This window comes from Juglans microcarpa x Juglans regia, chromosome 4S (assembly GCF_004785595.1).
Source record: "Juglans microcarpa x Juglans regia isolate MS1-56 chromosome 4S, Jm3101_v1.0, whole genome shotgun sequence".
Lineage (NCBI taxonomy): Eukaryota > Viridiplantae > Streptophyta > Magnoliopsida > Fagales > Juglandaceae > Juglans > Juglans microcarpa x Juglans regia.
In genome coordinates this window covers 12,969,768-13,041,856 of record NC_054601.1, presented here as the reverse complement: position 1 = coordinate 13,041,856, position 72,089 = coordinate 12,969,768, and the positions used below count along the sequence as shown (strand labels likewise).

The 72,089-nt window shown below is 35.2% G+C and overlaps 4 protein-coding genes across 5 annotated transcripts in view; 3 read left to right on the top strand and 1 right to left on the bottom strand.

The window, feature by feature from the left end:
• Positions 1–29,980: 29,980 nt before the first annotated feature.
• LOC121263436 (adenylate isopentenyltransferase 3, chloroplastic-like) lies at positions 29,981–31,606 on the bottom strand. Its single transcript, XM_041166322.1, has 2 exons — positions 31,355–31,606; positions 29,981–31,187 (listed from the first exon to the last, which is right to left on the bottom strand). Exons 1-2 carry the CDS (start codon positions 31,376–31,378, stop codon positions 30,243–30,245), a joined length of 969 nt encoding a protein of 322 aa, XP_041022256.1. The 5' UTR covers positions 31,379–31,606; the 3' UTR covers positions 29,981–30,242.
• Positions 31,607–40,183: 8,577 nt separating this feature from the next.
• Positions 40,184–43,904, top strand: LOC121263544 (pentatricopeptide repeat-containing protein At4g02820, mitochondrial). Its single transcript, XM_041166494.1, has 2 exons — positions 40,184–40,597; positions 42,535–43,904. Exons 1-2 carry the CDS (start codon positions 40,307–40,309, stop codon positions 43,789–43,791), a joined length of 1,548 nt encoding a protein of 515 aa, XP_041022428.1. The 5' UTR covers positions 40,184–40,306; the 3' UTR covers positions 43,792–43,904.
• Positions 43,905–46,732: 2,828 nt separating this feature from the next.
• Positions 46,733–48,973, top strand: LOC121263545. 2 transcript variants are annotated; one of them, XM_041166496.1, is made up of 5 exons: positions 46,733–46,971; positions 47,167–47,265; positions 47,902–48,070; positions 48,328–48,420; positions 48,636–48,973. In XM_041166496.1, the coding sequence occupies exons 1-5, from the start codon at positions 46,876–46,878 to the stop codon at positions 48,779–48,781; spliced, it is 603 nt and encodes a 200-aa protein (XP_041022430.1). In that variant the 5' UTR covers positions 46,733–46,875; the 3' UTR covers positions 48,782–48,973. The 2 variants fall into 2 exon arrangements, with proteins under 2 accessions (XP_041022430.1, XP_041022429.1); XM_041166495.1 differs by having other exon boundaries at positions 46,734–46,971; positions 47,875–48,070.
• Positions 48,974–70,835: 21,862 nt separating this feature from the next.
• LOC121263433 (preprotein translocase subunit SCY2, chloroplastic) overlaps positions 70,836–72,089 on the top strand; it is a 7,915-nt gene continuing 6,661 nt past the window's right edge. The window contains exons 1-2 of the mRNA XM_041166320.1: positions 70,836–71,041; positions 71,798–72,089. The exon at positions 71,798–72,089 is cut by the window's right edge and continues 230 nt beyond it. Of these exons, the coding sequence (XP_041022254.1) occupies positions 70,969–71,041; positions 71,798–72,089 (365 nt within the window). The 5' untranslated portion in view covers positions 70,836–70,968. The remainder of the gene's footprint in view (positions 71,042–71,797) is intronic.

Sequence of the window (72,089 nt, the reverse complement as noted above, 5' to 3'; positions counted from 1 at the left end):
ACGAAGTCATTCATGTGCTTGGCCTATAATGGGGAGTCGTAGTGATATGCATTAATAAACCAAATTGGGTGTGAGCGGTGAAGTGATTCCACAAGTTAACTCAAATTGATAGATTCCTCGTATTTATTGGGTGGAGCAATCCCCCATATTGTTTTAGTTGAGAGACTCCACGTGTTGACTCGAGCCTAGAGATTGCCCATGTTAATGTGATGGTGAGATTTCACATGTTGGTTTGGACCTGGAGTCCAGGAAATTATGTATTACGAGATGTTTACTATGTATTTGGGCACTAGGTGCTAGCCTGCTAGGTAAGGTTTATGATGGTGCATGGCTATGTTGTTTTACTTGGAGGATTGGTTCCTCGATTTACTTATCATATATGTGGTTTCAACCTTTATTTACATAAATTTTAAGCATTCATATTAATCGTCATTGTTTTACATTAATAGTGTTAGTATGGGTTTTAACTTACTAAGGTTCCATCGGAATATCACTATAGTAGTCACACTACAACTTCACCCTCATAACCTGAGATTTTGATGCAAGTTCAACTCAGGAGGGTTATTTCGAGGAGGGAGGTTCTGTGCAGCTCGAGGAATAGCCATGGGGTTCTATCCCCATTAAGTTGATAATATTTTGTAAATTTAGGAATGAATAAATATTATCTTAATTGGGCAATGAATAAATATTGGTTTGTAATTATCTTAAGAAGGAATTGATAGTGACTTGTGGATGTTTTTATTAAAGGGCGAGTAATGTGCAAATCTCTAGTACTATTAACTTTAGTCTCCGACTAATACCTTATTGTTTTCCATTGCAAAATTGATACACACACGTGCTTGGCATACGAGAACACAAGTTTTGATTCCATTTGAGGGATATAACCGTTTGGCATGCATCCCGGGCACTACGGTGTATCACCAAACAATAACCAGAAGTAAGGGTGCCACACTATTGGTTGCAAGTGGGTTCTCAAAAAGAAACATTTAATGTTAATGAAAGTTTGGAAAGTTATAAATCAAGGTTAGTGGCCAAGTGGTTCACTCAATAACTAGGTGTAGACTTTGTAGACATATATACGCCTGTAGCAAAATTCACATCCGTATGGATAATCATGTCTATAGTTGCAAAAATGAATTTGAAATTATATCAATTACATGTTAAAACAACTTTTCTTAACAATAAATTGAAAGAAGATGATTTTATGATTCAACTTGGAGGATTTAAAATTTAAGGACATGAGGACAAAGTCTACACATTAAAGAGATCACTGTATGATTTAAACTATCTTCAAGACAATAGCACTTGAAATTCTACCAAACAATATTAAAAATTGGATATGAAATGAGTCCGCTAGATCACCATGTATACACATGAAAATGTGACAATAAAATAAGAGTATTATCATTGTACGTTGATGATATATTGTTGGCAAGTAATTGTCTTGATATAGAATATTGGCAAGCAATAAAATGAGTATTAAAGTATTTACATGGTACCAAAGATATGAAATTATGCTTTAGAATTGATGATCTAGAATTACTTAGCTGTAGTGATTTTGATTTCGGGGATGATGCAGATGATAAAAAATCTATAAGTGGATACATATGTCTATTCAGTGGTACAATAGTTTCTTTTAGTAAGAAACCATGTAGTTTTGCAAAATCCACAATGGAAGCTGAATATATTGCATGTAGCACTGTAGTTAGTAATGCAGTCTAAATGAAATGCTTTATTAAAATCTTAAGTTTGGATATATCCACTAGACCAGTCAATGTATTTTATGATAATGTCTGCTATCTCATTAGTAGAAAGTGGAGCACAGAGTTCTAAAGGAAAACATATTGATGTGCATTATCATTATATTTTAGATATGGCAGAAATAGGAGAGGTTAAGGTCTACTTTATTTCCTTAACTGAGATGGTTGTTGATCCCATGACCAAGGGATTATCTCTGGAAAAAATCAAAGTGCATGTTGCGAGTATGGGACTAAAAACACTAGGTAGAGTAGCCACATGATTGACAAAGTTGAATGGGGTTATGTGATATTACCCAAGAAAACGTTTTGTCATTTGTAAAGTCACTAGTAAGGTAGTTAAGGAAAATCTAGAGAAATGGTCTTGGAGAAAGTACTTAATAAAAGTTTAGTACGGTTGGTACATGTTTCATGTATGTGACTGAAGTCATCAATTATGGTAGGAGTATATACTCAATCTAGAGTAATTGATGTCATTCATTAGAATATAGTAGAATAAAGTCACCCTTAATATGTAATCAGTAGGAGAGCATATGGTAAAGGGTGCAGTTAGATAAGGTAATGACAAAAACGTTTGCACGTAAGACCTAGTCATATTCTGACTCTGATTTGCAGGTTTTGCAAATGAGAGTTGACTTGTGCCAACTTTAATATTGGTACCACGGTAAACATGCTCAAGTACATTAGTCGTTATTTTTGTGTTTTTAAGTGGGAGATGTAGATGCATGGGGTGACCACATAATAATAATGTGCACCCCATTGCATGTACATCCTCTCCATGGTGATAGTTTTTCCATGGGGGTGATGTTTAGAAGATTGTGAAGAGACACAACAGTTCGGTTCTATCCAACAGTTGTGCCTCTTGTTAACCATTGCCAATGAATCTATAAATAGAAGTCTTTTGTGTAATTGTTAGACCACTTTGATCCCTCTTTTTTTCACCAACCCGTGAGACCAATACCCTAATGGGAGTTCTCACCATATTTTGATCTTTATTTTTACATCACCATTGTGGCATTTGGTCATGTGCATTAAGGAACATGTTGCGACTGGTCTAACGGTGACTTGGACTCGCAGTGGTGCGCCATTTCGGTTGTATTGAATAAGGGCTGAGGATGAGGGGCCGTCATGGCTTACAATTGGCACAGGGCGACAATCATGGGTGGTCCTAGTCTTCGGCAATTCAGCAGCAGTGAACGTGTAAAGGAGTTGCTGGGTTTCACAAGGGAGCAAATAGCTTTCCTTTGTTGATCTTTAAGGTGCCAAAAAAATCTACAATCGATTTGGCTTGGCGCATGAGCATGGGACAACATGAGAGATGATAGTGGCTAGGCTACATGACAGCATCGAGGGGCCGAGTAGGAGCTTGTTCTATAAAATATTGAATGGGCATTAAGCAAATTATTGAGTCCACTAAAAACCTTTAGCCAAGTGTAATAAATTTTTGGCACGTCGGTATATTCTAAGTTATCCAAAAAACTTCAATGAGTTAGTCTACATACGGTCTCCAAATAGAGATTGTTCATGCAAGTCCATACAGTTTAAAATAATTAAAATTATAATAATATCCTTTTTAAAATGATATTTTTTTTCAATTTTATCTTCATTCATCAATGTTACTACACATATAATCTTTTACACAGGACTATAAATAGAATTTTTCAACTTCAATTGGGCTTCCCTAAAGTATTGACCCGTTAATATCATCAAAAATCACTAACTAGCATCAATGGACTAACAAATAAGCTCTTGAACCTATGGGTCCAATAAGAATTATTAGCCAACCTCGATAAATTTAGAGCCCCCAACTTATCCAATATGGTTCGATAAACCAAATTGCCTTTAGTTAAATTTGATCACACATCCATTGTGCTATACACGACTTCAGATTAGCTCTCTGTATTTTCTTTTTTAGAAATAATACCTTGTGATTTCCATTATTTAGAAATAAGTCACTCCGTTAACTTTTCCGTCCATCGACATTAACGCATTAACGGAAAACACATGGTCCAATCACAAACAACCACATGTCCATAATCTTTTAAAAAACATAAATCATTTTTTTTTTTAATTTCATTTTTATTATAAAAGAATACTAAAAAAAATTTGAAGGATAGCCACCGTGGGTGGCCCCACTCAGGCCACCCTGTGGCTGCCAAGATGAGATGCCACATCCTATAGAGGTGTCTGGATTTCTCACTTAGGTACCTGAAACTCAACTTGGATTTGTTTGGGTTAATTGCTTGGTTGTTTTTCTTTGTTTGTTCTCGGTTTAAATGTGCAGATGGTATGTGTGTGGTTTTGTTAGTTGCTTTTGGGTTTACATGTAGAGATGGTGTGTGCGCTTTTGTTTTTGGTTGGTTGTCGGTTGGAAGTGCCATGACATAGAAATATTCTAAACATAAGTCTCACACTCCTGCACACTACTTAAAAACATATGATTTTATCTTTTTTATGACAAAACAGGCAAACATATTGATGTTTTCTACAAATCACCATATAGGTATAATAAGTTAAGGCATGGATGTGGAACTAGAAGCATTGAATACCTTTTTATGGCATGGGTGTGGTATTATGTATTTTCTTCTTGTTATTTCTTCTCCATGTTTTGGTATTGTTGTTGTTTTCCCAAATAATTTATATGGATCCCAATTTTTGCCATGTTGTGTCATATTGGTGTTGCTACTTGATATTTGGTACCTGAATATACTAGCATGTTGGTGTTGTTATGCCATGGGTTTGGGGTTGCAGGAATATGGCTGGTTTTTTCTTTGGTTGGCTAAACATGTGACTGGGTTTTCCTTTGGTTGGTTATTTGTTTTGTTCTTCTTGGTTATTTCTTCTTTCTTTTTTTCTTTTACTTTTTTTTTTTCCTGTGTAGTTTTACTTGGTAAACTGGCTGTGTTTTTTTCTGTTTTGGAGGAATTTCACAAAAACATCATATTCACAAAAACAGTAGGTTAGGTATTGTTGAGAGAAAAAAAAAAAAAAAAGCACTTAAATTTTGAGCATATACTAGTATGGAAAAAACACCAGCATACTTGAAGCCAGCGGCCTCTTAAAAAAAGGAAAAGAAAAAAAAAAGGAAAAGAAAACACATGATAGCCAACCATAGAGACCATGCAAAGCATGTGCAAATAATAATGCCAACCGACATGTAGCGACTTAAAAACCAACGGGAAAACACTAATGCGGTGATTTTAGGTATTTTTTGCGACGAAACAAGATGCTAAAAAATGTCATTTTTCTTGTAGTGTATATAAGCATGTAAAGCAAGAACTTGGGCCATGATATTGGTCGATGCATGGAGAAAACATGTAAATTCATATTTGGTTAGTGAGTTGAGATGAGATGAGATAAAATAAAAGTTAAAATATTAGAATATTATTTTTTCATATTATTTTTGTTTTGGAATTTAAAAAAGTTGAATTATTTACTATGTTTTGTATAACCTGGAGTTTAAAAAAATTATAATGATTAGATAAGATAAGATGAGTAGAGAGGCTTCTTGTATCCAAACAACCCCTAATCAACCTTGGGCAGAAATCATGGACCATGATATTACTATTTTGGATGATAGACACATACATCTTAATCAAAGACATGAGCCATTGGCAGGATTTACACCCCTATCATGGCACTTAAGTCCTAGAACTTTTAGCATGTCACTAAAACACCAAGAGTTACATCCCCATCATTTTTATCATACCATTGACAAAAACTACAAATTATAGGCATAGCACAAGAACATTAATTTTATACAAAAGTTCCAACATTTGTATAAGCTGCTAGACATGGCGTGTGCAGAATCCAACTGGCCTACTTTGTTGGCAGCTTTGCTTGGGCCTTGGGTGGCTCTGTGAAAGGCTGGCCCATGGAGAGAGCCTTGAGATCGAACTGTTTTTTAAAGGGCTTTTCTTATTGGGCTTGGTTTTTATAGTTGTATTAAGCCTTTGGTGACTTGGTGAGGGGTTGGCCCACGAAGGAGACTTTGTGTTGGAACTGTTTTGAAAAGAGACATGGTCCTAGCACTTTATGGCAAGTATACTTGGTACATGTTTGGAATTACGATAAGAAATATAACTTATAGTTTTAAAATTTATAGATTATAACTTAAGTAATAAATTCTATTATTAAAAAGATATTTACTATTTAGTAATCATGTAACACTCTGTATTTTAATATATTTTTATTGAATGATTATTTTTATTAATTCAAAAATTTATTCTCTTGTTTTAAATATATCGGTTATTTTTAGATGTTTTATTTTATGATCTTTAAATTGTGAAAAAATTAATTTGAGATGTTTCCTTAATATTCATTATTGTTATGCATTTATATTGTTCTTCTTTTAAATTAATTGATTGTTGGATTTAATTATTTTATTTGTATTGTATCATTACGTTTAAATTATTTTAATTGACTTGCAGTTTTAAAATCATTTCTGTTGGATCATTTTTCTGACCCAAGATGTGAGGATTGGACCTCATTTCTTTTCCTCCATTTTTCTCTTTCCTCTTTCTTCTTTTCTTTTCCTTTCTTTCTTTTTTTTTCTTTCTTTCCCTGCTGCCCCCCGTGCGCGCGCGACACCCTCTCCCCTCCTTCTCTCCCGTGCGCTTCTCTCTTTCCACCCAACCCACCGCCGTCGCGCCGCCGTGCGCGACACCGCCCCTGCCGTTCGCTTCCCCACCGGCCGGCGACCACCTCCCTCCATTCTCAGCTCCTATCGCACCGCCGTTTGCCCCCACGAGCCCTTCCAAGCCGCGGCGTATCTTGAGCTCCAGCGCCGCCGTCGCGCCACCACCAGCCACCATCTCTTCACCACTTCATCCTCGACCTCCTAGCAACCCAATGAACCCAACCCCAGCTCTGATCCGTCACCGGTGAAGCCTATCTATCTCCATTTCTGATTTGGACATCTTTGGCCTAAAACCACCATTTGCGCCGCCACCCACGGCAAACCACCACCACCATTGACTTCACCGACCTCTCTAGGCTCTACCCTATCAATTTTGGGTCTTGGTTTGTCTCCTTTGAAAAGTGAGTTTTTGAGACCCACGGCCACAGTGTATTTTACACTGTTACGTTGCTGAGCCGCCACTTCTTGCAGCTTCGTGATCCTTCAGAAATTATAATATAGCGCTGTAAGTATTTTCCCAAAAAACTTTCGTGATTTAAATGTATTTTTGCACTAACTCATTTATCTGTGAACTGGTTGGTTATGCAGGACTGAATCCGGGAGTTTGGGGGTCAGATGGATTATGGACGGAGTTATTGTGTGATTAGTTTGCATTGTTGGTTGTTGTGGTGTTGTTTCATGTATATGGCATATTTGCACGCATGTTTATGTTTGTAAATGAAAACTGAGTTTTCACATGATTGCATACATGTTCATGTGTTTATCTGGAAATTGGATTTTCATGTGAAATGATTTGAGTGTGTTTGAAACGACTAGATTGACTGGTTTGATAAAAAGGAAAAGAGACTGTAGGGATGGTGGTAGAGTCCCGCTTGAGATTCCACCTACGGTGCACGCGATAAGGATGGTGGTAAGCAGGGATGATGATTGTGTCCCGCGTGTGATTCCCGCCTACGGTGCACGCGGTAGGGATGGTGGTAAGCAAGGATGGTGGTATAGTCCCGCCTGTGATTCCCGCCTACAGTGCTCTGATAAGTATTCCTTATGTGTGATAAATATTCATTGTGTGGAAAGGAACTGTAGGAATGGTGGTAAGTAGGGATGGTGGTAGAGTCCCGCCTGTGATTCCCGCCTACGGTGCACACGGTAGGGATGGTGGTAAGCAGGGATGGTGGTTGTGTCTCGCCTGTGATTTCCGCCTACGATGCACGCGGTAGGGATGGTGGTAAGCAGGGACGGTGGTAGAGTCCCGCCTACGATTCCCGCCTACAGTGTCCGATAAATGGTTTGTTTTGTGTGAATCATTTTCTAGGAAAATGACGGACTATATTTTTGGGCCAAAATGAGATTTTGGCGTGTGTTGGAAATAATCATTTTTCTGGAAAAAATGATATTTTATGGCTAAGTGTATTTTGTCATATGAATGCATGTTGGTTGAATTAATATGTTTTTATCCTGAGAGTTGTTTGGTTTATACTTATCTGTGGTACTATTTTATGGTATCGCAGATTTTGATGCAGATGTGGATGACGAGCCTTAAGCTTGGCTCCATTGGCGGAGTGATTTGGGATTACTCCTGTTTATCAAGATTCGCTTTATCAATTATTTATGTATTTGTTTTGTAATATATTTTGGGATGACTGTATAACTTTTAAAGATTATTTGTTTTGAATATTTATATTTAAAATTCTAGTACTTAGTAGACTTATTTATATTATCCGCTGTGATTTTTATTGTGCACTCTTGCATGTTGCACACACTTGAGCACATTTCGTTGGGATGCGTAACCCGTGTTGTCATCATCCTGACGTCACGATTCCTTTGTTTTTGTACGTGGGAGTCGAGGCGTCACAAATCATATGTTTAAAGCACTTTTAAACACGTTACGTTTATTTGGAAACAAATTAAAAAATTGTTTTCTAAGGTAGAAATGACGATTATTTAAATTTTGAAATATTAAGATCATATTCTTGAAAGTCTGAAAGTTGTAATTATCTAAAAGTTGTATGAGTATTTTCGTCCATTGACAGTTTTTTTTAAAATTCAAATTACATTCCACATTATATAGAAAAGAACATTTGAGAAAAAAATCAAAACTTCTTATTTGATATTAAACATTCTTTTTAGCTTATTTGAGATTAAAAGTTCTTTAAAATGTAATATCCAAATACTATAATTTTTTTATTAAAGAATTTTTAAGTCTATTTAAGTACTTTTTAAAACTCCTACCCAACCCCGAACATGCCCTTAGCCTTCTGTATGTTTTGTAAGGGCCAGGCCCATGGATGGAAGCTTGCGTTGGTAATGTTTTTTTCCTAAAAATGAGATGAAGTGTTAAAGAGTGTTTATTATATAAAATTTACAATCAGTACATCTTTTTTTTTTTTTTTGATAAAACGGATATAACCCTTCATTAAGAGAGGACTTACAAAGTTGACTTGAAAAACAAGTCAATTACAATCGATAGTAGCTTCCCAGTACACTTTCATGACTGACATGGTCTAGTCCAGACGGTAAATCTCTAAAGACCTAGATCTTGAAGAAAATGCCACCTCTATCCACGACAGAGGTTACAAAGCCCCATACCCCGACTAAACAGGGTAGGGTACACCAAACCCCGTCAACGCGAAGGGGGGACTACTACTCCATTTGGACCAAAGTCCGAAGGTACTACTTTTTTTGGATTTTTATTTACCTAGAAACAACATTACACAAAAGAAACTACAAAAGAAAAACACTGCACAAAAACGGAAAAGCAGTGCATAGAGGCTGCTGTGGCGCGTGCAGTACACGTGCCACTCTGGGAAGAGATCCGATAGTCAACCTTGGAGATCCCGGACTCACAGACTACATAAACGCCGCGCGTGGCGTTGGCAGAGGGCTCCCCGGTGGTGCGTGAAAGCCACGCGCTGAACGATGCCGAAACTTCGACCAGCGCGTGCAGGCTACTCGCCGCTCCGTTTGGTGCCACATTCGGTGGTCTTAAAGATCGGCGGCTAGGCAACACCATGGCGGGGCACGTGCTGCCTGTGGGCGGCGGGAAGACCCAGATCTGCGATTCTCCCTTATTACGCCTGAAAATACACAAAAACAAAACACAACACAGAAGAGAAGGGAGGGAGGAGGAGGAGGAGGATGGGGGGAGGGAGGGGAAGGGAGCCGAAGCCCCCACCCCTCTAGCCAAATCTGTGAAGAAAGTTTTAGAGAGAAGGGAGAGAGTTTTAGAGAGAAGGGAGGAAAAGAAACTAGTCTGGCCCTACAATCAGTACATCTAATGTATATAGCATTATTATCTTCCTCTTTCCAAATATTTCAATAAAATTGAAATAAATGAAATTGCAATAGCAAGAGTCACTACATGAATTAAAATTGTCTCACTAGTTATTGGGAGCCGAATGACATCAACATAATCACAAAAGCTAGGGGTGCTACCCGCACCTCAGGACTGAGTTGCCCCTATCCCTCCCCGCATGGACGTGGGGATAGTTTGGGCCCTCAAACCCGGCATCGCCCCCCGTGGGATGATGCCCCCGTCCAGATGCTGGGGGTAGATTGGCCCCCAGAACCATCCACCCCACTTTGCCCACCACCCAAAGTCTATCATCTAACAACAAATCTAAGATATTACTGAACAGTCAAACACACAGCAAACAAGTCATGGCCATGGCCCACAATATAACCACAATAAGACCATGGCGTGGACATGGGCGTGGGTTTGAGCAAAGAACAACGGCAACGAATGGTTGTGGGTTTGCAAATAAACCCATGGCCATTCGTAGTCGTTGTTCCATAGCCAGGCTTCAAGAACTAGAAGAAATACTGAAAGGTGGAGGAGGAAGAGAAGAAGAAGAGGAGGAGGAGAAGAGAAGAGAGGAGAGAGTAAGAAGCTAAGAACGGCAGAGGGAGGGAGAGAGAGAGAAAGGAGAATAAGAATTGGGGTTTCTATCATTCTGAGTTATATACTCATTTGTAAGTATAAAATGACGTTATTTTATACTTACGAATTTGTTTATATATATATATGTATATGAATTTGGGTTAGGCAAACAGAGTAGCCAAAAGCGTGCAGGCATCTGCTCACATGTCCCCAGTCTTCAGATGAGATGGGCAGGGTGGCGGAGCCCCACCACCCACCCCTAACAAGAGCATTTCGAATCCTTAATGACAGTAAAACACATTCACATGCAGCACTATATATGCAGCACATGTATTTAGTATAATCAATATTCTCTCCAGTTCTTGCACAAACTTGGGAGCTTTAAGTGAGAGTAAGGTAAGATCTTTAAGGTCTCCCTATATTATTTATTATGTCATCCAAAAATTTCACATAGGCAACAATAAATATTGTATAGTCTTTTTTCTTGTCTCTCTCTCTCTCACTTAAGCCCTTGCTGTTCTTGCAAGAACTTGAGAAAATCTTTTTCCCATTTGGCTAATACATATATTACAAACGAGTGTTGCAATTATCCACAACACAACTCCATTGCCCATGGTACTTGATTAAATTAATACATTTTACCATAGTTTTGAATACGTTCCATTTCTGTCTTTCTGCAAGAATTTCCCGTCTTGGCATAGTACCCAATATACTATACCTCCCATTTCAATTCGCTCCAAATCTCATTCCGTTCCATGCACCCTATTCCAGCCATTCTAGAATTGCATTTAGGATCTTCTATTCTAGACTGTTTTGGTGGCCGCTGTGTAATTTTCTTAAATTTGAATGACTTTTTTGTGAATTTCAAATCTAGCTATATGACGTTTATATAATTTTAAGATCCAAAGGCATTTATATAAGTTTAATTTGTTTTTTTTTTTTTTATACATTTGGATATGTCCCCTCGTTATCTATTTTTTTTTAGATGTCATTATTTTTAGTAGTTTCTCAACTCTTTTCTTTGTTATATATTCTTTTTTTCTTTTGTGTGTATCTCAACTCAAATTTATGATTTTTTTAATATTATCTTTTAACACCAATATTTTTACCTTCTTTTTTTAATAATGTTTTCAACATATATATATATATATATATATATATTCATTATGTAAATCATCAACTCTTCCATATATAAGAATTTTGATAATTAATATAGAATAAATACATACATACATATATACATACATACATATATATATATATACATATATATATATATATATAGCTATTCATCAAAACGGAATTTAAAATTTTGCATTGTACATATTCCACTTAAGGAACCAATCAAGGTAGCGTACAGAAATTCCTTTTAAGCAACAAAAGGTTTGTGGTTGTTGAATCTCAAGAGAATAAAGTTGGAAAATCGAGTCTCGAGATTATCTTGTATCGTGTTCAGATGAAGAGTATAAAACTTCACTTGCCCTTCTAGGGTTTTCAGATAAGGGCCTCCAAAATTAAAAAGGCCCTCCATAATGTTGAATTGCAAATATGGGAGGGAGTTTTCTATAATTAGGGTCGATTCAATTTTATACGAAGACAAAAGATATAGAAGACCTCTTCAATCAAGAATGCATCTTGGAATTTAATTAATTTAAAATACATCTAAAATATGAATTTGACCAAATGGTATTTATATTTAATAGATGGAAAATGTTAGTTGAACCTGTAAAGGCGACCGATAAAAATGATCGATTGACTTTTTTATTATTTTATTATTTTATTTTTTTACTTAATGGTTAAAAAAGTGAATATTAATTAATTAGCATTTTTTTCTATATTTTAAAAATGTTTAAAGATATATAAAAAATGATTAAAAAAAGACAAAAATATAAAAGTGCATTTGTACTTATCAGTTTGAATTCTTCGGTTGATTATCAGTCCTTGTAGCACTATTCTTCGGTTGATTATATGTACACACACACATATAAATATATATATATATATATATATATATATATATATGCACGCGAGAGAGAATAATTGTTAGTAAAACTTTAACAAAGCCTTCAAGCTATTTATTTCTCATTTTTTACTAGTTATCTTTCAAAAAAGAGCCATGCTACTATTCTTCATGCATATTAGATTTTGAGATTTTCATTAATACATGTTGGTGTGACACATTTCAAATAATTTCATTTAAATTGTTGGTATATGAAATAACTTAAAACATATAATATTAGCATATGTGATTGTAGGTGAAATGACAATTAATATGATAACATTATTTGTATATATGAGAATATAAAAAGGATCCCAAACTTGAGGACCTCAAAGTAAGAAAGTGATAGAAATATAAACTGTACCTACAACATTTATCGATGCCCGTGTGGATCTTTTGGGGACATGATTAAATGCTCAATTCTCATTTAAAGCACTCAAGTTCGCTTCATGTTCAGTCAAAATTGAGGATGTCAAGTGAAAGAGAAATAAACATATGGAGTGAATTTCTCAGGAGCATTAAATGTTTAATAATATACATGTACATATGTATATGTATATGTATACACATACATGATATACCTTCTCTAAATACTTTCTCATTTATATTCTTTTTATATAAAGTCTACTGACAAGATTTTTATGAGCACTATCCGGCCCCACTCTTTACATGACAAAACAATACCTACAAAATAAAAATAAAAAATCCTAGCAATTAAATAGAAAAGGCATATATTAATTTGACACCAAAATCTCTTCAAACAAAAATAAAACTGCCTGGAAAATTAACAAAGCAGATGATTATGACAAAGTACATAGTACTAATCATGTTTATTTTCAGATTCATTATCTAAATTTACTAATAAAGAATGATATTTAAACATAGTAGTGCATGTTAAATTTAAAAATTAAATTTTTTAAAAAAAATCAGATTGTTTTTTAGGTACATGCATGCATTGTTTATAGGATGTAATTGGTAATAATATCCATAATAGTTAATCCTTTTTCACTACAACACAATTATTTTTTAGTGACGGTTAGGAAATTGTGACAGTCCTTAGACCGTCACTAAAAGGTATTTTCTGTGACAGTTTCTACAAACCGTCACTAAAGATAGAATGAGATTTTTTTACGTTCCAACGTATGGGAAATATGCGTTCGAACGTTACATATACGTTCGAACATTATGTCTGTTTACGTTTGAACGTAAAATGTTTTGGCGCAATCGTTCGAATGTTATTAATTTTACGTTCGAACGTAAAATGTTTGCACCAATGTTCGAACGTTAAGTAATAACATTCGAACGTTCATTGTAAATTTAAATTAAATAACTTTAATTTAAAAATTATGTGATTTTTATTGTGCATAATTTGTGAACAAGTCTAAAAAATTGAATTGTATATATTTATATATACACACTTTGTAATATATAAATATATATTATTGATTTATATATATTTGAAATGTAGTGATTTAGTATTAAAGTTGAAAAATATAACATCAAAGAAGATTAAAAATTGAAATTAAAAAACGATAGAAATATTCAATAATATTTTTCATTACAAATATTAAAAATAAAATACAAAATTTGATATTAACAGTCAGATGATAACGTTATCCGCAAAAGTCGAACTCCGTACCTCCTCAGTCAAGGTATCAACCTTGTCGTTAAGGATAGTTACACGATGGGTGAGTTCGGCAACAGACGCCGATATAGCATCGAGCGATCGATCGATCTTATGATCGATATGCGCAGTCAGCTGTGAGATGACCGCATCAACCCAAGCAGGCCGCACATCTCCTGCAGACGTACTCGGCGTATGCTGACTACTACTCCCGACATGACCTGGCTCAGGCTGCGTCGGAGGAACTAGATCCTCTACAGGGGGTGGCTGACGTCCCCTCGCCTGTCCAATGCTACGTCGATGTGTGGTCATGTCGAGGGGGCTCATCTGATCTCTGACCCGCTCCTCTGGCTGGGTCGTCACTCCCCGTGCAAGTAATAGTCGGCTGATGAGGACACCATATGGGAGATTATCCGTGGAGACGATGCTCGCCTCGTAACGGATCCTCTGAAAGATGTGCAATGGCAAATCTATAGGATCTCCACGTGCCACTCGTATCAAAAATTGTGCCCGAAGCCGACTAAATGTGGTTTTATGAGCCACAGGATCGACATTTGTTGCAACAATAAGGTGCAACATGCGGAAGAAATGCAGCAGATGGTTCTGGTTGAAGGCGTTCTTCCGCTCGATCTGCATGCGATCCCTCCCGGTGAGGATGTAGAAATCCTCGTCTCGGTCATCATCCCGAGCCTCGACGCCAGTATCCTCAGCCTCTGACTGGCCTGCATCTCTGGCTGATGCTGGCTCACATCCCCGACCAGTAGATGATGTAGAAGTGCCTACATCCTCAAGGGGTGTCGAGTGTGCAAATGTCTCCACTCCTCGACGAATCCCAAGGTGCTCGCCGATGACATCTGCTGATACCTCAATAGAAACACCGCGTACAGTCACGGTGTGAGAGGATGCATCCTGAGGCATGTCACACATCCCCATATAGAATTCTTGAACCATTGAGGGGTATACCTTCCCCCTCAATGTGCAGATATTTCCCCAGCCTCTACTGAGGAAAACATCTCTGAGGTTCGTCTGCTGCCAATAGAGTTCGTCGAACTCATTAATTAAGACCTCTCGCTCTACCATAACAGTACGAGCTCCGATACGGGCAGTGTCCGACGTGGCTCCTTCCCTCCCTCGTTTCCTAGTATGCAGTGGAAGAGCCATATCCTGAAAATATAAAAGGAAAAAAAAAATTATTTACAATAATGCATTTTTTTATATTAATTTTAAGATGCTCTGCCGTAACGTTCGAACGTTTTATCTTTAACGTTCGAACGTTAAAGATAAAACGTTTGGATATTTATTTATACGTTCGCACGTAAAATAATGTCAATATATTTACATTCGAACGTAAAACAAATACGTTCGAATGTAACAATGTACGTTCGAACATAAGCAGTAAATAAATATTGGCTGACGTACGTTCGGACGTTAAAACAAATACGTTCGAACGTATTTGTTTTACGTGTGAACATAAATATGAACGTCCGAAAGTCGAAGCATGAATAATGTAAAAAATCATTACGTTCGAATGTTATAATTAAACGTTTGAACGTGGAAGCCGTAACGGCTCTGTAATTTAAACGTCGTACGTTCGAACGTCTTGGTGAAACGTTCGAACGTTTCGACGCAGAATGGCTGAGTCGACTCAGCCATTATTGAAATCTCAAAAATTTCTCTACACGGTTCTAAATACCGAAATGTCACCGTGCAAATGAAGTATACACTTCAAGAAACATTTCTACGGTGACTATTCGGCCAATGACTAGCCGTGGTGGCCGGAAAATGAAGTTGAAAATCCGGCAACCACTTATCCGGTTTTAAACAAAACTCAATCCAAATCTCAATAAAATACATGTTACTTGAATAAAAGATGAATGCCTACCTTCAGTAACGATTGTGGCGGAGTTGACGGCGGCGGTGAAGGAGGCGTGGCGGCGTGCTAGGAAACGACGATGATACGTATTGGAAATGTCGTTTCGACGTTCGGTTTTGGCCTTATATACACAGAACGTTCGAACGTACTTATTATTACGTTCGAACGTTTTTCAATTTAATATTATATTATAAATGTTTATGTTATATATTAGGATGTTATATAATATTATTGACAATTAGATTATTGGTTTTTTTGTGAGTGCTTGTTATATTTCTAAAGTTTAGCAATATGTTTATACATATTGTTGTGATTTTATGCTTACTCTTGAAATAATTGTGATTATTGTTTGTGAATTTTGTGAATAGTTTATGAGCTTATGGTGTTTATTGATGATTTAATAAGTAGTATATAGTTATAAATAGATATATAAAATGTAGTATAAATATTATATTATAAGTTAGTATATAATAAAGAATTTAATAAGTAACAATTTAATATATATTATTGATTTATATATATGGTATAATTTATATATTATATACATTTATGTTCTCATTTAAAATATTATGCTATCATACTATACAATGTAGTATATAGTTATAGATAGATATATAAAATGTAGTATATATATTATATTATAAGTTAGTATATAATAAAGAATTTAATAAGTAACAATTTAATATATATTATTGATTTATATATATGGTATAATTTATATATTATATACATTTATGTTCTCATTGAAAGTATTATGCTATCATACTATACAATGTAGTATATAGTTATAAATAGATATATAAAATGTAGTATAAATATTATATTATAAGTTAGTATATAATAAAGAATTTAATAAGTAACAATTTAATATATATTATTGATTTATATATATGGTATAATTTATATATTATATACATTTATGTTCTCATTGAAAGTATTATGCTATCATACTATACAATGTAGTATATAGTTATAGATATATAAAATATAGTATACATATTATATTATAAGTTAGTATATAATAAAGAATTTAATAAGTAACAATTTAATATATATTATTGATTTATATATATGGTATAATTTATATATTATATACATTTATGTTCTCATTGAAAGTATTATGCTATCATACTATACAATGTAGTATATAGTTATAGATATATAAAATATAGTATACATATTATATTATAAGTTAGTATATAATAAAGAATTTAATAAGTAACAATTTAATATATATTATTGATTTATATATATGGTATAATTTATATATTATATACATTTATGTTCTCATTTAAAATATTATGCTATCATACTATACAATGTAGTATATAGTTATAGATAGATATATAAAATGTAGTATATATATTATATTATAAGTTAGTATATAATAAAGAATTTAATAAGTAACAATTTAATATATATTATTGATTTATATATATGGTATAATTTATATATTATATACATTTATGTTCTCATTGAAAGTATTATGCTATCATACTATACAATGTAGTATATAGTTATAGATATATAAAATATAGTATACATATTATATTATAAGTTAGTATAGTAGGAATCGTACGTTCGAACGTTTCAAGTTAACGTTCGAACGTTAAAATAAGAGCGGGAAATTTCCCGCTCGATTAAGGTATCTGTGTGATGATTCAGACGTTCGGACGTTTAGACTATACGTTCGAACGTTATTTGATGAAATCACCAGAAAATTATGTACATTCGAACACCAAATATGTTAACGTTCGAACGTTAGTTAAATTAGTGCGGGAAATTTCCCGCTCAAATATGGTAACAATTTGATAAAATGTACGTTCGGACGTTTAAGTTAAATGTTCGAACGTTTATCTGTAAATTTACGAACGTTCGAACGAAAAATTGTGATACATTCGAACATATATGAGGAAAGTGCGGGAACTTTCCCGCCAGATTTTATGTTATAAATAAGAAGGGTACGTTCGAACGTGTACTGTAAACGTCCGAACGTTATGAGCGGGAATAATTTTAACAAATAACGTTCGGACGTACAACTTAAACGTTCGAACGTTTAAACTAATAATTTACGGTATTAATCAGTACGCGCACGGGAGGAAGCGGATCATTTCTTCTTCTCCCGTGGGTGCAACAGACAGAGAGAGAGAGAGAGAGAGAGAGAGAGAGTTAGTGTGAGAGAGAGTTGAGTTAGAGAGTTAGAGAGTTAGGGAGAGTTGAGTTTTGGTAAGAAAAAATTTTTATTTCTTGTCTTTATTTGAATTTTATGATATTTATACAATGTGTTTTTGTTATAGAATATTTCGAATAAGTTAGTGTTGTATTTATTTGAAGGATTGCTTGTTTTGGGAAGTTGGAAGATTTTGATTTGTAAGAGGATATTGTGAGTGCTAGGTATATTTCTAAACTTTATCAATATATTGTTGTGATTTTATGCTTACGCTTGAAATATTGTGATTATTATTTGTATAGTTTGTAAATAGTTTGTGAGTTTTTGTAAATATGTTGTGATATGAATTTGAAATATTGTGTTTCTTATTAGAAATATATTTTTATTAGGCTTTGTTAATACATGTTTATTACTTACTCAATTTTAAAAATATGTTAATACATGTGGCATGTTATTTTGTGAATATATTGTGAGTTATTATGAATATATTGTGATATGGACTTTAAATATTTAAATTATTATTTGTGAATGACGTTTGAATATATTTACATTATTACAAATGAGAGACTTTGATGAAATGTACGTTCGGACGTTTAAGTTAAATGTCCGAACGTTTATCTGTAAATTTACGAACGTTCGAACGAAAAATTATATACATTCGAACATATATGAGGAAAGTGCGGGAACTTTCCCGCTAGATTTTATGTTATAAATAAGAAGGGTACGTTCGAACGTGTACTGTAAACGTCCGAACGCTATGAGCGGGGGAAATTTTAGCTTATAACGTTCGGACGTACAACTTAAACGTCCGAACGTTTAAACTAATAATTTAAGAAACTTAAACGTTCGGACGTAAAACTTAAACGTTCGAACGTTTAAACTAATAATTTTAGAACTTAATCAGTACGCACAAGGGAGGAAGCGGATCATTTTTGCTTCTCTCGTGCGCGCAATACAGAGAGAGAGAGAGAGTTGAGTTAGAGAGTTAGAGAGAGTTGAGTTTGGTAAGAAAAAATTTTTATTTCTTGTCTTTATTTGAATTTTATGATATTTATACAATGTGTTTTTGTGATATGGATTTGAAAAATTGTGATAATAATATTTCAAATTAAGTAATAACAAATAAAAGTAACTCTTTAAGAATTATAATAATTAAAATTATTGTATAACCATTGAAATTTAAGAATGATAATTAAATATTTATAATAATATTTAAAATTAAGTAATAACAAATAAAACTAACTCTTTAAGAATTATAATATTTAAAATAATATTATACTTCTTTTACAATTTAAGTATAACAATTTAAATTATATTTTAAGAATGATAATAATTAAAATTATAATATAACCTTTAAAATACTCTTCAATAAAAAAGTCTTGAAACTACTAAATAAGTAGAGTTTGAATATGTAAATATACTTATTTATTATAAACTAAAGAGAAAGGAAATAAGGATCAAATATATTCTTATATAAAAATTATATACTTATTGTCTATATAAGTAAATAACTCACTCAATTAAGTATAACAATTAAGATTATAATTGTGGAATGATAATAATTAAAATTATATAATAACCTTTAAAATTATATATAACAATTATAATCTGTAAATTTTGGTCTAATTGCTTGACTGTCATAGTCTCTTCGGCCTTGAGAGGAGAGTCGAGGTCGGACAGTTTATGACGGTTAAGTAATTAGACCAATTTTTAAACATTTCTTTAAGATCATTCTCCCTCGTTGTGTACAAGACACGAAACGTAGGGTCACATAATCTTCCATCCCTCTTTAGTTTAACAATATGGAGATATTGTTGTATGATTATACTGCTAGATGTGTGTGACATTGCATAAATACCCTTAGACCCGTTTGGGAATCAGTGTACATTTATGTGTCCACTGATTCCTGAATTGTCCAGTGTGGACAGTTTGAGATTATATTATCTGTATTGCACATTTTTGTTACTCGCTACTTTCCACGTTTAATATGAAGTTTCGGTGTCTTCTTCTATTGTTCTTCGGGTATACTGTTCGTAGGGTCACAATCCCGATATTTGAACATGTATACTTGGAGAATTATGGAGAGGTGCTGCCGAAATTTCTACTAACGTAGAAATTAGTAGAGTGACGAGATTTGTGCAATATGGAGAATATAATCTCGAATGGGATAGGACCAACTACCTTATCAAAAAAGTAATGACAATTGGAGCATGACATGCATGTGAATTTTCAATGTACGTGTTATTAATATATAGATGTTTTTAGAAATGGACAAAAATTGGATGCGTTTGGACGATAGACTTGGAAAGGATTACGTACCCTATGCATGTGGAGTAAGAACTTTCATTGATTTTGCACGGGCTTCTGCTGATAGTCGTGGTTACATTAAGTGTCCATGTCGAGGGTGTAAAAATTTGTGTGCGATAGGATTGGATGAAGTAGAGCGTCATATATTTGTGAACGGTATGGATCTGGGGTATACGCGATGGGTACTGCATGGTGAGCCGTATGAAGGGTCAGCAGATGTATTGGTCAATCATCACAATTATTTGCGGCACATGGATGATGATTATGAGCACGATGAGATGGAGGAGATGTTGGGTGACATTGGAGCTGGGATGTTTATGGATGAGGTTAACGACAATGCCTCAACTGGTGGATCAGGGACTGATTGTGATAATTTCCCTTCACTGTGGGAAGATGCAAAGCGCGAGCTTTACCCAGGTTGTACAAAACATTCCAAAATGTCGTTTATTGTGCGGTTGCTTCACATTAAATCATTGTGTGGGATGTCGACGAAAGCAATAAACATGGTATTGGACTTATTTAACGAGGTTCTTCCCGAAGGGTCTGCATTGCCTAAGAACTTTTATGAAGCGAAGCAGTTGAGAAAGGGATTAGGATTTGAGTACAAGTCTATACATGCATGCAAGAATGATTGTGTATTGTTCTGGAAGGAGAACGAGGAGAAACAAGCATGTCCTGTATGTGGAGAGTCGAGGTGGAAAGGTAAGAAAAACGTCCCGGTTAAGGTGTTGCGGTATTTTCCCTTGAAACCTAGGTTGCAAAGACTATATATGTGTAAGAAAACAGCTCATGATATGAGGTGGCATGAGGAGAAAAGAGTTAAGAATGACGGGTATATGAGGCATCCAGCTGATTCACTTGCGTGGCAGTCTTTCGATAATCAGTATCCAGAGTTCGGGTTAGAAGCTCGGAACGTGCGCCTGAGACTCACAACCGATGGATTCAACCCTTTTGAGAATATGAGTACAAGTTATAGCACTTGGCCCGTGGTATTGATTCCGTACAATCTTCCACCATGGAGGTGCATGAAGGCGCCAAACTTTTTGTTAACTTTACTCATCCCTGGCCCTAGATCACGTGGGAATGATATTGACGTATTCATGTAGCCGTTGATTGAAGAGCTGAAAGAGTTATGGGAAACAGGGATTAGAACTTATGATGCATCTAAGTCGACATCTTTTCATATGCATGCTGCGGTAATGTGGACCATAAATGATTTTCCGGCGTATGGGAATCTTTCCGGCTGGAGTACGAAAGGGAAGTTAGCGTGTCCGACGTGTAATAAAGAAACTGCTAGTGAGTGGCTAAAATTTTCTCAGAAGTTGTGTTTCATGGGTCATCGACGTTATTTACCAGCAAATCATGCATGGAGAAGAGAATGTGCCAAGTTTGATGGAAGAGTAGAGGATAGGATTGCACCAAAAGAGTTGTCTGGAGAAGAGATAGTGGAACAATTGCAACATGTTAGAGCGAACAATTTTGGCAAAGGTCGGGGAAAGAACAAGAGAAAACGAGCCGTACAAGAATTGAATTGGACAAAGCGTAGTATTTTTTTTTGACTTGCCGTATTGGTCGTCATGCAAGTTGCGACATAGTTTGGATGTAATGCACATAGAGAAGAATATTTGTGATAATATACTGGGTACATTGATGAGTATTAACAAAAAGACGAAAGACCCGATCAAGACGAGGAAAGATCTTGAGAGAATAAGAATTAAACATAATCTGCATTTGCGGGTGGAAGGCAACAGGGTGGTCATGCCGCATGCATGTTTTACGATGACGAGGGAGGAGAGGATGGATTTCTGCAAATGGTTGCAAGGTGTGAAGTTGCCAGATGGTTATGCTTCAAATATTGGTAGATGCGTGAGTCCTGATGATTGGAAAATCAATGGATTGAAAAGTCATGATTGTCACGTATTTTTGCAGAAGTTATTACCTGTGGGAATTCGTGGGAAGCTTACATCTAATGTACGTGTGGCCATATTTGAACTATGTATGTTTTTCAAGGATTTGTGCGTTCGGGTAGTAAATCGAGATGTGTTGTCGAAATTGAAAGAAGACATTGCTACTATACTATGTAAATTCGAGCAGATCTTTCCACCATCATTTTTTGATGTCATGGTCCATTTAGCAATACATTTACCGCGAGAGGTACTTCTGGGTGGACCGGTGCAGTTCCGTTGGATGTATCCAGTTGAAAGATATTTGGGTCGATTGAAGCGCACTGTTGGGAATAAAGCCAAAGCTGAGGGTTCAATAGCAGAGGCCTATATACACGATGAATGGTTAACATTTTGCTCTCTATATCTTCGTGGTGTTGAGACACGATTTAATCGTCAAGAGCGAAATGCTGATCTTGCTACTCCTCCTCCTCGTGAGCTATCAGTGTTTTCCCAGAATGTACGACCCTTGGGTGCACAAACAAGTTACGATTTAATTGATGGAGAGTTGGGTAAAGTTCGGTGGTATGTGCTAAATAACTGCCGAGAGATTGATGATTATCTTAGGTATGTCATTTCATTTCTTTGAATAATTATAGTTTTCTTTAAATTAATTAGAATTATTGTGCTCAAAATATACTTCTTTTGCAACATGTTATAACAGTGACCACATGGACAAACTTAGGACGGAAGGCGTAGAAAATATAGAGGCAAGACACGAGGAAGAATTTCCCGGATGGTTTGAAGAACGTGTATGAACTAAAATTATATATATGTTATATTGTGAAATTTTTAACTCTGGATAATGAAATAATAAATATATACTATTTCAATTTATAGATTTTGGAACAACGTGCTCGTGATCCCGGATCAATTTCTTCTGAATTGTATGCATTGGCCCGTGGTCCCTCAAATAGAGCACTTCGATATACTGCATGCACGGTTCGAGGTTATAGATTCCATACTTTGGACCGTGAACGTAATAGAAAGACTCAAAATTGTGGTGTGTTAGTCGAGGGGAGTCATGGAACAGATGATATTGACTATTATGGTGTCATACGTGATATTATCGGATTGAAATATCTGGGTGGGTCTGTAACATATGTCTTTAAATGTGATTGGTGGGATCTAGGCGGTGGTCGGGTTTCAATACATAGGGATAATCACTTTACGAGTGTCAATACTGCATCTAAATGGTACGAAGATGATCCATTTGTATTGGCTTGTCAAGCTACCCAAGTCTATTACTTGATTGATCCAATGAAAAGTGCTGATGAAGATAGTGGGGAGATAGCTTGGCGAGTCGTACAAAAATTTGTTCCTCGAAATATATATGAAGCAGGAACGGGTGCAGATTACGAGAATAGTGGAGATGAAGATGACACTCCGATTGTTGAGGCATACCAGGAAGATGGAGAGGGTATTAATTTGTTTGTTGACCTCGGTGCACTCGAGTTGCTCCCCTTGTGTAGAGATGATGTCCCACCCGTACATCTCGACCCGTCTGTATTAAATGATCATTCAATTCAAGTCAGTGAGGAGGAAGAAGAAGAAGACGAGTCAGAAGATGAAGACGAATCAGAATCCGGGCAGGAGGTGGATAAAGATGATGAAGAAGAAGTGCATGATGATGATGAAGATGTTATTGATGGAGATTCTGAAGCAAGCATGGAAAATTCATTTGAAGAATAAAAGTACTAAATATTTTATTCATATAGGTGACTAAAATATCTTGAATTTTCATAATTTCTTCTAATTAATTTTCTTTGATATAATTAATTATTTTCAAGAATGCCGCCAAAACGACAACGAAGAAATGTGCCTCCGCCAAGTCCAAGTCCTGAACCCATTGAGGACTTCCCACTCGAGGAATCCGTTCCTGAAGATGAAGCTAACACAGAAGAGAACAACAGCCAGTCGACACCTACCAGTAAGGAAATATTGTCGTTGATAATTATATATATAGTTAATATTTTTTTCTCAATAACTATATAATTATAATTATAGTATATCTATTATCATGTAGTTGATGCATCTGCACGTCGCGGTCGTGGCTATACACGTGGAATCTCTCTTGAAAAAAATAGAAGGCATGGTAAACTGAAGATCACAATTCCTGATAATTCCACTGGAGGAGTGGATGATAGTGCAGCAGCGCTTTCCTCCTATATTGGCACAGTAGTTCGAGCTTATGCTCCATTTTATGTGCGCTCATGGCGAGATGTTCCGATAGAGATTAAGGAGCACATTCGAAGTCGTGTGCTGGTGAGCTTACTTTTCAGTACATTTTTTTCACCTAGATTAATATATTATATTTTTTACCTGATTCCCTTATTAGGATGAATTCGACCTCGACTTTGGCCGTAGCGAGGATTTGAGAACCGTGAATGAGTTGATGGCTACACTATTCCGACGTCACAAAGGACGATGTCATGACCACTTCAAGAAGTTTGAGACGTTGGAAGAGGCTGCGCAGTCTCCTTTTCAGCAGATGAAGTTAGATGATTGGAGAAAGTGTTGTGATCTTTTCGCATCTCCAGATTATCAGGTATTTTACATTTATATCTTTTAATTATTTACATTCATATTCGTTTTATATATTATATGTATATATATTACAATTAACATTTTTAATATATTTTGTAGCACTTGAGTTCTACAAATGCACAGAATAGATCCGTTCTGACTGTCCACCATCGTGCCGGTTCAAGGTCATTCCACCGTCTTGCTGAAAAAATGGTAATTAAAAAATTATAGAATTCATTTATTTTCCTGATATTATTTCTGATAAGTACTAATATTATCTTTTTAAAATTGCTAATATTCTCGCTTTGTTAGAAACGTGATGATCCTGAAAACTTTTCCCTCATTCATGTCTATGCTGCTGCTCACACTAATGAGCATAGTGAGTGGATGGATCCTGTCGCTGCAGATAATTATGTAAGCAGTGTTAATTTTGTTAAATAAATTATTTATATAATATTTTAATAGTTTATTTCTTATTTCTATTTCTTTTAATACGTTACTAATTATTTACGATCATTACCTTTTAAATTGCAGAGTAAAATGTTGGAGATGCAGTCGGCTTCTGAGGAATCCTCTCCTACTGACATAGACATATTCACGCAAGTGCTCGGGCCGCAGTCTAGTATGGCAAGAGGTTTGGGACGATCTATCAAGCATAAATGTTCATCCTCCTCAACCTCATCGGCTTCACAAATTAATAATCTTACGGCAGATTTAGAAGCTGCACGGCGTGAGAATGAGTATATGAGGTCGAGACAACAAGAGTTAGAGTCTCTCTTAGAACGACAGTCTCATTTAGAGACGCGTTTGCAGGACCAACAGAGAGACCAGGAGGAAAGAATACGCAATGAAGTGCAAGAGCAAGTGCAACGGGAGATGATGGTGCAAATGGAACGTGTTATGTCGTTGCAACAAAATCCACGTGGGCGAGGGAAAAAGAAGAAATGAATTTTATCAATATTTCTGACTAGTTTTAATATCTAATTTTGTACTTTTATAAGACATTGTTACTTGTTAATTGGGTATGTAATATGATACAATTGGTATTATATTTTTAAATTTTATGAAATTAGTATTTCTGATCTGTACGTTCGAATGTAAATAAAAATCGTTTGAACGTTGGTTCACACTGTAACAAACGTTCGAACGTAAATACAATTGAATCGTTCGAATGTACTCACGCTAAAACGAACAAACCGTTCGAACGGTAAAGCGACTAACGTTCGAACAAAGAACTTGCATTCGGACGCTCCTTCATTTACATTCGAAATAACGTCCGAACATTAAACGCGCTACGTTTGAACATTTACGTTTACGTTCGAACAAATATTCGAACGTTTAATGTAATTAACGTTCGGACGCATTAACATTCGAACGTAAATTTTATACGTTCGAACACGATATCCAACGAACGTCAACTTCTCTCATTTGAACGCCAATCGGTCGGATATAACGTCCGAACGTTTGATTTTACGTCCGAACGTGATTTTCTGTGACAGTTCATAACCGTCACAAAAAAAGGAACGTTCGAACGATGTACCGGACGGAACACTTCCAACTGTCACTAAAAATATTTTTTGTGACGGTTGAACAGTAAACCGTCACCAAATGTTTTCTGTGACGCACTTTAGGTGACGGTCATGGTGACAGTTTCAAACCGTCACCAAATATGTTTAGTGACGGTTTGCCATTTTTTTGTGACAGTTTTCTCTGTCACAAAACACACATTCTGTTGTAGTGTTTATAGAGAGATCAACTTTTTTCAAAACTAAAAGTACAGAAATTCTATATATTACGATCCACCATGCCACAAAAAAAAAAAATATTAAGCAAATCTTTATTGATATTATCTAAAATATGATTAATTTGTAATTAATTAGCTAGCTAGTCTCCATAAAGTTAATTACAGTGATAATTTTTTAAATAACCTATTAATATATATATGATGTTTAATATAAAGATTTATTATATTACTATATCTACCTTAGTTATATAAGTGGCTATGGTGTATGAACAATAATTTTCGTTCACTATTTTCTTTTCAATTATGTCCATTGTTTTGTTAGCAAATCCTCATTTTGTCCTTATTTGTGACAAATATGATCCCTCTGTTGCAGGTCTGCCAATTCCCATCCTCCATGCCTAGCAAGCTATACACGGCAAACAAAACCACAAGCCTCCAAGCAAGCCATAACAAACCATCGTATCACGTTGTCAACGGTATCTCAAGCTCACGATAGTTTTCTCCTCACCGTGCGTTGAAGCCAAAGGCAATAACCCACAAGCCACATATGCACCAAACCCACGTCCAAAGCCAGCTCTCCTCGGTCCAAGGGCTCCACGACATGAAACAACCTAATATCACCACAAAATACCAATGTTTTCCCATTCTAAAAAAAACATGCTTGCCCTTCTCTCCCTCGCCGGAAGCCACCACTAGGAGCCATCACAGAATACGCCGAAAACTAGAGAAACCGACGACTAGTCACCCTCCGTCACCTTGCGCCACACCGGTAAGCACACGACCACCCCTCTCTACCTCCCTTACTCCGTTGCTTCTCGATAAGGCATCATCGAACCTCAGAATACGAAGTTAAACATGTATGTTATTGGGGTGGACTCGGGATCTAAATTATTTTGGGTCAAATAATATTTTTTATTCCGGCGACTATTTCATTATTTAAGTGGGTTGGGTTTGATTTTCTGTCATGACTGGTGATTGAGTTGAAATTAAGTTAAATAAATTAAGTAGATATTGATGGATTTGGAAAATGATGGTATTTTAGAATTATGATAATTTTTGGGTATTGAGGAACTAAATAGGTTAATTTTTAGCATTTCAAGTTTAAATATTAAGATATGTGTTTGATCAGAAATTTACAAAAATAACATGATTATTTTATAGGTGACGATTTATAGTTGTTCGACATTTTTGAGAAATTTTTTTGAAAAGCTAAGAAGTTCAGCTAAGCGGGATTCCTATACTAAATTTTGCATCAAAGAAATGAACTGAGGTCAATTTTGAAAAATATGCATATTTTGTTACGAAAAGAAATTTGAAACAATTTCAGTTATTTGTTCAACATTATTCATGAAGTTCTGTATAAGAATAAGGTATTTTCTAACATGACTGGTATAGACATAAGCTATTTTGACATTTTGTTTCTAAACTGTGCAAAAGAGAGGGAATATGAAAATTTGTACAAAAATTATATTTTTGTGATTTAACTTTGTTCTGTTCTGAAAACATTCTGTACTCTGATATGATATGATATGATATGATTTCTTAAACCTCTGGCATGACATTTTGTTTCTGCTTCATTCTGACCTTACCACGGGTGTAAAACTATAGCCTATGTTCAGGTTGGTACCAACTTTTCTATTCTTGTTACCCACTTTGAAAACAAAGTGATTTTCTATGTGATCTTTCCTATGTGCACATTTAGGGCTCCGAGAATAATAAGGGGAAGATTCACATTCTATTACTACTCATTTGGTCATCGGGATTTGCACAACCCTACTACGGGGGTTAAACATGAAATTCTATTCTGATGTGATGTTTCAGTTATGCTGTGCCAAATGAATTTTAAATGAGAATATTTGTGAACTTTCGTTCTGATATTTTTGATAACATATTCTGATTTTGATTATGAAAGTAAAAGTTATGATTCTACATTTTGAAAGTAAATGTTTTTTTTTTTTTTTTTTTTTTTTTTTTTTTTTTTTTTTTTGCATTTTGGATTCTATAAATGCTTATGTTTATATATTAGTATATGTTCTCTAGTTACTGAATTGTTGATAACTCACACCTTATCTCGACAATATTTCTTAGATGATTTAAATATTTCAGTTGAGGATCAAGATTTTGGAGCATGGGTAAAATGACTTAAGCATAGTGGATTAAGCATAAAAGGTTTATATGAGTATTGAAGAATTTTATTAAATAAATTTGTTATGCTCTGATGATGTATATGTTGGGAGGTTGACGTTTATATTAAGAATTTTTGTGTTACTAGTTATTATTTGAAGTAGTCAAGTTAAAACAGTGAGATCTATGTGTAGTTGAGAGATTAAAGTTTATATATGTACTGTAATATATGATTTTAAGTGAAAAGTAGTAGTCATCCGAACTCATCCAGGACCGGGGCATTACAGCTAGTATCAGAGCTAAGGTTTTAGATTCTGCAGACTATAACTTATGAAGTTTTGGATATATTTGGGTTAAGGAAGTAACTCCATATTTAAGGTGTATGAATTTGAGGACTAAGAGATGATGATGTGGATATTTAAGGTTTGAGATTCTCCAGACTATAATATTTGAGGTTTTGGATATCTGTGGGCTTGAGGAAATAAGTTTTAGATTTGAGGTGTAGACATTTGTGGACTGTAAGAGATGATATGTGGAAATTTAAGATTTGAGATCCTCTAGATTTTATTGATTGAGTTTTTGGAAATTTGAGATTTGAGATTTTGCATATTTTTAAGGAACTAATTTTTATGACATTTGAGATTTTAGTCCCGGTAGGCGTAATTCTATGTAGTGGTTAAATGGGGGGGCTTAGTTAATTTCATATGTACGCGAGTGTGATACAATGTGTTAAGTTATCAAAATGCATAGCGGAAGCATGGTTTTTGGTAATATGATGGTTTGGGAGTTTATTTCCCGTTAGCATGAAGTTATTATATTATGTGGAGAATTTGAAATTTATTATTAAGTTTTTAGTTATATTGCTGAGGTTTATATTTTAGACTTGATTTAGACCTTTGAGGTGTACGATAAGCAATACAATAAGCACGAATGTGTATGTTTAAGGGAAATATGAGATTCAATTATGTGTCGCATATTCTGGTAACACTTTTTTTTTTCTTACAACGGGCAAATGTGCCTTGCAATTAACAGCCCTTACTAGTTAAAATTAAAAAATAAATAAATAAAAAAAGCCTCATACTTTTGAATGGTTAATTGTCTTAGGCCACAATTTGTGCATGTTGAGCCGCCTAGCTTATCGCATACACCTAAATTGTAATGAAAAACTAAGGTTGTGACTTAAAAGTGTAGTTAATGATGAAATCCTGATCATCAGTACAGATTATAAGTTATCAGCATTTTTGGCGAAATCCTTAGTTATGATTTGGCTAATTGTGGGGGACGTACTAAAGCGAAGTTCTCTTAACCTGGCCGTGATCTTCTTAATTAATTATGATCATTTGCAAACATTAAGCTGCTTAATTAAGCCAAATAAAGAAAATGAGCAAATGATATAATTGGATTAAAAGTATCGGATTCATGTCAATAATATTCCTATTAATGATGATGATAATGACAATAATAATAATAATTATTATTATAATAATAGCAGCAAAGCATGGTTACAGAGGATCTGGACGACTACAGATGATGATCGTTCTCGAGTGTTCCTGCATGTATATTGCTAGCTGCGATTATTTTGGAAGGATTCTAGTACATCATATATTAAGTAGCTGAAAAAATTATAGAGGTAGATTTTGTACGTGCATGCAAGCTGCTTTAATGGCTGCTAACCCTAGCTAATTGGTGACCAGCTTTGTTCAGAAACTGATCAACAATTCTCTTACTCGGCGTAGCCACAAGATCTTTCCAAGCACCCTCAGCTTCTTTACCTTGTTTTCTGAACATTTCTGTAGCATCAAGCCGATGCATATTCCATCCCTTCACATCCTTAAGTCGATGAATCTTTTCCTGTTGCCGACGTGCTAACTGGCAAGTATTTTCCTTCATTTCACTTAATCCTTTTCGAAAAAGGTTTGTGCGAGTTTCTTTTTCTAAATGGGGTTCGGTTCTGAAATACTGATCAAATTCAGGAACCCCAATTGACCTAAAAATCCCCTTTGAATAATCCACATTGGGATCAAACATCTTTCTCAGCTCCTCTTCCATGCCATTTTCTACCATCTGATCAACCCTCATGGATAGAAATGATTGATGCTCAGCCAAGGACACATCCACCCAGAGGAAGCAACAATCATACTTTGACTGGAATTTATATTCCTCGCCATCGATCAGGGCCTCGATGTAGGTGTTGGAGCCTCCGACAATGATCGGAAGCCGGCCCCGACTCAGGATTGATTCAATGGAAACTAAGGCCATTTCACAAAACCTTTCCACTGTAAAATCTGCATAAGGGTCTAGTATACCCAGGAGATGGTGAGGAACCTCACATTGCTCTGCCTCAGTGACTTTGTTGGTGACGATATCCAGTCCCTCGTACACTTGCATCTTGTCGGAGTTTATTAATTCTGCCTCATAACATTTAGCAAGATAGATGGATAGTTTTGACTTTCCGGTTCCAGTTGCTCCCATGATGATCACTACCTTTTCTCTGTGTTTTTGAGGGACGTTGTTGACTTCCATTTTCTTCTGCCCTCCTGCTGACATATCAAGACTTGGGTAGTTTTTCTTGGCGTGGAGCTTAGAAACTCCATTAACATGTACCTATTTGCGAGGAGAAAAAAATGATTATCAGTAACAAAATATATATAGAATCTAATAATAAAGATGATCATTAGTCTGTAAAGATAAAAATGTCTCTGCATTCTTTACTCAAAAACAATGGCAGAAGTACTAAAAAACTACGATAGAAATGTTTCTCAGTAGCATACCATTGGAGTGCAAAAACCATACATGATTCTCTTTAGCTTATGATCAGATCGACGTACGCTTAGTTTCAAGGTTTGATGCAGACTGGCCGTAAGAGTACATTGAGGCTACTTTCTAACAACAAATTTATAGATGTTCTTTCTCGTAAGGATTAATGAACCTAGTTATGATTTTAGGTATGATTACGTCAAGTGAATCCAAAAGATTTATAATAATCTTAATAAGAATATTTCGTTGTTAAGAATGCACGAGTTTAGTTTCCAAAAATACAATTAAAAAAGTTAATGTTGTCGAAGATACATGAACTTAGATATATGAATTTAGGTATCTAGAGGATCTTAGTAATCTGGATAATAAAAGTGTCATTAATTAAGAATACATGCTCTTATTTTTCAAAAATATCATTATCGAATTAGTTTTTTTCCAATTTTGGTGGCATAAAAGGCAGTGCATGCTATCAAATTTGAAATTTGATTAGAGAAAATGGGTAATCTCTATTTGAATTGATTTGCAATTTTATACCACAAAATATGGTAACTATAAAAGATCAGGATGTATTAATCTTTAGAGTCCTTCCTATATATTAACATATATAAAAAATTTAATGATATTTGAGATATGCCCATGGACGATCGACATGATTAAATGTAGTAGAACTCATTTCATATGCTCATCTCTCCTACTCTAAGTGGATATATAAGAACATGATCCCAATCTTCAAACTCTTCATTTTTTTTTTAACTTTTTTGGTTAGTCATATCTCAAAGGATAACTCCACGACGTATAAACATGTTCCAATACCTAAACTATCTTTGAGGTGAAGTGCGAGAAGATAGCATTATTTGTACGAGAAGTCTTAGGTCTACACACAAATCTTACACGAGGAAATTTACATACTAGCGTGCATGGCTTAAGATAATTATACGTTAAATCTATTTTATAATAAAAAGAATTTTATAATCTAATAGATCACCTGAAATGACTTCAGTATATAAAGTTTTTAATATAAGAATTGTACTTGATAAACCAAACATTTCTCTATTTGTATACTTATACTACTATTCTTATTAGCTTCATTCACTGAACATTAACTTGTCTGTTTGGGTACCTAGAAAGGAAAAGAATAAACATACAATACTTTTTTTCAGAAAGAAAAAAAGGATAAAGAAAGGAATAGCCGCACATTACTATATATAAGAGAATGCTATTAGTCAGATTCGTGATCTATTACGGACACAAATCGCATCTGCCCCATCAAATTGGCTATAAATTCCGATATTATTTCATTTATTAAACCTATATGTGTACCGAATTTAATTGGCATTTACATTTCCATTTAAGTATTTTATTGCTTAACATACACTTGATTGTTCTATACATGAACAATATTGCCAAATTCAAATGAGATGTATCACAGTTGCAAAGAAATTTCACATAAATAAATTACATGGGTTCACTACAAAAAAATGGCATTTGGGAAATATTATTTGTGGCGAGAATGACCATTTGAGAAAAAATCAGACTCATTTTCATAAGAAATAGCTAGCAACAAATAAGCAGTTTTCTTGTAGTGATGTTCATATATTACGTTAGATCTACTGTACAATAAAATTAACTTTACAATCTGATGTACCATATTAAACTATAACAGTTTGTGAATTTACTTTTGTGAAATCATTTTATGGCTAAATCACTTCTCAATTCAAGTTATCTCTTCCTATGTCATACACATCATTGTTGTAGTTGGTATAGAGGCAAGACAACCACTATTTTCAAATAAAGTGAATAAAGGGGTTTACGGCTTACAATTGCTATTACCAGCCTTAGGGTATGTTTGGACACTTGGAGTATCTCAGAATTTTATGAGTAGTGGTGAAATGGTTTGAACAAAGATGTTTTATTGGATTTTGAAAAACAAGAGAAAAAATTGAATAAAAATAATATAAGTTAAAAAATTGTTTGAATATAATTTTTTCATATTATTTTTGTTTTTGAATTTGTAAAAGATGAATTACTTTCTGTATTTTATTTTAAAAGTTGTTTTGACTTTAATGTTTTAATAATGATTAAGTAATGATCAGATAAAAAAGTTAAAATTTTGAAATTGAAAAGTATTTTATATTTAAATGATGTTTGAAAATAAAATTATAAAAAATTTTGAAAATTCTCATTGTGTCCAAAAAATGCCCTTAACCCTGCATGAGACTAGTTTTCACGAGAGATGACTTGGGCCAAGAGCCAATATATACATGAAATAATTATTTGACCAAGAACTGACAAATGTTATGATAGACTGACCAAAGTTCTAAACTCAAGAAAGCAAGTCTAGAACTCCCTATAGGCTACAATTACCTCATATACTCTATTCTAGTTTGCACAAATTGGATCGCTAGAATAAATGGTTTTTAGGAGATTTGAACCTTCGTAGGTTATAGTTACCTTGAAAATTTTTACTCATCATCTCTATGTTATACACATTTAGAATACATAAGCCTTAAGGAAATGGTTATTAAAGCTCTGGCGATTAAGGAAACGGTTAGTAGAAAATTTTGAGATTCTGATTCTCTCCGTTTGCTTACTTTTGTGCAACTTGGGAACCTTATTTCTTACTTATTGCAAGTGGGTATCCCTCTCATAGGGTTGTTCTCACATTTCATCCTACAATGGATGGAGAATTGACCAAATAATGGCAATGTGTTTTGTTGTCTGACTTTTTTGTTGTCTGGAGTTGAGTTTGAAGAAGTTTTAGTGCAGGAATCTGAGTTGGATTTCTTATTAATCATGGTGGTTATTGTCTCCTATTTAAACTGTGTTCACTGAAATTTTACAATAAGGAGGCCTTCAAACCCATGATGCGGAAAGTTTGCAATCCAGTATGTGGTGTCAGATTTTTCGACTTGGTTGATAATCTCTTCTTGGCACAATTCTATGTTTCGGGTGATAAAGATAAGGTGTTTCATAACAGTCCATGGACTTGTGATAAGAGTTTGGTTCTTCTTCAGAACTACGATGGTAATCTTAAACAGTCTGATATTAAATTGGATTATGCTTCATTTTGGGCTCGGATTTATGATTTACCATTGAAAGGAATAACTGGTGATATTATTAAACAGATTGGTGCTTCCATTGGTGTTGTTGAAGATCTTGATTTGCAAACAAATTCTCTGGGGTCGGGAATTTTTTCATGTGTTCATATATATTTGGAAATTAATAAACCATTGCCAAGAGTGAAACAAATCATATTGGATGATTCTACTACTGTATGTGTCTGACTTAATTATGAGAAACTGCCTAATTTCTATTATTGTTGTGGTAGATTGGGACATGGAGTTCAAGATTGTGAATTTTGGGAGAGTAATCAGTCTGATTATGAGAAAAATGGGTTCCCTTTTGGTGCATGGTTGAGGGCTTTAGGTGTGGGTTCTACTACTCATAAAAATAATTTGGATAAAGTCAATCGTGTTCGTATTACTATAGAGGATCCTCAGACTACTGGTAATTGTGTGTCTAGTGATGAATCGTTAAGCCTGGCGGTGATTTCTGGTTCCATGGCAAATGGTTTTCGATTGGCTGGTAAGGCCATAACCTAGAAATCTGAGGATTTCTCTTTACGATCTATAATGTAAGGCCTGGGTTATGGGACTGATTCTAGCCCACCTCGACATGGGATGGTAGAGTTTGGGCTTCAGGATGCTACAAAAATCGCCTGTGGGCCTAAGGCTAAGACATTGGGCTTGGGTTCTGATTGTGGGGTGGTTTCATCTAAGAATGAGATCCAGGTGATAAAAATATAAGTTGAAATTTTCTCCTCTGCCTAAGTCTGGAGGCACACGATGGGCAGTGGTTAAAAGGGCTTCGACTGTGATTTCTGAACGTCAGCAACTACAACAATGCAGGAAACAGACCCCCTTGACCTCAGTTGAAACAATTGAGTTATCTATGACTCCCTCTAAACGATTTGTTGATGTTTGTCCTACTTGTGGCACATTTTCTTCTTGTGATTCGAAAGAATTAGATCTGAAGATGGTTGCTTGTTCGGAGTGGAGGTTGATTCGGTGAAGGCTGAGGTTCAACCCCTCAGACAACCATGAGGGTTCTCAGTTGGAACTCTCGTTGGCTTGGAACCCACGGGGAGTTTACGTTCTCTGCGACATAGTTCGGAGAAAAGATCTCGATTTGGTTTTCGTTATGGAAACCAAATCTCTAGTTTTTCGTATGGAGAAACTTAAATTTAAGTTGGGTTTTGATGAGTTTTTGGTTGTTGACTATGAGGATAGGAGTGGGGGTATTGCTTTGTTTTGGCATGGGATTATTGATCTACGACTTCACTCATATTCAAAGCATCACTTTGATGCTTGGGTTTTGGACGTTGATCGTAGACTTCAATGCAGGATTACAACTGTGTATGGACATCCAAATGCTCAGAGGAGGAGAGATGTTTGGAATTTATTGAAATCATTGGTTGATATGCATATGGGTCCCTAGTTGTGTTTTGGAGATTTCAATGAAGTTCTTCTCAATTCTGAAAAGTGTGGTGGTTGTGCACGGCCTGAGTGGCCGATGTCTAATTTTTGGGAAGTGTTGGATTTTTTTCAATTTAAGGAGTTGGTCTCATATGGTTCCCTGTTTACATGGTCAAATATGTGTGAAGGTGGGGCTCTTATTCGAGAGAAATTGGACAGATTCTAAGCTGATCCTAGCTGGTTGATTTTGTATTTACATTATACAGTTAGCAATTTGCATGTCTTATTCTGATCATAGTTGCTTATTCATGGATAGCATTGGTGTTGGGCTAGTTTATTGGAGAAGGAAAAGACCTTTTAGATTTGAAACCATGTGGGTTTGTGCAAATGGCTGTAAGGAAGTTATTTCTAAATCGTGGGGTTTCGGGATAAATTCTGTAGAAAAGTAGAAATATGATCACTTTAGTAATATTCGAGTTCAGTTGGAAGCAAAAAAACATGCTCTGTCTAGTTTGATGGCTAATCATAATTTTGATTATATGCGCACTAATCTCTTAAGCTTGATATTAATATATTATTGTAAAGGGAGGAGTTGATGTAAAACTAACGGTCTAAAGTATTGTGCTTAACCTCGAGGGATCAGAATTCTAAACTTTTTCATCGAAAGACTTCGCATCAGAAGATTAGAAATTTTATTTCTAGATTGAATGATAATGTGGGAGTTTGGAGAGAGGGGAGGGAGCTGGAATCAGAGGTTTGTACCTATTTTACATAAATGTTTACTACCTCTAACCCGACTTCTATGGATTTAATTCTTGATCTTTTGCAACCCAATGTGACAAATGATATAAATATTGATCTGTTGAAACCATAACCCGAGAGGAAGTTAGCGAAGCTTTGTTTCAAATGCAACCCTTGAAAGTGTTTGGTCTTAATGCCTCCAATTTGTTTTTCAGAAATATCGACATTTTGTGGGGGATAAAGTTACAAATGTTGTTTTATACTCCTTGAATCATTGGTTAGTCTCTCTTAACTTAAATGAAACCTTTATAGTTCTTATTCCAAAGAATAACCAACCCGAGAAAGTAACTGAATATCGACCCATCAGTCTATGCAATGTAGTTTATAAGATTATTGCCAAAGTCATTGCTAATAGACTAAAAATTATCTTTCCTTATGTGATTTCTGATAGCCAATGAGCTTTCATACCGGGTCGTCATTACTAATAACGTACTTCTTGCTTTTGAGACTATTAATACTATCTGGAAGAAAAGGAGAGGAAAAAAAGGTGTTATGTCAATGAAACTCGATATGAGTAAAACCTATGACAAAGTAGAGTGGGTTTTTCTTCAGCAAGTTTTGTTGAAATTTGGGTTTGATTCAAAATGGGTGACAATGTTATGTCTTGTTTAACTTTTGTCACTTATAAGGTGTTGCTTAATGGGATTCCTACTTCATCTTTTGCTCATCTAAAGGTTTGCAACAATGTGATCCGTTATCTCCTTACTTATTTGTGCCATGTGCTGAAGCTCTATCTACTCTTCTTCAACATTTTGAATGTCATGATTGCTTAAAGGTGTAAGGGTATGTCCATACTCATATCACTCATTTATTCTTTGCAGATGATAGTTTAATTTTCTATGAAGCAACATATGTTGCAAATGAGTAGATTAAACATTTACTTCGTCTTTATGATTCTGCCTCTGGTCAAAAAGTTAATTTGGCCGAGACTGAATTGTTAGTGAGCAGAAATGTTGATGATCAGGTGGTGAATGATACTAAGAGATTTTGGAATGTTACTACATTGTAACAACATGATCGTTATTTGGGACTCCCATCTTTTGCTGGTAAATCTTGTAATTTGACTTTTAAGGAGCTTAGAGAAAGGCTTTGGAGAAAGTTGCGAAGTTGGAAGGAGAAAGTGTCATCACAAGCTGGTAAGGAGATTCTAATCAAAGTTGTTGTTCAGGCATTGCCAACATACATAATGAGTTGCCTTAAATTACCTAAATTGTTTTGTAAGGAGTTTGAAGGGATGTTTGCAAGGTTTTGGTGGGGTCAACAAAGTTGTATTCACAAAGTTCATTGGGTGAGTTGGAAAAAGTTGTGCACTTCAAAGTTTGATGGTGGGATGGATTTCAAAGATTTAGAGTTATTCAATATTTCCTTACTTGCAAAACAAGACTGGAGATTATTGGATGATACTCATTCTTTGTTTTACAAAGTATTTAAGACTAAATGCTTTCCCAAATTAGATTTTCTAAGCTCTAGTTTAGGGCATAGACCTTCTTATGTTTGGAGAAGCATCTTTGCAGCTATGAAGGTTTTGCAACTTGGGTGTCGGTGGTGCATTGGACAGGGGGGATAAAGTTTGGGTTTGGCAAGATAATTGGCTCCCAATTTCTTCGTTGCATCAGTTTCTGCCCAACCATCATCTCTTACCCTTTGATGTTATTGTCAGTTGTTTGTTGAATCAGCATTTAAGGGGCTGGAACAAACCTCTCGTACATGCATTTTTCTCATCGTTTGAAGCTGAATAGATTTTAAATGTTCATCTTTATCCATAGTGTTGTGAATATCAGATCACCTTGAGGGATACTAAAAATGGTCTCTATTCAGTGAAGTCGGGTCACCATTTATTATTAAACTTATCATTTGTAGATTGTAATGCTGAAACATCAAATTCCCTAAAAAGTTTGACTTTCTGGAGAAAATTCTGGAAGTTACAGCTACCTAATAAGGTGAAGAATTTTGCATGAAGGGCATGTCGAGATAATTTGCCTACTAAGGTGAATTTATTGAAAATATGTATTATTTCTTCTATCTGTGTGCCCATTGTAAGTTGGATGTGGAAACTAGTAGTCATGCTTTATTTCACTGCTCATCTACTCATGTGGTTTGGCTTACCCGTTTTCCCAAGGTTATGGGCATGTTTGATACTATTTGTGATTTTCAAAATTCGGTTTGGGAATTAATGTTGGCTCATTTGGGTAGTGTTCCACTTTTACTTATTATTGCTTAAGGTCTGTGAAAATATAGAAACCACTGTTTATTTCAGCAGCAAGACAGTGGAGTTATGGAAATGGTAGACAATTGTCTTGCTTATGTTGAGAGCTATGTAACTATAAAGTCTCATCATTTGCTACCAAGTAAGGACCATGTACTTCTAGGGACTCCACCACCACAAGATAAGATTAAACTTAACTTTGATGGTGTGTTGTTTTAATCTTCTAGTCATATTGGAATTGGGGTGATTGTCTGGGATGATAAAGGAGAGATTTTAGTTGCTATGTGTCGTAAGGAAGTTGGTGTGTTTGGTGTTGATGAGGTAGAAGCTATGACTGCATTTCAGGGTTTGCATATGGTTTTGAGTATGGGTTTTTCTGATTTGATATTGGAAGGAGATTCCTTGGTGGTTATTGATTCGATCAAAGCAAGAGGCAATACAAGTTAGAATTCTTTGATGGGACAAATTCAGCTTTGTAAGTTCATGACTTATGAAATAACTCAGGTTGGACGACAAGGTAACGAGGTAGTTCATTTGTTGGCTCGACATGCACGACTTATTGACGATAGTGTACAATGGAATCAATGCCCATATTTTCTTGTTTCTCAAGTCTTGGTAGATGATGAGATGTAATGTATTATATGTATGTTTGCATACATTTTATTGTGAATGAAGCAATTGACATTATTAAAAAAATACACATTTTTATTTTTTATCTTTTTTTTTTCCTTAACAGGTTTGTGGTATAGAAATTATGAGTAGAAAAACTCATTTAACATTGATCAAAATGTAAATATAAATTACTACTTGGATTGGTAATTTGTAAATATAAATTACGTTAAAAATAGTTGTAGGTTTATGATCATCCTAAAATGTTCTCTCGTCAAATGAAAAGTTTAAGGTTTGTTTTGGATAATAAGTCAAGATGAGATGAGTTGAAAATTGAATAAAATATTATAAGAATATTATTTTTATTATTAGATTTGAAAAAGTTGAATTATTTATTATATTTTATTTTAAAATTTAAAAAAATTATAATAATTAGATTAGATAAGTTGAAATGATTATAGTATCCAAATAAATCTAAGTAGTAATTTTTATGGGTCTAATAATATTAAGAGTTGGTTAAAGTAATAATGGATTTTTTTTTAATGAGTGAAGTCGTAAGTCTTTGATCGCGGGTATGATCTCTAAACTTCGAACCTTCAAGAGTCAAGAGTCAAGACAATGATTTTTATAAATTATGTATCATCAATGAGAAACTAGTAATTTACTTTATTAGTTTACTAAATAAAATAAAATAAAATTTGAAAAAGATTAAAATAAAATAAAATATCGTTGCATTGGGCCCACAGCCCAAGCCCTAACCATCAGGTGGCTCTTGCTCCGATCGAATGCACTGAGCCGTCAAAGCAGTTCTTCTTTGTCGAAGTAAGGGCGAGCGGAAGTCTCCATAGTTGCCATCGACAAAGAGTGTTACTTTCATGAGCATGATGCTACGCTATGTCCGCTCATCCCTTCGTTATGCCCGCAACTTCTCGACGGAAGCGGCGGCGGTGAATACCGTAGCAACGGGCCGCAGCGCCACAACAAAAAGCGCCGGTGGCGGCAGAGACACGCTGGGCCGTAGGCTTCTTAGCCTGGTGTACAGAAAACGTAGCGCCGTCATTGCCATACGGAAATGGAAAGAAGAAGGCCATACGGTGCGCAAGTATGGGCTCAACCGTATCGTCCGCGAGCTCCGCAAGGTCAAGCGATACAAACACGCCCTGGAGGTCTCTCTCTCTCTTTTTTTTTTTTTCTTTTTTTTGTTTCTGAATAAACCGTCTCCATTCTCTGCACTCTCTTTATTTTGCCCAAGTTTATGTTGTGGCTTGTTGACATTCGCTTATTCGTGTTCAGCTTTGTCCTATGGAAGCGATTAAAGTTGTTGTTGTTAGAAACAGAGTCTGGATTTTTTAAATGATGAATTTTTGGGAGTTCTTTATTGGTTCATGAAAAAAGATTTGCATTTCAAGTTGAATGTCGCGACTTTCTTTGATTTAGCGCCAGCGGCCCGATGGTTAACATAAATGTGGCCATTTATAGTTGGTTCTGGGATCGAGTTTTTCTTCTTGCTTCCTAGTATTGGAGAATGCGGCTCTCAAATGACGAGCTATATTCTGGTCGGTTTCAATTTTTAGAGGAGAAAGTAGGGGTGTAATGGGACGAAAATGGATGAAGCGAGCCAGGACTTCAATTTTATGGTGTACGTTCAATTATCCCTAATTTGTAAGGTTTTTTATTTTACCAGTTCCTTTTATTGTTCTGAAAATAACAAATCAATTAGCATGTGCACCGGGATGATGAAATCTTTATTTCTCAGCCCTTGAAGATAAAGGGTTGAAGAAAGCTAATGAGATTCAGAAGTATTGCACTCAAGATTACTTCAACATACTCATAAGTTAATGCCACTCTCTTAGAAGGGAAGAGTACCTGTAGCCTTCCTACTGTCATATGTAGAAAAGTGGGTAATTATAATATGTCATTAACTGTTTCAAACATGGAGATTGCCAGAGCAGGTTGGTGTTGAAATTCTAGTTCCTGGTAAAGAAAGTTTGGACTCAAATTTAAAACCATAATAGTATCAGGGATTTCCAGAGCTGGAAGACAAAATCCTCCCTTTGTGTGCACTCTTGCAACTATTTGCCCGGTTATGATTGGAGGCTTTAGATCTTAGTGGCAAGTACTACTCATGGAATAGTTTATTTACATATGTTTGCTGTATTTAGATAACATATGACTAACATGCCTACACAAATGTTATCGGGACTTTTGCAATGTGGAAAAGCTTTCTGTTGGTACCGACAAAACAATCATAGGTAAAGAGAATTTAGGGTGTGCATGTCTACTTGCCTAGAAATTGAAGATTCTGTGTTAAGGAAGTGAAACTATGTGATCAAAATAGGTTGTAGCACTGGTTCTACTTATCAAAAGGTTTTAGCGCCTGTTTTGAAAATTTCTGTTCCTATCAATGATATGAAGGCTTATATATTTGCATCTATACATCACTTCATTCAGGCATATGATAACTACAGCATGTGATGAAACAACATAAACTAAATGAGGCAGTTCCAAGGGCATTGAAAGATTGCAATGGCCCTGTCTTACCTTGCTGTTAATTGACTATATAGTAAAATTGACTCGTTATTCATTAATATTAATCTTACGAGATTTCTATTCATGTGAGTAATTTATTTTTGTAGTTGGTTTACTTTATTCCTTTGGGAAAAATGGCATCTCCAGACCTCCATTAAATGGGTTGATGGTGAGGTCATGGTCGCATGAGTTAATTGCCAAAAGGAAAACCAAAATAATGCCATTGGGCTCTATAGAAGTTTCTTGCTGGAGTTAGTTATCAATAAAGAAGTGTCTTGTGGGAGTTGAAAAACTGGAAGTGGAGTTTCATAGTCTAGGTTTTGATCAAATGCAGAAGGGCAGGCCCCTGATTTGGGTATCTACCCCACTTTCATTTCTAATACTTTGTTCATGCAAAGATTGAGTCATCTCCCTTTTCTAGGATAGCCTAGGAGATGTCAGATAGCTGCAATATTTATAACTGTCTGCAGACAAATGTTGGATATACATGTGTTTCTCTATGGTGACTTCTCTGAAATTGCATCCTTCACAACTGGTCATTTGGTTTACCATCTTGGTTTTATTGTTTGTGCAGATCTGTGAATGGATGAGACTGCAGCAAGACATTAAGCTGCTACCAGGTGACTATGCTGTCCACTTGGACTTGATTGCAAAAGTTCGCGGTTTAAATAGTGCAGTGAAGTTCTTTGAGGATCTTCCTGATCAAATGACGGGCCAGCCCACCTATACAGCTCTTCTCCATGTATATGTCCAAAACAAGTTGTCAGCCAAAGCTGAGGCTCTCATGGAGAAAATGTCGGAATGTGGTTTCTTGCAGAATCCAATTCCTTATAACCACATGCTCTCTCTGTATATCTCGAGTGGGCAGCTAGAGAAGGTTGATGAAGTGATTCAGGAACTAAAGAGGAACACTTCACCAGATGTTGTTACCTACAATCTATGGTTATCTGCCTGTGCTTCCCAAAATGACGTTGAAACTGCAGAAAAAGTTTTCCTTGAGCTAAAGAAAGCAAAGTTAGATCCGGATTGGGTTACATATAGTGCCCTAGCCAACTTGTACATAAAAAAGTCTCTTCCTGAAAAAGCATCACATACTTTGAAGGAGATGGAGAAAAAGGCATCTCGGAAAAATCGAGTTGCATATTCTTCTCTCCTAAGTTTGCATACAAACATGGGGGATAAGGATGGAGTTTCTCGAATCTGGGAAAAGATGAAATCATGTTTTCGCAAAATGAATGATGCTGAATATACTTGCATGTTGTCTTCACTTGTGAAGCTTGGGGAGTTTAAAGAAGCTGAGAATCTCTATAGCGAGTGGGAGTCAGTTTCTGGGACTGGTGATTCTAGGGTCTCAAACATACTTCTTGCAGCTTATATCAACCGAAACCAGATGGAAATGGCTGAAATCTTTTATAATCGAATGGTAGAAAAGGGTATCACTGCAAGTTACACTACTTGGGAGCTTCTTACATGGGGTTATTTAGAAAAGAGGCAGATGGAAAAAGTTTTAGATTATTTCAAAAAAGCTGTTGGTAGTGTGAAAAAGTGGGATCCAGACGAAAAGTTGGTTAGAGAAGTGTTTAAGAAACTTGAGGAGCAAGGCAATGTTGAAGGGGCAGAGCAATTATTGATCATTCTACGAAATGCTGGTCATTTGAGTACTGAGATATATAATTACCTGCTACGAACTTATGCAAAAGTTGGTAAAATGCCACTTATTGTAGCAGAGAGGATGGAGAAGGACAAGGTTGAGTTGAATGAGGAGACTCGTAAGCTCATAAAACTAACTAGTAAAATGTGTATCAGTGACGTTTCTACTAAGTTTTCTTGAGTGTCAAATGAAAGAGTTTATGTTTTGTTTGGTGGTGCCATTAAAAGCTAATCATGTGCATCCATCTTATTTTTTATGCTGCAAGTAAATTCGCTTTAAGAGTTTGATTTGTATACACAGTTTTTTGCTTTCAATGGATAACGTTAGAGCAGGTGGTGCTGATCCAATGGGGAGGAGCAAGTCTTTTCTGGTGTCCCCCCTCTTCTGCAGACAGATTGCTGGAATGCACTGTGTTTGTTATATTTGGTTCTGTGCACCCTGATTTAATAGGATCGTCATTGTGTTGGTGATGCAGATTTTGTCATTGGGTTGATATTTTGTCTAGTCTTTTCGGCCTGCAAAGCGTGTCTCAAGTAATGCTGTGGCCTTCTTTGAGTTTCATGGTGAGCCTAATGCCCTGATTAATACAAGGTATTTTCACAATGAGTTTATGATCTTTTATATACGTTTGACATTTGTCCATTTAATCCAGAGATGCAAGATCTTTGACCACCCCCTAACCGTCAAAGATATAGATTTTGTTGGCCTAAATAGGTTTGAATTTGGACACCCTTGTGGGAGCTTGCTTCTTTTCAAAACATTCTTTATTTCTGAAATGTCTTGCATCATCTTGAATTTTTTTTAAGGATATATTTTCATCAGGGTTGACCAACTCTGGTTAAACTTTCCTAGAGTTTCAAGCCAATCATAACAAGATTTGGTGAAATTTTCTTACCAAATAACACTCATTTGCCTGCTTTTGGTCCAATTAGCTACTGTCATGCATACATATTTGATGATCAAAGGCCTTTCAAATTACTCAAATGAATCATAATATGGATTAGAGTACCCAACAAAATATAATTAACATGGATTAGTTAAAAAAAAAAAAACAAACTAAAAAACAATCTGCATTGGACATGTATTCACTTCAAATGATCCGAATCTAAAAAAATCCTCAAACAATGGCCATATAAGCAATACAATGATGACTAAAACAGTTCCCCAGGTTATTGTTCTGATATTCGAAATCTCTTAGATTGTCGGTGGCATTTGGCCCAGATGGCATAAGCCTTGGTTTGTCGCGTTGGGAACCAAGGTTAAAAGACAAAAATCTCTTGATTGAACAAACCATCATCAAGTTAAGAATGATAAGTGTTAAATACAAGTGATAACAGACATAATTTTGAGTCTTGCTAGGTACAACAAACGGCATACCAACGCTGACGTGGCTTCTTTTATTGAAAAGAAAAAAAAATGAAAGAATAAAAGGTCATCTGTCTCATAAAAATTATTTACATTTTCAATTCGCACCGTTTCATTAAATGAATATCTTACATATCAGTATCGGTGCGAGGTTTGGTACGCGAACTCGCTTGCAAGAAAATTTTTTCCTAGAAAAACAAAATAATGAAGTCGTACTGAAAGCCTTTAATTTGTATATATATTGCCAATATTGCATGTAGCAGATAAAGGGACCTTTTCTAAACCTAATCAGCTTCTGAAGATATTGGGATGGTTGGTGAGGTGGGTAAGAAGTAGCATTAGTTGCTGCATGATGATCAGTATACAACCCATCGATATCTTGCAGGCTTCCCAAAAAGTGCACTTGTGTCATCATTTGCATCGATCCACTGATCATCCTATGACCAAAATGGCTATTCAAAAGGTCTAAACCAAAAAGAAAATAAATAAAAGACAAAGAAATCGTAATTACGTGGAGCCAGGATAACTTGCAACGACCAAACAGGAAGAGGGGTTTAACCAACCCCACCACCCACATCAACGGTCCCATGATGCTACAAATGTCCCTTTGTTTTGTCGCAAATCATTTACAAATATATTATATAATGATTGTGCTTTAAAAGTACATAGGCGAGACTTATAATTAATTAAAAAGATACATTCTATTTATAATAATTATTTTCATTATCATCCTCTTAATATATATTTCTTGGCGTGATAATATTAAACGATTGATTCCTAAATAGAATATAACTAATAATCTTCAATCATTTCATATCATATCAGAAATAGTCAAAATGTGATGATGATAAAAATGATGGCCAATAGCATTATTGTCTTATGTCGATATATAATTTTACAATTTAACCTATTGCATTAAATCACGTCAGTGTACATGTGTAAGACTGTAAGTTAACTTTTTTATAATTTCTTTTTGTATATCATGAAGTATTTGCCATTTTGACATGTGGCAATGCTAGCTTTTCCATGGCCTCCTCCCCCATGCTGTTCAGTCTTTAATGTTTATTTAGGAAAGTATATATATATATATATATATATATATATATATGTTGAAGTCAATCAAAGATTTTATCTGGATGACCGTACGTTACTACTAATTTGAAAAAAATTGAGTCTGTAAAGTTATTAATTGAGTTAGCATGACAGTGATCATGTTTCACACTGATCATCATCAGAAAAGTCAAGTATATAATTTTCTTTTTAATTTTGCTACATTTAGGTATATACACGTTCAAATTATTAACTGGATTAATGACCACTTAATTATTGATCATCTTTCAAATCGAAAATTACTTTGAATTATTTGAATCAACAATTACTTATGCTACCAAAAAATTGTAATATTGGTGTAAATTCACCTTTTTCATATGTAATTAAGGAAAAATATTATTCCTAAAATTTTTGTAATAGTATATATATATATATATAATGGTTCAAAATTCAAACTGCTGGCTTTGACTATATATATATATATATTGGAAGTGTACGTTAGCCGTTTATAATAGTTAATATATATATATATATATATATATATATATATATATATATAAACACACCAAAAACACTTCTAGAATCGCCGACGTACGTTACGTATACGTGGGTTACTGGGCGTAATTGTAGTCTCAAATCAAGCACCATTTCCATATCTACCTTCCTGTCTGTCTTCTTCCCCCTTTAATTGTTTCTCCACGTAAATATTTTTATAGTTATGTTGCAGGTTAGAAGTTGGAGCTTAAAACCCTCCCTCTTCTATCTGTCCTTTCTCCTTCCAAAACAACAACACAACTCAACTCAAGCTAGCCAATCCTCTCTCTCTCTCTCTCTCTCTCTCTCTCTCTCATGGCTGCCGAGGATGGAGAACCTGGTTTTGGCGAAGGAAAGTTGTGCTTACCTTCACATGATCATGATGTTCCAGATAAGGCAGGCGACAGAAAGGTAATTATAATTAATTACTACGTACAAGCTGCTAGACATTTCTCCATATGTATGATCAACTTCAATATTGCTGAAGTTGCATTCTCTTTGCGTCCCATGACGATTCTCCATGCATGAATATATCCCATCTGGAATAATAATATTGCTTTGTTGCGATCTATTGAAAATATTCCTGTTTGGTTTCTTTAATTTTAGGAGCATACGAGGCAACGACTATTGATCCAATACTACCACCACCAACCACATGGACAACATCATCGTCGAAGATCATCCCCTCCAGAGCCGTTTCCACAGGTGCTCTTTATTTTCCTCTCTCTCTCTCTCAAGCTGGAGGAGGGAACCCAAAATAATATCAAGGAATATGGAAATGGGATTGATTGATCATATTCTTCTTCTTCTTGCTCCTCTATTATCAGTATATTTGCGTTGGAAAGTTGGAGGATATATAAAAGAAGGTGATGCGTTAGTATCTATTATTTATATATATATATATATATATATATATATATATAGACATCATATACATGGGTTAGGTAGTAGTAGTAGATACAAGGTCGAGTGAATATAAACTATTTTGTATAAATGTGAATAATTAAAGTAATCAATTTCATCAAGCCTTAAGAGAACAAATTATAAAAATCCTTCGATGGTTGAGTTTGTATGAATTTTTTCATACTAGATAAACCTAATAATTTGATTTTCCGAATTGATACCAAGTCATGTTTGATCATCGATCTGCTTATAATTCGTATTATTATATACTATTGGGATATATAATATAATGGACAACTTCTTCGTCATGATCGCATTCAATCACAAATTAAATGTCATACAATTATATATAATTGCATGCTTACGTACGCAAACATTAATAATTCTTTATCACGTGTCCGTATACTTCAGATATTGTGTCATGATCATCATGAGCAGCATTTAAAATCTATCGGAAGATCACCACAACTTGGGACGAATGGGGCATCAGGAGGACCTGGAATGCAAGCTTTTTTCCTGGAGTCAGCTGGCAGAAGATCATGTGGTACTGGAGTTTTTCTTCCACAAAGAACAGGCACCAACGTCCCCCAATCAAGCAAGAAGCCAGGTACGTGCGTACATCAATACTTTTTATTGAATCCTGCTGGGGAAATTACTGGTGTTTATTATATCATGTCATGTACGTTCCATGCATGTACGTATGATAATTTATTTAAAGCTACTGTAGTATTGCTGCGTCCTTGCAATTGGTAAGCAACAATATTAATAATGTATCCATCCGTGTGTGAGAGCACATTTTAGAGTATTAATCTAACGAACGATCAGTTTGCCCATAACTGATCATCTCTTCATCATGTTCTGCAGCTTGCTCGCCGGTTCTCCTCCCTAATCGTGTCGTTCAAGCTCTCAACCTCAACGTCCATGCATTAGGCTTGCATATGTCGGCGCCCCGACAAGGTTTATGCTTCTAACGTACTATATCTTCGAATCAAGATTATTTCTTATAATTTTCTGAATCGTAAAAAATATTTTGGTAAAAAATCGTAGAGGATGTTTATATATATATATATATATATATATCCCTTTCATGCATGTTTCTTTAGGTAGCTTTCTCATTCTGTTTGATGTAGCACTAGTATTAATTAACACCGGTCTTAATTACTAATTTTCAGATAACAAATGCAATCACAAAGCCGGTAGAGATTGCATTTCAAACAAGAAAAAGAATGGTAAGGAGTTACCAGCACAATGTTATGTAATCTCCCAGAATCGAAATTCTTCCCCAGAGATATTTCTTCCAAAGGAATGGACTTACTAATTAACTATTAAAAGTGGGGGCTAGCTGTTGTACCAGAAATCCATAAAGCTAAAGCCAGGTCTAGGCAGATCAAGCTCTGCTAGCTGCTGTCTTTTCTTTTCTTTTCTCTTAAAATATGCTGTTACTTGTACTTTATCATCTAATGAAATCCAATAACACAGCATATATCGGATCTCATTCCTTTCAATTTCATTTTATTTGTCCTTGAATATGTTTGAATAATTGGCCCAATGAGATGTTTTATTCTAAAAGCTTCGATAATAAGTTATAAATTATAATGAGAAAGTGCGAAATTATAACTTGTCCAAAAGTTTTCTAATAGGAAGATGTTGATTTTATTATTTATATTTCGGTCTTGACATTATCCATCTTGTGAGAGACAGAAGTCTCACCCTTAATAAGTATGCTGCATGTAGAATATTTAGTTACATGAGATAGAGTCATATAAAGTTAGGGTTCGAACTGATCAAAAATTTTGTTACGATAGTATGCAAAATTACCACTTGTCTCAAAAATTTAAGTTAATGAGAATAAGTAGATTTTAGCTAAAAGTTATATTACCCGCGACAATTATTTATCATAATATTTATGTCTTAACAAAAATAAGTATAAATTGCAATATTGTTTACTTTATTAATGTTTAGGGAAAACGCTATAGTATATATTCAAGTTTTTAAGAAACCGCATAAATTATGATATAACTTTCAATTAAAATCTATCATTATTTTCGTAACATACTTGACTTCATGGTCACTTTCGTTATTTACATTATTTCTATGCTATCAATGATGATATTGACAATATTTTAAATTAAAAAATGTTATTCATATCTATTTAAATTCAACATGAATTCTAATATTATTATCATTTCTCTAAACTTTTATTCAGACACAATCTCAAAGACTTAAGTATTTACCATGAACATGCATCTTTCATCGATCTCCATCACTATATAAATACAGTTGTCAAACTATAATATATATATATATATATATATATATATTTACTAGGTAGTAGGCAACATGCGAAGCACAGTTGGGTGAAACAATTTTTTTTACAAAAATAATATGGTTTAAAAAAATGATTAATAAATAATTTAATGAATGAAAACAAAAAATAAGTTTTAGCAAATATAAAACGTCATCATTTATCTTTTCTTTAATGTCTCGATTTAATTCAATGGCAACTTCTTTTTTAAAAAGTGATCAAAGATAAATTGACTCGACATATTTTACATACGCAGATGGGTGTTCAACAATAATAATTCTAGATGATCAATAATATCCTTTTGAGTTATATGTTTATGTTAATTGGTAGTGACAATGCTGACAAATATTGGGGCCTTCCAACATGTCGACCATCCTTGAGGGAAAAGTAGAAGTAAAACAAAAATAGGAAAGAGAAAGTGGTAGGCTTTTGAAGATAGACTATAGTGCACTTCGTGGTGCTCTCCGGTCCACTCTCTATAAATCACAATATGGCCAATTGCTATCTTTCGCTCAAATGCCAGACGCTTTCCCTAGTCCTCTGCCTCTGCCTCTGCCTCAACAGTGATGATTATATAATAACGGTTTATTCAACATACAGTTGTTGGATTCCACATACAACTATCGCGCATAATGTTAGAATAAAATAATTATATCGTCCACATGAATTAAAGAAAGGGAACTACTAGGTCGGCCGTGAGAGTTCTGTCCATAAGTGCATTTTATTTTATTTTATTTTTGTATGTTATTTTTTTGTCTTTTTTATATCATTTTAAATATTTTTAAAAAAATTACAAACTCATTAAAAAATAATTTTTTAACTAATAGAAAAAGTAATAGCGCATTTATCTCACAAAATATTAAAATTTTCATTATGATGGTAAATCAGATATAGGTCAGGGACCTTAATCTAGGTCAGGTAAAGCAAATCGATCGTGGTAATCAAGATCAAGTTATCATGAGAAGAGTAAAATGTCCACTTTATTATTAATAATAATTTTCTGGCTCATGAGCATACATGAGAAAGAAAACCAATGTGCGGCGAGCGATAAGATAATGTTTTGATGGTTTTGAAGTCCTCCACTCTAAGATTTCACAAGTATTAGTTTAATAACTTAGTGGCCGTATGTATTAATATCAAGAGAGAGAGAGAGAGATCAAAATATTGATTAATAAATGGAGTACAATGAGTTTACTAATTCAATGGCAGTATGTATTAATATTGATAGAGAAAGACAAAGACAGCTTAAGTGGTCCATTTAATGGGGTGCATAATGCATGTAAAAAGAAAGAAAAAAAAAAAGCCATGAAAAAACTTACATTTGCAATGATTTAAATGTTGGGGCCGCATTCCTTTTTTTATGAGTGATCATGAGTGTAAACTGTAAAGTCCACGTGTTGCAAATATACGTATCTTCATTTTCATAAGTTTTTACGAATATGACTAATATGATTATAAAAGACAAAGCAGGGCATTTCTTATGGCTAATATGACTAATCTAATTTGGCAGCTCGAGGCTATAAAGCTTTTGTCGGGATACGAGTAGGACTTGAGGTGCCTGCCGCACTATTGAACAAAAAAATACCGCAACCCGATAAATACTACAAAATATGGAGCTGCCTGGATTTACTCTTTTGTTTTCTTGTTGTTATTGTTTAGATCATGAACCCCATTTTAAAAAGTGAAAAAAAATAAATATATATATTTATCTAAAACAAATCACTAAATATAAAAAAATAATAATAAAAATAAATTTTGATGAGATCCAATTAATACCCAACTCTGGGTGAGAGTATCATTTTTCATTTCATAATACATACTTTTTCTATTTAACTATGTTAGTACATAAAAATGTAGTCATTTTAACTATATTATCTGCTTAATTGCTTTTGAGCACGTTGGATACCACACAAGCTGTTAGGTTTATTTATCATTTCAATGTTTTGACAAATCTTCTATCCATTCAAGAACATCTTTGGCCAACTTGAATGATCATAGCCATGCTCTTCGTATAAAAATGGATATGCCTAACCTTTTTATAGTGAAGTGTAAACTTTTGGTCCCAATTAGCCTTTTAATGATGTCTATCAAGTGATTTAATTAAAAAAAATTGACATATGTATCCAACAAAAAAAAATTAAAAAATATATGAACTTTAACATATAAGCAGACATCATTAAAATATGGTATTCCCCCATTTTCTCCCCCGATCGAGATATCCTCTCTTTCGCCCAAAAAAGATTGATTGACTTATCATAAAATACGGTATTGCAGTAGATTGACCAAGGATTAAAGTTGTTGTAAGGGCTGATTGACAAGCATTAAAGTTTTTGTAAGGGCCGACAACATTTATCTCACTCCTAGCAAACTTATTTGACCAAATCAATCTACTGCAATATCGTATTTTAAGTCAAGACGAATGTAACGCTTTGCTCCATGATTTCGATTAATGATGTTGGAGTCTTCGGAGGCCCACGATCGTGATTATACCCCATGGCCTCTAATTGCGTTGTTTCTTTGATAATCTCAATGGCAACAACCGGTTGAACCAGCCTAGTAATCCCTTTGCGGAACCAAGGGACATGCATTATGGCAGGGATCGTGATGCGTCTATCTGGGTTGGGGACGAGGAGCTTGGAGATCAATCGCTTCGACTCGCACGAAAACCAAAGGGGGAACTTGAATTGGGATTTGAAGACTTTGCTATACATTTTCATCAGATTCTCATCCTGAAACGGAAGAAACCCATTTCAGAAAAATCTACACTTTGTAAAACGAAAACCCAAAGCACACAAACCGATATAATTTTTATTATAAAGAAAGAATAATTAAAAAAACACGAGCAAATAAAAAATTACGAAATAGATAGAGGGATAGGAGACAAAAGACCAGCAAACCCATGGGCTGAGGAGGAGAGAGACGAGATCTCTCTGTGGCAGTCTCGTGCTCACGATTTTGAAGTCCTTTGGAACTGTTTGTCTGATCCATATGAACTCTGCTTCTGTTGCTTCCATTTTGGTGAGTGGTTCGCATTTCGGCCATTTACGCATAGGAGAGAAGGGTGTTGGGGGCTAGATCTCACGGTGCATCTTTGTTGTGTGGGTCACGACGACACTTTCATGGTGGTCCGAGCCAGAAGCGAAGGCTAGATCTGCTCTTAACGATGATTGGCAGGTCGATGGGTCTTCCTTACGACAAGTGCGTGACGCCGTTGAAGAACCACATAGCCACCCCATCAACAAAAGATCTGTAGGAACAAAAAATAAATTAAGAATAACAACAAAACGAGGGGGAAAAAAAGAAATACAATGAGATCTGTTTAGATTTATAGGAAATGAACAATATCTCTCCATTTCCCTATCGATCTGTGATGGACAAATAGACAAAGAGAGGCGAAGAGCAACTGTGAACATGTGAACAAGAGAGAGTCGTAGTTGGGAGCAATGCACACAGAGAGAGAGAGAGAGAGAGAGAGAGAGAGAGAAGCTTAAGAAAGAAACAAAGCAAATGGGCCAAAATGTAAACATGCAAACAGAAGAAAGCAAATTGATGGATAAAAAAGAAAAAAAACTAAAACATGATGGCAAAACTGGAAGAAACAAAATGGTCAAAATTTTACTGTAGATTACTAAATCTTAACCAGCGTGTCCTTCATAGCCGATCTACGCATGTTTTTGTAAAGACTATAAAGAAAAATACCTGCAAAAAACTACAATCCTCAAACCAAGATCAAAACATGAAAAAAAAACCTACAATCCTCAAACGAGCTTCAACGACATGAAAAACAGAGAGAGAGGTAGCATGGTTCAGTAATAGAGAGAAAAAGAAGGAGAGAAAGCTAGAGAGAGATTTGGAAGATGGGGTGTTAGGAGAGATAAAGTTTTGTGAAAAAGTGGTGAGGAAATGAGAGAAGAAAGCAAATCTGATGGATAAAAGAGAAATCAATAAAAGTGAAGAATCAGATGGACAAAAAGGGGAAACAAATGAAGGAAAAATAAACGGAGTTGACAGAAAAACAAGACAAATGGACGGAAAAATACCCAACTCTGGGTGAGAGTATCATTTTTCATTTCATAATACATACTTTTTCTATTTAATTATGATAGTACATAAAAAGGTAGTCATTTTAACTATATTATCTATTTAATTGCTTTTGAGCACATTGGATATCACACAAGCTGTCAGGTTTGGTTATCATTTCAATGTTTTGGTAGATCTTCTATCCATTCAAGAACATCTTTGGCAAACTTGAATGATCATGGCCATGCTCCTCTAATAAAAATTGATATGTCAAAACTACTTTTCTTCATAATTAATTTTAAAATGATGACCCTTTTTTCTCTTTAGCTATGCCTAACCTTTTTATGAGTGAAGTGTAAGCTTTTGGTCCCAATTAGCCTTTTAATGATGTCTATCAAGCGATTTAATTAAAAAAATTGACATTTGTATCCAACAAAAGAAAATTAAAAATATACAAACTTTATAAGTAAACAATTACTCAATTACTTTGGCTCTAAGTGATTTTTTGAAGTAATTATATTCTTATTTTTTGTCACCAGATATTTGATAAAGAGAGATTATTTTAAATGTATTTTTTTAAAAAGAGAAATGATACTTTTGTAAACTTCGTACGTTCCATTTAGAAAAAGTAAGCAAATTAAAATATATAATAAAGATGCTTTCATTGCATTGAGAAAGATGATGACCAAGGATTAAAGTTGTTGTAAGGACTGATTGACAAGCATTAAAGCTTTTGTAAGGGTTGACAGCATTTATCTCACTCCTAGCAGACTTATTTGACCAAATCAATCTGCTGCAGTACCTTATTTTATGTCATGAAGACTGTAAAGTTTTGCTCCATGATTTCGATTAATGATGTTGGAGTCTTCAGAGGCCCACGATCGCAATTATACCCCACGGCCTCTAATTGCGTTGTTTATTTGATAATCTCAATGGCAGCGACCGGTTGAACTAGCCTAGTAATCCCTTTACGGAACCAAGGGACGCACATTATGGTAGGGATCGTGATGCGTCTATCTGGGTCGAGGACAAGGAGCTTGGAGATCAATCGCTTCGACTCGCACGAAAAGCAAAGGGGGAACTTGAATTGAGATTTGAAGACTTTGCTATACATTTTCATCAAATTCTCATCCTGAAATGGAAGAAACCCAGTTCAGAAAAATCTACACTTCGTAAAACGAAAACCCAAAGCACACAGACCGATATAATTTTCATTATAAAGAAATAATAATAACAAAAATGAGCAAACAAAAAATTACAAAACAGATAGAGGGATATGAGACAAAAGAGCGGCAAACCCATGGGTTGAAGAGGAGAGAGACGAGATCTCTCTGTGGCAGTCTCGTGCTCACGATTTTGAAGACCTTTGGAATTGTTTTTCTGATCCATATGAACTCTGCTTCTGCTACTTCCATTTTGGTGAGTGGTTCGCGTTTCGGCCATTTACGCATATGAGAGAAGGGCTTTGGGGGCTGGATCTCAAGGTGCATCTTGTTGTGTGGGTGACGGTGACACTTTCATGGTGGTCCGAGCCAAAACTGGAGGCTAGATCTGCTCCAAACGGTGATTGACAGGTTGATAGATCTTCCTTACAGCGAGTGCGTGACGCCGTTGAAGAACCACATAGCCAGCCCATCAACAAAAGATCTATAGGAACAAAAAATAAATAAACAACAACAACGAAACGAGGGGAAAAAAAAAAAAGAAATACAATGAGATCTGTTCAAATCTGTAGGAAATGAACAAGATCACCCCATTTCATTATCGATCTGTGATGGACAAATAAACAGAGAGAGGCGAAGAGCAACTGTGAACATGCGAATGAGAGAGAGAGAGAGAGAGAGAGAGAGAGAGAGAGAGAGAGAAGCTTAAGAATGAAACAAAGCAAATGGGCCAAAATGGAAACATGCGAGCAGAAGAAAGCAAAATTGATGGATAAAAAAGGAAAACAACTAAAACATGATGGCAAAACTGGAACAAATAAAATAGACGAAATTTTGCTGTAGATTCCTAAATCCTAACCAGCGAATTCTTCATAGCCAATCTACGCATGTTTTTGTGAAGACTACAAAGAAAAGAACCTGCAAAAAAACTGCAATCCTCAAACCAAGATCAAAACATGAAAAAAAAACCTACAATCGTCAAATGAGCTTCAACAACATGAACAAAAAGAGAGAGAGAGAGAGAGAGGTAGTATGGTTCAATAACGGAGAGAAAAAGAGGGAAAGAAAGCTAGAGAGAGATTTGGAAGATGAGGTGTTAGGAGAGATAAAGTTTTGTGAGAAAGTGGTGTGGGAAGGTGAGAAGAAAACAAATCTGATGGATAAAAGACAAATCGATAAAAGTGAAGAATCAGAAGAACAAAAAGGGGAAACGAATAACTAAAAAATAAACGGAGTTGATGGAAAAACAAGACAAATGGATGCAAAAATAAGAAAAATCATTATTGCCGTTATATAGCTACTTATATAATAGAGATAGATATGAATGTGTCACGGCATTTATTTTTCTTCTCATGTCTTAATATTCCAAATTGAAAGAGGTTTTATTTATTTGTTTTCCATAATTGAATGGCGTTAGGTATTAGTATTAATAATTAATTGGAAGTAAAGAAAACGATTTGACTTCCCATTGATTTTTCAAAAAATGTACCCAGTCTCGTTTGTCTTCGCAGATAAGTTGAGTTGAGATTAAAATTAAAATTTGAATAAAATATTGTTAGAATATATTTTTTTAATATTATTATTTTTTTAGAATTTGAAAAAGTTGAATTGTTTATTTTATTTTGTATGAAAATTTGAAAAATTTGTAATTATTTAGTTTATTCGTTTAGTTTTATTTGAACATTATCAAATTGAGATTATATATAAGCTAATTATATTATCTGTTCACGCTCAGTTTATTTATTTTTTGCACACGAGTTCCAATTTATTGATGCCCTAAATAATATAATAAAATAAATTATTTTTATTGTACTTATAACTTTATATACAAATTTTGACAAACCAGCTATCATGAATTTTCATCGCTCTTTACATACAAATTATAGTAATGATAATATTCATAAGGATTTAAATTTTGAAAAATTATTGTTAATATGATTTTCTCTTATCTTTTTAAATATCTAAATTTTTTTATCATAAAGTTAAAAATAATATTATGAAAAGTAGTGAGTATTATGTTATACAAGTTTGTATAAACTTCTATAAATAAACTCAACTTTTCATAGAAGTTTAAAATTCTATAAAAAATATCATATTATGATGAGATCTAGATAATATTATTTAATAAATTTTAGATTTGAGATTATTTAATTAAGTGAAATGATTTACGAATAATAAAAAAAAAGCAAATTAACAAGGAAAAGAAATTTGCTAAAAATAAATTAAGCATATTTTGTGAATAATTTGGGTATGCCCCATTATTAGCTTCTTGTAGAAGGAATAAAAGGAAAAAAATGAATTATAAAAGTTATTCCCACAAAAGATGAAAGTATAGACCTTATAAAAAGATTTAAAAAAAAAAAGAAACAAATTAGTAATAAATCAGAAAACTTTACAAAAAAAATAATAAAAAGAAAAAATAGACTGTTTGTTCCAAATGTTAGAAAAAGGGTCATTATAAATCTAATTGTAGATTTAAACAACAAATTAATAAATTAGAAATACCCTAGAAATAAATAGATTAATTCTCTAGAGTACTAACACCGAAAGACATGAAGAAGAAAATATTACTAGGAAGATAGAAAAGAAATGTTTTTCGAAGGAAGGAGGCCAGAGCATAAGGTGAGCGTTTTTCGGAATTCTCTCTCCCCTCAAACCTTTCATTTATAGACATCTAAATAGTGGATTTCATAATTGTTTCTAATAAGAACAAGAAAAGTATACAGTAAAATGATAATGGTTGGAAAAGTTGGTTTGTCTTGATGTGTCGGCAGAATAAAAATAATGATTCGTCTTATCTTGATGTCAGATTCTTCTTATTCTTATGGCTTGAATAATTGTACTAAATGGATTCTTCTTTTCCCCGATACTAGATTCTTCTTATTCTGATGTCTGGCCAACTTGAATAATTGAAAAACTTACATTTTTCTTTTATGGCACAATCTATAGATCATAATCTAGAAAGTCTAAATCAAATGGGTCTTGAGCATCTTGAAGTAAATGGGTTAGTTGAAGAGGAGAAGCTTGTTGGGTTAGAGAAACCAGCTGAGCTTATAATAACTGGGTCTTCTAGAAATGACTTAATGGTGGGCTTTCCTCGTCATCACTATCAGAAACTTGTGACTTTCCTTTTGCTTAATTTCTTTAATTCCTTTTTGCTTTTCATTGATGCTAATTGGACTTGAAATATGTTGTCCTGAACTAAAACTTCAGGAGCTTTGGTAACTTGCGAGGATATCTTCACAACATGATCATAATTATACTTTTTTCATAATTTTACTGAGACTTGGCATTCTAAGAAGTTGATATTGTTGCCATAAGGATGTGGACTAACAACATATTACTATTTCATAATCCAATTCAATTTTTTTGTTAGGGAAAATACAAGAAGAATATGAGAATGTTCCAATGTAGGTGGATAATCATTTTGGAATGAAAAAAATTTAAAACTTTCTTGGAGTGGAATCGAAAGAAGAGAAAATTTTGGGCCACAATTGTAAAAATCTAAAATAAATCCGATAGATAAATTTCTTCAGGCCTTAGAAACGTCGTAAAATTCCAAAAGGGTTTTACGAATCAAACGGTCGATTAGGTTAGAGGTGGAGTGTGATTCAAACTTGTCACCATGTCTCTTATACCAAACACTATTACATCCAACCAAACACTATTTGGTCAACCAAAATAGGATTTCAACCCTAATGAAATCCCAAGAATTTGGAAGCCAACCAAAACCCTAAACCCTTGGAGAAAATCAAAACCCCAAATCGGTTTCCAGACACTAAACCACTCGGTTTTGATTAAGTGTTATATCACTTGGTTAAATCATTTTCCCATGCAATTAGCCACTCAATTACAAACTCTAACACCCTTGACCACTCCCTTAAATCTTGGTAATTTCATTTGATTAAAAAAAAAAATTGATTTGAACCAAGCAATGACTCAAACCTTAACTAAATCCCAAACTAGACAACACTCAATTAACCCCACTTAGTCCCATTGGAACCGTCTCTTTTGGCCAAGCTTCTTGAGCAAAACTTCTCCCACTTTCAATGCCATACTTTGGCTATCATGACTTCTCAAGACCAGCCCAAATAGTGGCTTGATGGCAAGTCAAACCACCCCACATTAGCCCTCACCCACTCAGCTAGACTGCAGTAGGAAATTAGCTGCACTTTGCATCTCATTCCTCCTTCCTTTTTCACAACCTACCTTCATATCACTTGGTCATCCAAGCACTCCCATGTTAGCCCTTCACCAAAACCCCACGTCCAGCCCATTTGCTTCCCATACTTTGCATTCTTCACTTGTCTTCCAAGAGAGAAGCCAAGAGAGAATTGAGAGAGGTTTCTGCCCTTTTTTGTTCTAGAATTCTAGCCCTTTGTAATTCAAATTCTATAGCTCAATCCTCTTGTATTCTTTTTTATTATTGAGTCTAGTTTACTTGGGTTTGTGTCGAAACATTTTTCATGAGGTTTTGATTGATGAAAGTTGGGTTTGGTGATGTTTCTGATTAAATATTATGTAGATCTTGATAGATGATTTGCTAATATGTTTCTATGCAAGTTATGAGTTGATTCAAAGCTTGTTAATAGTTTTATGAAATAGTTTTGCATGATTACAAAGTGTTAGAAACCGATTGGCTAAAAATAGGTGTTTTTTTTTTACTACTTAGGTTGTGATTTTGGTTTTAAAAACTTGATCCTATGGCTTTGGTTTTCATATATGTTGTTCTTGAAGCTTTGATCTATACATTAAAAGCTTATTTTTAGAGCGTTATAGTTTAGAACTTTGTTAGAATGATGTTGAACATGCAAGAGTTTGGCTTGAACTCAATCTAGAGATTCTCGGGTTTGATGACTTGTTTTGATTAAAGTTTTGCCATGACATGCCAGCTTTAATACTTAGATCAAGTTAGAACTTGAATGTAAGGTATATGATTTTGTTATTTGAAGATTTATTGCATAAAAAATCAAGGATTTAGTCACTTTGAAAATTTATTGCATATATGATTTGAATGATGAACATGTTAGGAGAGTATTTATAGACTTTTGGAGTCCTTAGAATTGATTGAAAGTATTAGACCAAAAACAACAAGAGTTGGTTCTATTTGACCTTATCTTGATGTTTTAGCATTTTCTAGGGTGTAGTGAGTTTAAGTTTCCATAAAATGTATAAATTGGTATTTTAGCATGATTTTAGAACTAAGGATGTGAATTTTAAAAGTTGCTAAAATCGATTTAAGCATGTTAGTATGCTAAAAGGTTAAATAGTGACAAAATCATGTTTTTGGCCTAATGCATGAGTCTACCTAAATATCTTTCTCATAGTTGTGATTAGTCTTAAATTTTTTCGAGTCAGCCTAAATTTTTTGGAGTTGGTTTGCAAAATCCTTATTTTAGCGGCAAATTTATAATTTCCCACAAGCGGAGGAGTAACTTTGCAAATTTAGCCTTAAGATAGTATTTTTTATATTTATAAGAATTTAGTAGGATTTTCTAACCCTAGCAAATATCTTATTTTAGTTCATGCACTTTTTATGCTCGCTTTACGTTACGATATATCAATGTAAGTTTCTAACTTACTCTTGGTGTATTTATGTATGTACGGTGGTAAGACTGCTGCTGTTCATATTCATGTCATTTATGCTTATTATAACTGTTATGCCATGCCATGTCACAAATTATCTATTACATGATTATCTGTTACACAAATATCATGTCATCTGTTACACGCTTATGTGTTACATGAATGTCATATCATTATTACATGCCATGAATGTCATGTCATTTTTCACATGTCTATATGTTACATCTCTTGCCATTTGTTCCATGTTTGGTACATAAGTATGTTAAGAGTTACATATAAGTCATGCATGAATCTTTACTTTATCACCCCAAGTGCTAGAATGGAAAATTATCCTATTAAAACTTCATTGTCTACGCTGGAGTCTTTAAGTTAGATTTGGAATACCTTGGATTGAAAAAGTACAGTCAATCGGTTTTGAATGTGATCTCAGTAACTGGCTACCGGAGCGAAGTCAAGCACCCAATGCCGATGGTGCCTACTATACATTTAATAGTTTTATCAGTTCAGTTATCATGACGTACTCACAGTTGGAGTAAATGTTTGTGATGTGATGTAATATCAGCAGGAGCACACAACTATTGGGGAGTTGTGTAGCATACGCCATTTCTCGTTAATCAAACTTGTATATGTAACAAGGTCATGTTCATGTCAAGTCGTGTAACCCCTGCTCCTTTCTTCTTACGTAAGCTTCTCTCTTTCTTACGTAAGGCTCCTCCTTTCTGACGTAAGCAAATTTCGATGACAGAATTATGCAACAGTCTGCCATTCTTTCTAGCAACTGCGAGCATAGTCATGTGTGCCGAACCATGACGACGTGCCTCTCGAGATATTAGGTGACTTCTAAAGTACGCCCAGTGTTTAAAATGTACTGGAAATATTTATATGAGGTATTTCCAGTATCTTTGAGTTAAACTTGTTTTTAAATGAGACAATTATAATATTTTAAAGAGCTCCAAATTTTGTCGGAGATCATTTTAATATTAATTATTAAAATGATTCCAGTTATTTAAAATATTATGGGATTTAAATTATGTTGAAAGTTTTAATTAATTTAATGGTTTCATCCTTTTAAATATATTAAATAAGACTTCATCATTTTATTAATGATGAAGAAATATTATTTTATAAACTAAAGTTAGTTTAAAATAATATTTATCTTAATTCCTCTAAGTGCTTTTAATTAAGTTAATGTTTACGCATTTTCAAATCAGTATTTTAATATCTTAACGTTAGATCGTTTTGAGGACCCCAGGACGAAGGGACTGGATTATAAACCCAGACCCCTCTCTCCTTCGGCATACGCTATACGCAGCTCCTACGCCCGAACTGCTCCATGCCTTAGCCCGGCGCCACCGTGCATCGCCAGCTCTCACCGCCAGCACCTTTGCACTCCTCTCCCTCTGGCGAGCCTCCCTAGCCCAGCCCCTCTCCCTCACGCTCTCTCTTGGAAGTGCAAAGTCCGAATGGGCTTGATGCACGTAGCGCCACCATGCGCCGCCCAACGGTGCCACCACTCTCACGGCAGCTTCTCCTCCTGTCGGCCATCATCCTCCACCGAAGCCAGCCCCTGTTACGCAGCCCTCCCTCTCCTTCCACTGCAAGAACCCGAAATGGATCTTTAACCCATTTCCTCATCGTGTGCCGCCGTGCGCAGCTCCCACGGCCACCAGTCACCACCATGGACCTATCCTCCCCTTCCTCCTCCCTTGGACCCGAGGCCCATAGCCTTTCCTCCATGTATGGGTTTCTCCCTCACGCACGCACGGGTTGCACGCCGTGCATCGCCACCCACGGTGGGTAACCACCGTCATCAGCCTCCTCAGGCCACCATCAAGTCAACCCAACCTCCCACGGCCCTGATCTGCCACCCATGCACGCACACTCTCTCTCACTCTCCCACGGCTTTTCCTCCACTGTGCGGCTAGATCTGCCGCCGTGAGCCACTGTGGCGCCACCTCGACTCCACCACGAGATCCACCGCATTTCCCTTAGCCAAGCCCTAGGTCCAAACCACCACTTTACGTGGTGGGTAATCACTGCACATGATGGACAGTCACTGCGTGTGACTGACTGCCACTATACACGGTTAGGTACGTTGTGTACCGCCCTTCATAGCCACCAACACGAGGCCTTCACGAGCCTTTCCAAGACCACAATTAGCTATCCAAACGCCCAAACAGTCAACGTACGTGGGTTAGCCGCCACATACGACCCTTCCGGCATTATCGACCGTGACGAGCAGCGAGCAACGCACAGGTTATCCCGTCGATGGTATAACTCTCTATCCCTTTTAATTATGTTAGATATTGATTAGTTGATTAGGTTGTGAACTATGCTGTTAGTATTAGGGGAATGACTGGGTTGTATTGAGATGCCCTATGTAGTGCGCTGTGAAGTGTTGGGCATATCTATGTAGTGTGGTGATGTGAAGTGCTGTGTATGTGAAGTGTTGGGCATATTGTGTAGTGCGTTGTGAAGTGTTGGGCATTCTGTGTTGTGAAGTGTGCGGTGAAGTATGATTGTGTAGTTTGTGCTGTAATTATGGCGTGGTTGTACCGTGTAATGCGGTTGTGGAATATATGTTATATTGGTGACATGGCATGTGGAGTGGAAACAGTACACGCTAAGTGTACTTTGTGTGTGGCGTAGTGTGACATAAAGAGAGTGTATGTAGAATATACTCTCCTAGCGTATTGTGGGATGGGAAGAGTACACATAGAGTGTACTCTGTATGGCGGGTATGCCATATTGATGATAGGTTGTAGCGGGTGTGAAAGGAGTACATGTAGAATGTACTCCATATGGTGGAGTAATGCATCATGTGGCAGATATGTCATAATGGTGATGTGGCGTGATGGGTATGAAGGGAGTACTTGTAGAATGTACTCAATATGGTGGATTGATGCACCATATGGCAAGTATGTCATAAGAGTGATGTGGCGTAGTGCATGTAAATGGAGTATGTGAAGGGAGTTGTACTCCATGCAGTAGAGTGATGCACCATGCAGCGGGTATGCCATAATGGTCATGTGGCGTAGTGTGTATGAAGGGAGTACATGTGGAATGTACTCCATATAGTGGAGTAATGCACCATGTGGCAGATATGCCATAATGGTGATGTGGCATGGTGTGTATGAAGGGAGTACATGTGGAATGTACTCCATATGGTGGAGTGATGCACCATATGGCAAGTATGTCATAGTGGTGATGTGGCATGTGGAAAGGGAGTACACGCGGAGTTCTTTATGGTAGAGTGATGCATCGTATGGCGGGTATGTCATATTGATGATAGGTTGTAACGTGTGGAAAGGGAGTATACGTAGAGTGTACTCCACGAGGCAGCGACACTCTGTGTGACGTGTCACAGAGATAAGGATGATTGTGCAGTCGATAGGCGTAGAACGTGATGAATAGTGTCAGAAATTATGGAACAATGTCCCGAAATAGTTATGGTGCAGCCTGTAGTCTAAGGTGACAAGTGTCACCGTGATTGACTTACGGCTAAAAGTATGCGTGTAGTAGCATAATAAGTGTAAGAGTGCGCAGCGGAAGCATGACTGGGCAACGTCACGAAGTGACGTGGTTCCTGACAGTCAGGCTTATGATGGGTGAAGAGTTATTGTAGAAATGACGTAACGGGAATGTGACGAGATGTCACGATGTTACGGGAGTACATGAGGAACCGTACTCGTGATGAGTTAGAAGTTGGTGTAGAAGTGACGTAACAGGATATTAGGTGACGTGACAAGGTCAGTGTAGCTTGAGAGTAGTCTCGAGCTATGTGACGTGACGCAAGGCGTAGTTGTGAACGGAGTCTTGTTGCGTTAAGTGTTGGGATGAACTGTAAGAAGGGACGGATAGCATGAAGAGTCATGCTAGCCGAGTTAAGAGAATGTTGGTATCGAAATATGGCTCTCATCCCTATGAGCAAGTGATCGACATATTATATGTTGATCTTAGGTGATAAAAGGGTAAGGTACATGTGTAATCTGGTTAGACACATGTGTCGGACGGATTCACCATATGTAATGGGTAATCTGTCATGAGCACAATTACACAGTTCTTAAGCCTCAGAGTTGGCTTAGAGCCATGTGGCTTGTATGGATGGGAATGAAGAATTAGTATGGGCTAGGATGTATGGAGGTAGTGACAGGTGTATTGTCTAGGATTGGGATGCATGACTTAGTTGGTCTGAGTCATGCATCAAGATGAGTTCAATAAGGAGAATAAGACGAATGTCTTAGTGTCTTAATCCTAAAATGAATCATGGGTTCACTTTAGTGGATGAGCACTCAAGGCAAGACATTGAGTTGGAAGATGTGGTGATCGTAAGTGGTCCCCGAAGGTTTTAACATAGTAAAGGGCACGTAAGTGCACGAGATAGAAGGAGAGTGTTCTAAGTATAACGTAGTTCTATTTGTAGTTTAAGTTGCTTATGCATTAGATAGAGAATGACGTTAAGGTTATGTATGCATGTAGGTTGCCAGCTGACACCCGCATGAATGGACTGCATGGTATGAAAGTAGAATGGAGTCCATATAAGTATTACGTTCATGCCCTTCTGGAGTTTTCTAGAAATTCACGAAAAGAAAATGAAAAGCTTTTATCTTTTTAAGAAGATGCTTACGAAAGAAGATGCCATGCTTTCAAATGTATATGTACGTACGACCCTTCCATGAAAGCCCATTTTTACGCATCCAAAGTTATTAATTGTACGCATACGAATGGATGACTATAAGATGTATCTATTGTACGTATTTTCAAAGAAAACGAACTGATGTAAATGCACGAAAGACGAGCTTGAGCTGACGCCTTCGTGGATCCTACGGACCGACGCCGTCATGAGCGCCGCGAGGTGATGCTCGCAGACGCCGCGAAGGCCGACGTTCAAGGTGATGCTTATGGATGCCGCAAAAGGCGAAGTTTGAGTCTGTGCTTTATGTTTTATGGACAGTACAAATTGATACTTTTGTGAATGCCGCGAGATGATGCTCGTGGACGTCATGAAAGAGGACGTTCGAGCCCATGCTCACGAAATGATGTTTTCTCATGTTAAATGAAAGAAAGAACTGAATGAAAGCTCTAGTTCTTCAGAGCTGGCATGAATGAATAAAGCTCCAACTCTTCAGAACTGGCATGAATGAATGAATGAAAGCATGAAATGTATGAAGATACGTAACGGCCACATGAATGAATGAAAGGGTACCAATGAATGGGCAGATTACAATGCCAGATAAGCAGTACTAGTAGTGCACCTATTGCTGCCCCCTATGAAAAGGGATTCCCAACCTGTGGCCACGGGCGGAATCCAGGTCAGAGGGCCGCTAACCCTAACACACGGGGTGTAACAGTGTGTACCGGCCTATGAAAGTGAAAAGAAAGAATGTATGTATGTACGTATGTACGTATGAATGCACGAACGCACTTTAAGAAATGAAGGCACTGACGGGTGAAACGTTTTACGAAAAGAAAGGAAAATCCCGTCCAGTGATGTTTTCAAATGAACGCACGTATGCACGCATGCATGTATGTATAGTATGTACGAATGATGAATGCATGAATGAAAATCTACGTTGTTATATTTTAACTGCATGAAGTAATGCTTACGAGTCTTCGACTCATTTTAGTTTTTATGCATGTCCCTCCCCCCCCCACAGGGAAGGAAATGAAGTACGCGTCGGGACAGACACGGCCCATGGGGAAGAGCACGGAAGTCTAAGCACGAGGTTCAAATGTAAAAGAGGTCTTTTTATTATTAAAATTTATGTTTTCCACTGTAAATCTCTTTTATCGTAAAAGTACATTTTTATTTTATAAACGTAGAGTCTTGCACCCTGGGAAGAAGTAAAAATATTTAAATCGGACGGTTCCCGTCGTTCTTTCTCAAAATATTTTATAAAAAGACCCACCATAGGACGGGCATTACAAGTCGTGCCACATTCACGTCAAGGCATGTCATGTTCATGTATCATGATGTTATTTACAAGCCACGTCACATATGTTTAAGTTCATGTCATGATGCATACATATCATTATACTGTCATGCATGCCTATGTATATTGTTGGTAGTTTAGTAACTCACTTGCTGAGATTTGTAAAAGTCACACTTGGTAGTCCTAACTACCATATTGGAATGGTAGGCAATGCGTCAAGGGAGCGGGGATCCAATTAGCTAGACGAGGTTGACTAGACTGTGGAGGACGCTTGAGGAGCTAATGGAGTCGATGCTCCAACTTTTGGATTTGATTTTGGCGTTTATAGCCCAGCTACATGAGCGGTCTGGTGTTTAGTGCAGTAGTATTATTTATGTCTGTACTTATGAAGCGTTGTCTCCAGTACTCATTTTGATTTAGTCTAATCTTATGGCTTTTGGATATGTGAATTTTATGAAGTGTGATTATGTTTTGGGATATAGTAATATTGGTGCATTGTATATTGCTTAAAGAAAAACATTATCTGCTGCGAATATTGCGCACTAGGTGCACTGTATCTTTAACTTTCATAAATTAGGGCATGTGACCTCGTGTTGCATGTCTCAACGCTTCAAGTTCTTGTCAAAATATGGTGGGATACGAGAAGGTAGCTTCTAGCGAGGGAATTGGGAACCCTAGTTGCCTTAACATGGGGAGGATTTCAGGAAGAGTTCAACAACAGGTTCTTCTCATAATCAGTGAGTCTGCATCTCTAGTACAAGGTGACATGATTGTGGAGCAGTATGCTGTCAAGTTCATAGAATTAGGGAGGTTCGCAACTCACCTAATCTCAATTGAGAGGATGCAAGCGTAGAAATTCCAAAGTGGGTTGCAATTGAGAATTTGCAGCCAAGTGGCATCTTTTAGAATCTATAATTACCAGGAGTTGGTGGCACCACCATGTTGTTCGTAACCATGTTGTTCGCAACCGGTGGAAGTGTGGATAAGAAAATGCCATCTACAATGCTAGTCAAGGGCAAGGATGTTGTAATTGGAAGACAGATGCCGCCCTCCAGCTCTTAGTGTGCAAAGTGTGGCAAGTTTCATCCTGGATAATGTTGTTTCTATTATAGAGTTTACTTCAAGTGCAGATAACCCGGTTGCATGATCAAGGAATGTCCACACGCAGCTCAGAGCAGTGGAGCTACTTACAATGCTGACAACAAACCAAAGCCAAGGCTCAACATTCCAGCACGAGTATACGCTATCACCCTAGTAGATGTAAATGTTGATGCATTAGAGACAGGGGAAGCTGGAGTCATTACTGGTATTTCTCTAAAATCTCTGTGTCGTTAAGCTAAATAGCATTAGTAGAATTGTTGTTAATAATAGCACTATTGTTATCAATGTTAGGAGATGTCAACTTGTTGAGGATTATAGCTTGTGCAAATTTTGATTCCGGCGTATCGCAGTCTTTCGTGTCTATGGCGTTTGTATAGATCTGTAGTTTGCAAACCAAGTTTTTACCCTGTAAAGTAGTAGTGACGATTCCTGACGGGAATACAATAGATTGTACCCGTGTAGTTAAGGATTGTCCTGTATAGATAGATTGTAGATCATTTAAGGTCGATTTGATGGTGTTCAATCTAATGGAGTTTGATATGATTTTAGAGATGGATTGGTTTTTCAAGCACTATGCTAAGATAGACTGTTGAAAGAGAGAAGTTGTGCTTGAACCTCCAAATGAATATAGGATTAGTTATGCAGGAACGTCGGTTAAGGTCACCCCTAAAGTAATTTCGGCTTTACAAGCTAGAAGGTTCATCAAGGATGGTGCCTCAGCATTCCTGGCAATGGTGGTAGAGAAGTCAATTAGGCATGAAGAAGTTCGCGGGACACCAATTGTTGGAAGACTTTCCTAAAGTTTTCTCTGATGAGTTACCAAGAGTGTAGCCTGATAGAGAGATTGAATTTGGAATAGAGTTGGAACCTGTGACGGCTTTGACGCACAATGCAGCGTATCATATGGCTCACATGGAGTTAGAAGTTAAAGACAAAGTTGGAAGAACTACAAGAGAATGAAATTATTCATCAAAGTCATCGTGGGGTGCACTTGTAATGTTCATGAAAAAGAAAGATGGCTCGATGATGATGTGCATTGACTATAGGGAGTTGAACAAAGTGATGATAGAACAAGTATCTGATACCGCGAATCAACAACCTATTAGATCAACTGCAAGGAGTATTGATGTTTTCGAGGATAGATCTATGATCGGGATACTATCAGCTTAAAGTCAAGGAACATGATGTACCAAAGACTGCCTTCAGCACAAGGTACGACCACTACAAGTTTTTGGTGATACCCTTTAAGTTAACTAATGCTCTAGCGATATTCGTGGACATGATGAACAAAATATTCAGACATTATCTGAATAATTTTGTCGTTGTATTTATTGATGACATCTTGATTTACTCGAAGAATGAAGAAGAGCATTGAAGTCGCCTAAGTATGGCTCTGACCATACTCAAATATCAAGAATTGTACGCCAAGCTCAATTAAGTGCAAGTTTTGGTTACGTGAAGTGAAGTATGATTATGTTTTGGGATATAGTAATTGTTTATGAGCTATTTAATGAAATAAAAAAGTTATTTGTATTGTATTTATAATTTTATATACAAATTTTGACAAACTAATCAAGAACTTTGGTCACTCTTTATATATAAATATTAATGATAATATTTATAAGGATTTAAATTTAAAAAAAGTATTATTAATATGATTTTCTCTGTCTTTTTTAAATATTTAAACTATTATTATGAAAAATAATAAGGATTATGTTATACAAGTTTGTATAAACCTCTGTAAACATACTCGAATTTGATAGAAGTTTAAAATTTTATAAAAATTACGTCAACTCATTTATAAAAAAATAATGTCATGTTATTAGAAACAAAAGCCATTTATACGAATTGTGAAGCAGTCTAATTTATTTAATAAGAAAAAGTTTTAAAACAATCTCATGTTATTAGAAAATTAGAAACAAAAGCCATTTATACGAATTGTGAAGCAGTCTACTTTATTTAATAAGAAAAAGTTTAAAACAATCTCATGTTATTAGAAACAAAATCAATTTATACGAAAATGTCAAGCAGTTTGATTTATTTAATAAGAAAAAGTTTACATACTACGTGATAATAAGGAAAATTCTACTTAATCCCCTCAACATTTCCATTCAAAGTTACTGCTAGAATATTTTAACTTTTTTAATTTTTTTTTAATGGTTAAAAATGTTAAATAAAATATTCACAAAAATATGATAAAAAAAAAAAAACAAACTACACATTTATACTAGCGGTACGCCCAACACCACCCTTATAATAATACTCTTATCAAATAAGGAAGAGATTAAGATAATATTATTTATTAAATCTTAAATTCAATTTTTTTTATAAAATAAGGCTCGTTTGATTATACATATGAAATGAGAAATCTATAAATAATAGTGAGATACTTTATGAATAATAATGAAATGATTCGATTAAGATGTTTTACAAGATTTTGAAAAATGAGAGAAAAAAAGTTGAATAAAAATACTATAAAATTAACATATTGTTAGAATATAATTTTTGTTTTGAGATTTAAAAAAGTTGAATTGTTTTTTGTATTTTATTTGGAAGTTTAGAAAAATTGTAATGATTTTATGAAAAATTTAAAAGGTTAAAAATTTTTAATTGAAAAGTTTTTATTTTTTAATGATGTTTAGATATTAAGATGAAATGAGATAATATGAAATGAATGGAGAGTTATGTAAAGCCAACGTGGCTAAAGGCTTGTTTGGAAAAAGTTTCCAATCCAAAATTTTCTTTTCATTTTAGCTCATTTCATTCTTAAATATCATTCAAATACAAATATTTTCAAACTAATCATTATAATTTTTTTAAACTTTTAAATAAAAATTTAAAAATAATTCAACTTTTTCAAATTTCTAAATAAAAATAATATTAAAAAAACTATATTGTAAAAATATTTTAACTTTATAATATTTTTTATTTAATTTTTCTCTCTTATTTTTCAAAATTTTATAAAATGTTCAAACTATTTTACTATTATTCACAAAAAATCTTATTGTTATTTATAAAATTTTCATCTTATTTGAGTAGGTTTGGAAATTTTCTTCTCATCTGAGTAGGTTTGGATAGTGAGATGATAATTGTTAGTTTTATATGAAAGTTTAAATTATTATTTTGTAATATTATGATTATTTTGAGATTTAAAAAAGTTGAATTATTTATTATATTTTATGTAAAAATTTAAAAATATTATAATAATAAAATAAGAAGAGAGAGATTTGGAAAGTAAAAACGAAAATGAAATAGCCATAAAGAGTACTGCGTACTCTTCTAATCCGAAGGGTTTAGTCACATTAGATAGAGCACTTTGGGGCTTCGAAGCGCCAAAGCAACGGGACAGAACAGCCTAGGCTCAGCGGCTGTCTCTGCGTTTCTTCGAGGTCTCTCCATGGAGGCAACGCTTGTCGGCTCGCATCACTTCCATCCCCTCCTCTTTCCCATGGAACCCACAAGAATCCGAGGTCAGTTTTCCACTGTTTGTTTGCCGATAGAACTTGGGAAAAAGTGAAAAGAAAAGAAAACAGCTCTCAGAAAATTTTATCTTTAATTGTGTTATTTGGCTCGATTATTTTAATCAGGAATAAAGGAAATGTCATATTTAGTTGACATTAACTTCTTGATTGATTTCTTCTTTTCTTTTGTTTGGTGTTCTTTCTTGGACGTTTTTGCTGCGTATTACCTACTGTGATAGTATATATTGCTGCTGTACATGACCTAAAAGGGGTTACTACATTGAATTCCGTCACTGCATATGGTTCGCCTTTGTGAAGCTTAGATGAGTATCAAGTAACTCCCAACATAGGAGAGCTATTTGTTTTGGTACATTTCACATTATACCTATAAGGATTATACGAAGTCTTGCTCCCAGATGGAATTTTCCGTCTCATTCAAGTGGCCTTCCTCTTCAAATACATCTTCAAAGGGAAACTTTTCTTGAACCAGAAAGTCACTTCTAGACTATTTAGAGTCATCCATTGAAGTTGTTACTTTCGGAAGCATCTTGTCAGCAATCATCTGCGAACTTAATATCTTTAGGTTTTAATCTTTTTTTCTTTTTCTGGAGCTCTCACTCTCTCCCCCGAGTGCGGTGCTTACTTTGGATTTAAATGCTTTGTGAATAGTTTATGATCCATGGTCTTCGCTATGATTAATAATGTGCCTTCTTGCATGATTTCTGTAAATGAGTTTATCTTGCAACTCTTATTTCTGACATGCAGGTCGGCATGCAGAGAGGGGTCTACATTTTTTCCATCCACTGTTTGCTAAGACCCAAGTTTCTCTTAAAGCAAATCGTTTGGGACCCAACAGAAAGCATTTTCTGTCTCCAAACAAACCTTTCTTCTCCAATGCAAACCAGAAATTTCCTGTTAATTTCTCAGATCAGCTCCGAAGTGACTATGTGAATGCTGAATCAACATCGACAAAGAGTCAAGATCCTAAAGTCTTTCCAGTAAAGCCTGATGATGGAGCAGATGCTCTCCATTTTCTTCATGCCAATAACTTTAAGTC

Excerpts from the sequence above, each read along its gene's own strand:
- LOC121263436 (XM_041166322.1), bottom strand. The coding sequence starts at position 31,378 with ATGTATGGTTTTTGCACTCCAATG. Across the intron at positions 31,188-31,354 it reads ATGGTTTTTGCACTCCAATG|GTACATGTTAATGGAGTTTC; the intron begins GTATGCTACTGA and ends CCTCGCAAATAG.
- LOC121263545 (XM_041166495.1), top strand. The coding sequence starts at position 46,876 with ATGGCTGCCGAGGATGGAGAACCTGGTTTTGGCGAAGGAAAGTTGTGC. Across the intron at positions 46,972-47,166 it reads ATAAGGCAGGCGACAGAAAG|GAGCATACGAGGCAACGACT; the intron begins GTAATTATAATT and ends CTTTAATTTTAG. Across the intron at positions 48,421-48,635 it reads TATGTCGGCGCCCCGACAAG|ATAACAAATGCAATCACAAA; the intron begins GTTTATGCTTCT and ends ACTAATTTTCAG.
- LOC121263544 (XM_041166494.1), top strand. The coding sequence starts at position 40,307 with ATGAGCATGATGCTACGCTATGTCCGCTCATCCCTTCGTTATGCCCGC. Across the intron at positions 40,598-42,534 it reads GATACAAACACGCCCTGGAG|ATCTGTGAATGGATGAGACT; the intron begins GTCTCTCTCTCT and ends TTGTTTGTGCAG.